Source organism: Nyctereutes procyonoides, unplaced genomic scaffold (assembly GCF_905146905.1).
Source record: "Nyctereutes procyonoides isolate TBG_1078 unplaced genomic scaffold, NYPRO_anot_genome, whole genome shotgun sequence".
NCBI classification, from domain to species: domain Eukaryota; kingdom Metazoa; phylum Chordata; class Mammalia; order Carnivora; family Canidae; genus Nyctereutes; species Nyctereutes procyonoides.
This window is the reverse complement of record NW_026575126.1, coordinates 44,579,926-44,651,809: the sequence shown is the minus strand read 5'-3', so window position 1 is coordinate 44,651,809 and position 71,884 is coordinate 44,579,926. Positions and strand designations below refer to the sequence as shown.

At 46.3% G+C, this 71,884-nt stretch overlaps 1 protein-coding gene across 2 annotated transcripts; it reads right to left on the bottom strand.

Annotated features, from left to right (window-relative positions):
- Nucleotides 1–12,770: 12,770 nt before the first annotated feature.
- On the bottom strand, nt 12,771–39,634 carry HAPSTR1 (HUWE1 associated protein modifying stress responses). 2 transcript variants are annotated; one of them, XM_055339504.1, is made up of 4 exons: nt 39,278–39,633; nt 38,520–38,600; nt 27,133–27,408; nt 12,771–15,239 (listed from the first exon to the last, which is right to left on the bottom strand). In XM_055339504.1, the coding sequence occupies exons 1-4, from the start codon at nt 39,501–39,503 to the stop codon at nt 14,995–14,997; spliced, it is 828 nt and encodes a 275-aa protein (XP_055195479.1). In that variant the 5' UTR covers nt 39,504–39,633; the 3' UTR covers nt 12,771–14,994. The 2 variants fall into 2 exon arrangements, with proteins under 2 accessions (XP_055195479.1, XP_055195480.1); XM_055339505.1 differs by lacking the exon at nt 38,520–38,600 and having other exon boundaries at nt 39,278–39,634.
- Between the last annotated feature and the right edge of the window lie 32,250 nt (nt 39,635–71,884).

The following is a 71,884-nucleotide window of genomic DNA, read 5'->3' as shown; positions in this document are numbered from 1 at the left end:
CATCCCTTGGTATTTACCAAGAGGAGCTGAATGCTTATGTCCACACAAAATTCTGCACGTGACTGTTTGCAGCAGCTTTATTCACAAACTGTGGTACAACCATGCAATGGGATGTTATTCATCACTAAGAAAGGAACTTTCAAGCCATGAAAAGACAAGGAGGAAGGTTCAATGCACATCACCAAGTGAAACAAGCCAGGCTGCAAAGGCTACATACTGTGTGTCTCCAACTACAGGACACTCTGGAAAAGGCAAAAGTTTGGAGACAGTAAAAGGATCACTGTGGTCGCCAGAGGCTGATGAATAGGTGAAGCCCGTGGAGATATTCAGGGCGGTGAAATGAGTCTGTATGATGCCATAATGACGGATACACGTCATTATACACGTGGCCAAACCCATGGAAGGTCCACCACCTAGGTGAACTCATATGCAAACTGTAAGTTTGGGTGATGATGCAGTCAGTGTAGGTTCATCGACCGTAACAAACGTCCCACTCTGATGGGGTGGATAGTGCGGGAGGCTGAGCATCAGGGGTGGGGTAGGGTGTGCGTGAGAAATCTCCGTACCTCCTCTCGATTTTGCTGTAAACCTAAAAATACTCTTTAAAAAAAAAAAAGTCTTAGGGGAGGTGTCCTTGGCTAGCTCTGTCAGAGAAGCATGTGACTCTTGATCTTGGGGTCGTGAGCTCAAGCCCTACACTGGGTGTAGAGATCACTAAAAAAGGGGGGGAAGGTAATTTTTAATTTAAAAAGAAACCTTAAAATGGTCAAGGAAGGGGCAGCCCTGGTGGCGCAACGGTTTAGCGCCACCTGAAGCCCAGGGTGTGATCCTGGAAACCCGGAATCGAGTCCCACGTCGGGCTTCCTGCATGGAGCCTGCTTCTCCCTCTGCCTGTGTCTCTGCCTCTCTCTCTCTCGCTCTCTCTGAATAAATAAATAAATCTTGAAAAAAAAATAGTGAACCTCTTAAACAATTTATCTATGTGTTTCTTTTTAAGATTTTATTTATTCATGAGAAGCAGAGACACAGGCAGAGGGAGAGGCAGGCTCCCCATGGGGAGCCCGACGTACTCGATCCCGGGATCAGGACCTGAGCCAGAGGCAGATGCGCAACCACCCAGGCGTCCCTATGTGTGTTTCAAAGGAGAAAGTCAAAGGCTCAGCACCAAGCCGCCAGCCCCAGCGCCATTTCGTTATAAAATATCACTGGTCTGGGTGGATGGCTCTTCAACTTCAGCCTGTATCAGAATCACTTGGTAGAATTCTAAACATTCAGTATCCCTGCCTCCCCCGCCCCAAGGAGGTCTGATTCAGGGGCAATGGGATGGGCCCTGGGTCTTTACTATTAGGGTCCCCACCTACCGACACTAATGCGGGTTCAAGGACCACATTTTAAGAAACATGCCCCCAAGGCTTCCTTGATCCATACAAAGATCTTGCCAGAAGGGAACTGGAGGGGGTCTTCCTCGCGGTGACGTTCTCCGAGGCTTCCAGAAAACAAGCAGCTCTCCCAGGCAGCGCGTGTGCAGTGAGAGAGGGTCTGGGCAGCTGCGCCCAGAGTCAGTGTGAGGGGCTGCAAGGGACCTGCAAGGGGCAGCTGTCCTGTGGGCCCGGGGCCTCTAGATGGCAGTGCCCAGCCAGAAACAGGGCCAGTGGAAGGCCCAGGGAGCCGGCGAGTTGGGGAAGAGGGAAGCCAGGGACACGCCTCACAGCCCTCCCCGGCTTTCGGCTGGCTCACCGACCCAGGGAGACGCTCAGATGCACGTCACCCGGCCAATGAATTACATGAATGAATGAATGGTCACTTGAGGGTTTGAAATCCTTCATAATGAAGAGTAGCTGACGTGTATTGAAAACCTGCTGCCTGGCGCCGTTCTAGTCCAATTAAGACCATGCTGTACACATTTACTGTATGAAGAGCATTCCCCCGTTTCTTGAAATACCCGTCAAAGAGCACGCTCCATATATTTATAAATAGCAGCCTGGTGAAGCCGGTATGTTTGCTCAGTTCCCAATCGTTAGGTTTATGGGGTCTTGTTAATCCAAATACTGCACTTTGTATTGTTGCTTAAGAAACGCCTTTTACAGTTGGTTTTCCTCCCTGTTGGGATTAATGCTTAGAAATGGATCTTAGAGGACAGGAGACTAGGAATGATTTTAAAGATCCTCCTATAGACGGCCAACCTCCTTTTCAGCGTGACAGCCAGGTGGCCATCAGGAGCAGCGTGTGCCAGGCCCCATCATGTCAGGCTTCCCGGGGCAAGGTAGTAGCAACTTTTCTTTTCAAAAGTGAAGTCAGAACACAGAGGCTCCTTTTCAAATCTGAATTTCACAAAGTAAGGTTGAACTTTTTTTTTTTTTAAGGTTGAACTTTTGATTCATAATATTGATTGGTCACTTGTATTTCTGCTTCTGAAAACTCCCTGTTCATGTCTTTGGGTCCATTTCTCCTTTTTGGGCATACTCCTTATTCGCGTATGTGCGTATTGCACACGTGTATGTAGGTAACCATGGAGATATACACAGAGATTAAATTTGTCATCCTTGTCACAGTTCCTTTTTCCTTTTTCAATTTTTATTTCTATCGGTGATGTTTACTTACAATCAAGCTTTTATTTTAAACTTTAAAAAAAAGATTTTGAGAAAGGGTGAGCGAGAGAGCACAAGCAAGGGGAGGGACAGAGGGCCAAGACTGCCCGCTGAGCTCGGTCTTGACCCGGAGATCACACTGAGCTCCTATCAGATGCTTAACCAAATGAGCCACGTGGGTGCCCCCCAAGCTTTTATTTTAAAAATATTGGCCATGGGGCACCTGGGTGGCTCAGTGGTTGAGCATCTGCCTCCCCCTCAGGGCGTGATCCGGGGTCCTGGGGTCGAGTCCCACATTGGGCTCTCCGCATGGAGCCTGCTTCTCCCTCTGCCTGTGTCTCTTTGCCTCTCTGTGTCTCTCATGAATGAATAAAATCTTTTAAAAATAAATCAACCAATCAATCATAGCGCATGTGGGCCACTTCTGTGGCTCAGTTGGTTAAATGTCTGCCTTGGGTTTGGGTTCTGGTCCCAGGGTCCTGGGATCCAGCCCTGCATTGGGCTCCCTGCTCAGTGGAGGGTCTGCTTCTCCCTTTCCTCCTGCCTCCCTCTTGAGACCCCCCCCCACCCCGTTCCTCCTCTCACTCAAATAAAATATTAATACATTTTTTAAAAATCACAGGACATGCTCTGGGAGCAGAAGGCAGCAAAAGCTTTCTATAAAGGACCAGACAGTCCATACCTTCAGGACTCAGCAAACCATAAGGAGCCTGTCACAAATGCCCTCATAGCACCAAAGCAGCCCTGGACAGTAATGCAAAACACACAAGTCTAAATAAAACTACAAAAACAGGCAGTGGGCTGGATTTGGCCCTCAGGCTGTAGTCTGCGGACTCCTGGGGTAGAAGGACGGCTACCAATATGAGGTTGCCTCTGCAAAAGAACCAGGATTGGGGCTTGGGAGACAGAGGCCACTAGCTCTGCTTCATGTCGAGCTCTGTGTTAACTATATGGCAAATGCCATCCTAAGGAGTTTATGACTCACTAAACTCACCTAAGCCTCCTAATAACTTGAAACAGAAACTACCATTGTCCACGTCTTATAGGTGAGGACACGGAGGCACAGACAGGTTAAGTGGGTTTGCTCAAGGTCACACAGCTCGTCCCTGGTCGAGCCGGGGTTCACATCAGGCAGGCTATGTCTGGAGACTGTGCATCAGTGTTACTTTTTTAAAGGCCTTTGGAGGTGTTCTATTTCCTTAAATAGTGTGCTTCTGATATTCTAAACCACCAATTTTAATAAAGAATTCCATTATATATATATATATATATATATATATATATATATATATATATATATATATGATTTCATTTATTTGAAAGAAAGAGAGCGAGCACAAGCAGGGAGAGTGGTAGGGAAAGAAGCAGGCTCCCCACTGAGCAAGGAGCCCCAAGCAGGGCTGGATTGCAGGACCCTGAGATCAGGACCTGAGCTGAAGGCGGATGCCCAACCAGCTGAGCAACCCAGGCGCCCCAAGAATTCCATTCTTTTGTGTTTTAAGATTTCATTTATTCATTAGAGACACAGAGAGAGAGAAAGGCAGAAACACAGGCAGAGGGAGAAGCAGGCTCCACACAGGGAGCCCAACGTGGGACTTGATCCCCGGTCTCCAGGATCACACCCTGGACTGAAGGCGGAGCTAAACCGCTGAGCCACCAGGGCTACCCCAGAATTCCTTTCTTATAATAAAGAAAAAGTATGACTGCATGGAAAAAGAAACGATTTTTCTCTCCTTATGCTGAGACCACAAAACATCATCATTTCACTGGAGTGAATAAAAAAAAGTAAAGCATGTAAAATGATGCCAACGTCACACTGCCCACTGGGTCTCCTGTTCAAAGGAAATCCGGATTGTGCCTTTTCAGGTAAGGAAAGTCACATGGGAGAAGAGAGTCCAGACTTTTTAGAAAAACAAAAGTTTGAGTTGCAGGTGGGCACTCCCCAACAAGTCCCACAACCTCTCTGAGGCACAGCTTCTCCAATGGCTAAACAGGTCCTTCCCTGCAGGACTCAGGGGTTGGTAAGCTTACGATGGGATGATGGGATTTGCACATAAAGCACCCAAAAACCGTTGAAAAATGGGGGTATGAGGGTGGCCTGGCCCCTCTCCTGTGCCCATCACATCAATTCCTGCAGGATTGGCAGGGTCCGTTCCTGTGTCTGGTCCCCAGCTGGCAGCACACAGAGAGGCCGGAGCCTGCATCGTCCGTAGCCGCGGTTTACCTTCTGCCAAAGGCTAAGGGAAGAACTGCAGCCACAGCGGGAACCTAGGCAGGCCAGGCCCAGGGCAAGGCCGGCACTCCAGGTGGCACAGCCTGGGACACAGAGGGAGGTGGAGGTGGAGGAGCAGGGTCTGAACCCTAAGGACATGTATCTGCAAGTTTCAGACCCCTGACTGCCTGGTATCCCAGACCCCAAAGCCATTTTACAGGTGGACAAGGTGAGGCCCAGGGAACCAGGCAGCAGCTTCTGAAGGAGCCTAGGAAGGCATCCACCCACACATTCTCCTGAGGCCCTGACCAAGGAAGTCCCAGGTTAGCCTCCAGCACAGGGCCTCAGAGGGACAAACACCTGAGTGTGAGTATCCTGAAGGGGACCTGCAGTCTGCAATCCACAGCTGTCTCTGGGGTGCCAGCTCCACTCACCTGTCCCCGGCAGCGTCCAGAGTGTGTGCCTCCCCCGACAAATGGGATCTGGTGGGACTGTTACCATCAGCCTGGGATATTGTTACCCAGCCTCATGGGAGAGGGAGAGGTGACGAAGGACAAGATAGGCTGCAAGCCTGGCCCTTCCCAACTGGCCCGGCCACTGGATGGGGCATCGCAGCAGGGGAGGAGGGTCCTTAGGGGCAAAGAGGAGGGCTGTGGGACCTGGCAGCAGACTTGCTGGGCTCAAATCCTAACTTCAGCAACACCCGACCCACCACCAGGGACCCACCTCCACCCCCACCCCCACCCCCGATGAGCCCTGGCCGGGGAGGACAGTCCCTTTAAGGCTCTGGTGGGCGGGCCCAGCTGTTACCATGGAGCTCGCTGAGCAGTTTCTCAGTCTTCCAAATTCCAGGCCCAAACAGGAAGTGAGTCATGGCAGGAGAATGCAGGGCTCGAGCCGCTCAAGGGCAACCAGGGGGTCCCCCTGTGGGGGTCAGGCCTTTGCAGGGTGCTTGGTTCAAAGGGAGTGGGACAAGATTTCAGCCTCTGCTTGCATCATCATGAGCTGGCGTCCAAGTGACAGGGTCTCAAACTCAACCCAAGTTCATGGGGGTTGACCAGGGTCAGGCAGGTCACACGGGCATCTCTTTGGGTCCCTGGCCAGACCCCCAACATCAGGGGCTGTGGAACACATGCCAAGAACGCGCTGAATGATGTACAGATGCTCACAGCACTGTCAGGCAGTCATCTTTGTCATCCCTACTTCACAGAAGAGTAAACTGAGGCTCGGTTAAGGGGACCTCCCCAGTCCCAGTGAATTTTTGAACCCGAGAGCGCCCTTCGAGACAGGAAGGGAGCCAAACAGATCTGGGGTAGGATCCTGGTTTGGCCATTCCTTGACCCTTTCTTGGCAGAGATGGCCTCATCCTTCCAACCACTACTACTTACTGATCGTCTATTTCCCGAACGGACGCAGGGACAAGCCAGAGCACACATGGCCTGCGGGAAAGACAGACGCTAAACAAAAGCAGTCCAGTAAATAAAATAAATAAGTAAATAAAATCTCAAGACGTAATGGGAAACAATGACCAGAGACAACAATGCACGAGTGGAAGGTCAGGGGCCTCTCCCATGAGGGGACGTGGAAATGAACTGAAAAGAGGACAGCCTTTTCAAAAAGTGGGCAGAAGGGCAGCTCGGGGGCAGATGTAAGCCAGAGAACTGCATCTGATAGAGCCCTTGAATTGAGTTTTTAAAGGACGGAGAGGCCTGTGCCGAAGGTTCCAGCGGGGTGGACACCAGGCCCTGCCGGGTCACGCCCAGGACGGGAAATCCTCACTGCTGGCACCCGCTGGGAAGGCCAGCCCGGGTGCCAGCACATGTGGCCCAAGCTCAGTCCTTCCCAGCCTCAAAGAGGGCCAGTCAGCTCCACACTGGGGGCCTGGAAACAACTGACCGCCCCCGAGGCACTCCCCACCCCCCGCTGGGCCGGAAGCCTCGCAGGATTGCAGGACGCAGGATTGCAGGATTGCAATCGTTGGGCCGGTGACCCCACTGGCCGGCTACCCATGCCTGGGACATCTGTCTGCGCTCTGGTTTCCGCCGCTGGAGGGAAGCCCACGCGTGATGTACGGAGGGAGGCAGCCCGGCTGGGGCGCTGACTTGGCAGATTTCTTTGGGCGGGTCAGGTCCCAGCAGAGGCAGCTCTGTGGGAGCCCCCCTGGTCCTGAGTTGTGGGCGGGTTGAGGTCGAGGTCAGGGCCTTGAAACACTGGGAACAGACAGTTCCTGCCCTTTGAGGTGGGTCCGTGCCGACCCCAGGGGTGTCACCTAAACTGTTCCGGGGGACACTGGCTACACCTACACTGGCCGCTGACCTCAGCGCACCCCCTCCTCCCCCAGAGCGCTCCTCTCGCTGGGGCAGCTTCCAGCCCACCACTTCGGGAGGGCAATGGACACACTGCAGAGCACCGCTCTCATGGCCACGGTGCCAGGATTAACTACTCCACCACATGCCAGGGACCCGCCCATTCCGGCATTACCTCGGTTCCTCCTCGCGACCCTCTTTACAGACAGGGAAACTGAGGCAGGGCTGCTCAAGAACTTGCCAAAATGGGGGACACCGTAAGCACCAAGCTCTTGGCCTTCCAGGCAGTGGCCACAGGCCCTGCACAGGGCAGCAGCCAGGAGTCACTGAAGCCTCAGCTCCCCATCTGGTGGATGGGGAGGAGGGTGGATGTTCTCCAAGCAACTTTGGGGGCACAGGATGCAGTCTGCACAGGCGGGTAAGGGTCCCTTCCGTGTAGTTTTTCAGGCAGATGTATATGCCAGGACACACATAACAATGTTTCATAAAGGACAGCCAGTACCTCCAGACAAGGTAGGGAGACAGGGTGTGCAGGGGTGTGGTGGGCACACCCAGCCCTGCTATCCCGACACAGGGACAGGTCCCTGAAACACGGTTCCGGGTTGAGAGGGGACAAAGGTCCAGCTCCCCGCTCAGCTGCAGCCACCCGACTCCAGGCCCAGCTGCACACACACAGGCACCCAGGAGGCTGCTCAGCAGCGGAAGCAGCTTCACCTGGGACCTTCCTGTCCCAACTCCCCCCAAGTGCACGTACTACCCATGTCGTCTTTCAAGTGTCAACAGGTAACCGGGCGGCAGGCTTTGGGAGCCATTTTTGTTTTATTCTCTTCCAGTTACCCTGTCCCCATCCCAGACCTCTGTGTTTGGGGGATGTGGGTGGTGTGCCCCAGAAATCTATTTTAAACCCCATCCAAGCTGACATATTCCCAACCAGGTGCAGGAGAGTCACCATGGGGGCACGCCTTCCGGGTCACTCCTGGTGAGCCATGGTTCACCATGCCCCAAAGCCCTGTGGGTGCAGACTTCCTCCTGCCAAGCCCCGGAAAGCACCCTGCCCCAGAGGAACACGCTGGTCATGTCCAGACTTCCTGCAAGCTCGAGGGACTGAAGGTGGATGGGCAGGCAGCCCGAGGTGAGGGCCAGAGTCCTGACAACACCAGCTGCTCTCCGCCTCGGGGATAGTAGAGTCCAGTGTCACTGGCCACCTGCCCAGTAAACACCCTGGCAAGGGCCCCAGCAACATTCCCTCCTACGTGGTCTGCAGAAAGCACCAAAGCCCTCGTGCAGTGTGGAGCTTGGGAATTGCTGGCGCCTGCATCCCACACTGAGGAGCACCTCTAGTTTGTCTTGTGTACAGCCTGGGTGGGGATAACTCTGATGTGCGGGCAGCCTGAGAACCATGCGATCTGAGAAAAGGGAGGAACGGGGGACAGTGAAGCTGCAGGCTAGAGCAGAACGCGGGGAGAGCCCTCCAACAAGGGAATTTTATGCAGGCACACAGAGGGCGGGGAGCACACTTAGCGCCTAACGGGTGCTGTGCTCACCATGTGCCAGCCGCCCCAGCTGGCATCTACCCCTGCCCCAGAGCCCTGGCAGGGACACCTCCACCTCACTGACCCTGAAGTCCAGCTCTTAACCACCACACCCTGCTTCTGGACGTACCGTGAAAGCCCAAGAGGAAAAGCAGGGCCTTTTCATGAAAACCTAGAAAATCATAAGCCACCTTTTTTCCCCTACTGTCTGGGTACCAAACTGTGTGCCAGCCAGATGCCCAGAGAGCCAGGGTTTCCAATCTGGTTGTGAAATGGATGTAGTAGGATCACAAACAGCAATCTGTCTAAGGAGATAGCAAGAAACTGTGGAGTGCAGAGACAGAGGGGAACGGCCCTCTCAGCTCCCTTAGTAATAGTGTGTACGGGTCTACATCCACAGTCGGTCTCCAAGGACTGTGGATCACCATCCTAACAGCCGACAAACACAGACATGGGCAAGAGACAAGCCTTAATGTACAGATACAGGTGGAAGCAAGCACAATTCCATGTTTGTGTTAACCTAAGCCTCCAACAGCAAACCAGAACCTCTTGGTAGTTACCAATTTTGAGATCCACCTTGACACCAACCCTGCCATTGGAGTTACAAGATTCTCTTTGGGGGAAGCCATCCATCTCTTCCCATGGCACTCAGGGACTGTTGGTAAGGTGCTCCCCTGTAACCCTCCCCCCCCAACAGGAATCTCAGCCGTGGCACCAGCACCCCTAAGGAGTATCAATGGTCTGAGATGCTCCTTCACATCTTGTCATTAGTGGCACATACCTTGGTGGATTTGGATTTATGGAGGACGCGAGCATGAGTCCACTGGCCCAAGTGCTGAAAGCAGCCCAGAGAACTGGCGGTTACCCGAGTTACCCGAGCCATCTTCCTCAGTCGACTGAGCCTCCCCACTGCCGAAGCTGGATACAACCTAAGAATCCCGGAGCTCTCGGGGGCAGGTCTGTAAGTGATCGGAGCCCTGGACATTTAAGGGGGCTCAGAGTGACACATCCAACGCTAAAACAAAGCAGGGTCACGGCCCTAACTTGTGCTGTGACAGAGGTCTTCACCAAGAGCTTTTGTGACACACAGCAAACACCCCTTCAACCCAGATTCAAAAGGCGCACACCTCCCTCATCGGAGAGTTAAAGACCAGTGACGTGAGGCCACCTGTATTTGCTGGCCCGTGGCATCTCCTTGGGTAGGCACTCTGTCTGAAAATAGGGGCACTCTCTCGTGTGGACAACTTTTGCTCTGAAAAGGAACCACTTCACACAGCACGAAAGCTTCCCCATGTGTCTAATACCTACCCCTCTGGTTTTAAACTGCACTGGAACACAGTGAAATCAGTCCATTTCCAAGATTGGAGATTCCAGGTTCATTTCCCACAGTGATTTACATCCCCAAAGTGTTATTACCCAGCACTCAGCGCTAAGTCCTAAGTAACCATCAATCAACATTGCACATTTTTAATGGCTGCACACATGAAAGACAAACATTAGGAAGGTTATTCTCCAAAACAATTCAGTTTTTACCTTTGGGGACGACAAACTAAAATGACCTTTATATTCATGTCCAAAACATTTTAATTCTCTTTACAAAAATGTATGTGAGTTTTATGTGCAAAAATGATCAACCACAACCCAGAGCGCTCAGGGGCTCCTCCGATGTGGAGGCAGATTATAGATGCAGACGGAAATGCGCCCAAGGAATATGAGTCATTGAGCTTTATACCATTCTTTTTCTTCTTGATATACACCTATCTCACAGATGACAAAACCAGCCCAGGGAGACAAACTTACCCAGGTTCTCACACCCATTAGTGGTGGAGTCAGCACTCAAATCCACAGGCTTTCGAGCAAAGATTCTTCCTTCACATAAGGGGGTAAAAAAGCAAATGAAAATGGTGAGATCATCCCCGCCTGCAAATGGTACAGATAGCCAACACTGGCTCAGATGTAGGGAGAACCATGTGGATGCTTTCATTAACCGGCATTTTACAGAAGGTCCTCTGGTAGGACCCATCTTACTTGCAGAAATTTGTCCTACAGAAACTGAAAGACACTATGAAGTTCCCTACTACACTACCACTAATTACGAGAAGCTAGGGGATCCCTGGGTGGCGCAGAGGTTTGGCGCCTGCCTTTGGCCCAGGGCGTGATCCTGGAGACCCGGGATCGATCCCACATCGGGCTCCCGGTGCATGGAGCCTGCTTCTCCCTCTGCCTATGTCTCTGCCTCTCTCTCTTTCTCTCTCTGTGACTATCATAAATAAATAAAAATTAAAAAAAAAAAGATATTTAATTACGAGAAGCTAAAGGCTCATCCATTCAAGGAGTACCACTGAGTCATAAAACCTCCTATATAGACTCTGACGCAGCGCAGATCTGTATACACTGTAAACAGGTGTGGCTGGACTTTGGTGGGGAGTTTTATAGTGTTTCTTTAGAACATTAATGCCATACAAGTGCAACAAGAGGCCCTCAGAAACTCAGAACAGCCATCAGTGAGACTCCTCAGTTTTACCAAGGACCTGGCCCGGTTCGTGTTGGGACCCTCCAAACCTGTCCTACCTGCCGTCTGCTGAACTTCACAGAGAACATGCAAGTGTGTAGCAGAAGTTAAACCCGGATCTCAGCGCATCATACCCATCAGTGCAACATGTGGAGTGACAGGACGGCAGGCCTGGGGACGTGGGCCTGCTGGTCTCTCAAAATGTCAAGACATTACACACCACAGAAACATTACAGTAAGGAGTCTGCAAGGTGGCCATGAACAGAGTGGTAACTGCTTTCAGGGAGGGGGGAGTAGGTACAATGGACATCTGACCAGCACCACCGCCTTTAACTAAATTAGACAGATGAACCTTCCGTTTCTTTTACCTTTACGATAAACAAGGGAGGGCTCCTCTGGCAGAACTTTTAGAGTCACCGCCCCTCTCCCTACCCAGAGTCTGGAATGGATCTCTGAAGACCCCCCCCAACCCTGTAACTAGACACCTAGGTAGTCACTCTCATGAAGTTGGCAGGCTCTAACAAACAATATGAAATCAAATGCAAGGAGGTAAATATACTGTCACAACACCCCTCAAAAAAATCATGCCAAAAATTCAGTGATTCATTCATAATGCTTTTCTGCCTACGCAGCCCGTGTTCCCAACTAGATCCCCAGCTCCATTTCCAAAATCATCCCTTGGCATCTTGCACCTTCACTGCACTGAGGTTGGCTCACCCTCTTTGGGCTTCGGCTGCACCCCTTGACTCTCAAAGGAAGAAGCCGCCCTGCTTTCACTGCTTGCGGGGAACCCCTATGGCCCAAAAGACATAGTCAAGTTTAATGTGTTCCAATAGCCCCTAGGGAGGGGGGAAAAATTAAGAAGGATGGTTCTTATCTAAAAGACTGCACTTGATTACATCAAAAATTCAGATGTGATGACCAAAACAAAACTGCAGACAAGCCCCATAGTTTTTCGGTTTTTTAAATGATTTATTCATTGAATGATTTAAGGTGTGTACCACTACTCCAGGTTGGGTAAATAAACCACATTGAAGAATTTGACTGTGGGTCTTTAGATTCAGCCAAATGCTTTCCATTAATTTTGCTCTATAAGGTACTAAACATTATAATTAAGTTTTTAATGCTTCAGCCATGCTCAGAACACTGCAGCAGAAGGATGAACTCAACCCACTCATGCCAAGTTAGGGTGACAGGAACAGATCTAACGAGCTGTGATGTCTAAAAAAATCTGAGAATCTAGCTTAAAAGATAAAGGGAGGTTCCATTCCCCCAAAGGAAACTGTTAAGTTTTAAAATTCAGCCTACAATATTCTCAAGAGACTGAAGGAAAAAAAAAATGTTATTAAAAAAAGGTACCACACAATATGCAATCTTCCATGATTTGTTTGCATCTAAAATGGCACAAAGGTTTCAAAAATCTAGCAGTCAGAACTAAGTATTCCTATGAGAAATCATTTCCCTTTCTACTCCTAGATCTTAGTAGGGTTATTTTGTGCTGGGGGGTGGGGGGAGGGGGGGTCATGGGAGAGAGCCAGGAGACAGAGCAGGTGGAGGAGTTATGAGGAGGTTGACAAATAGCATTTGAGGTTAAATGCAGTGGAAAAAAGTAACGAGTGCTAAAGTTTTTTAAAAGTTTAATGGAGCCAATAAGGCATATAAATCGTGTTCTGGCAGACATGAGACCTGCTTTCTCTTACCAAAGAAAATGGCACATGTTTTATCAAAATTTGACAATCAAGAGTAAAGGGTACTGAGATTAAGCGTCAGAGCACCAACTAAAACAAAAACAAAAAAAATTAAAAAATGGTTATTCAACTCAGAGGGAGGAACTAGAACCAAGGCATAGAGGAGAGGTTATACAGGTGTTCCTCAATCTCAAAATCCTTTAGGAAGAGGAGTTCTGGCCACTCGTGAGCAACGCTTCACACCACCAAACGCCAATTCCAGAATCTAAATTTACAACGACAGAAAAAACAAAGATAACTCCAAATGCATTTCGGGGCATATTCCAAAGAGAAGCTTGAAAGTATTCATAATACACAGGCTTGTCTATTTCAGGTAAAATGACAGATTGCTGTAATTCTTCCTCCTATTATATTCAAACAAAAACTGATTCACTTTCGCAAAAATTTAGAAAACACCTCACTTTCATTCCTAGTTTAAGTATGGAATTGACTTGTTTTTAACTAAGGGCTAGATCTATAACAAGCACAGAACTTCAGCTCACACATCTGTGACATTCCATTCACCTCCCACCCAAGTCAATGAATATTATGGTTAACTTAGCAACATTTCTTCACAGAAAGATTATTATTAAATGGCTGAAGGAATTGCAAACTTCAACAAAGTGCTGTAAGTTAATTACTGGAAAAAACCCTTACACTGATTTGCAATGGTCTTTTCAGGATAAAAACAGGAAGTTAACTGATACTGGACTACAAGTTTGCAAGGAAACATTTTCACTGTCCTACTTGATATATAATATAATAATATGATAGAATAAATTACAGTACCTGGCAGGCTGACATCAGTTCTTCTTCTAAAAAAGACTATCATTCAGTTCAAGATATTAAAAATGAAGAGGAAACAATCAAACATGCTCTAAAACATTGTGGCTACAAGAGGTCTTATAGGGACTCAACAGAGGATCTACTTGGAACCTTTATTTAGGTCTACCTAACATCTAGAGAGCCTCCATGCGATTCCATCTCTTCCAGAATAAGATTCCAAACTGCAATTGTTGGGGAGAGGGACTGCAGAGTGGGCTGTTGCTACCTAAGTTGTGATCACATTATTAGCAGATAAAAGACCTTTATCTCCCACCATTCCAACGGAAACTGCACAAAGTAGGGCATTCATAAAAAAATCTGGAACAGGACACAAAAGACTGGAATCCCTACCCTCCCCCACCATCCATTGCCCTCTTGCTAATACTGAACCAAAAAGGAAGCCCATCCTCAAAGGTCATGACCTCTCTACTTCAGGTCCCCCTTGAATGCAGTCTACATGTTTACATTTACCATAAGGAACAGTACCCTGCATGGGAAGTAGTACTTGCCTTAAAAACGGGAGTATTTTAAGCCTACAGGGTCAATCTGAGGACAATTTAATAATATTGCTACTTTTAGAGCGCTAACACACACAAAGTGAATCCGATAAAGTTCTGTGTATTGATTCAATATTAAGTATTAATTGCATGACCATCATAGCACCTCTTTACATCACAATCACCAGAATTAGAAACTGCTTGGAAAACTAAAAACAGGGCACAGTCCAATCGTTAGAAGTTGCACACTGTGACTACATAGAGACCAGGTGCATGGTACAGTGCTGCTGCAAAAAATGGAAGCCTGCAGATTTGACGAGGAAGCCAAATCATGGGTTTGAGATAATTTTAGGAACCTGGCAATACTGTTGAAGCAAAATACTCAACACAGCAGGAAATGGACCAAAAAAAAAAAAAAAAAAGGAAAGAAAAAAGGGGGAAAAAAAGCATTCTATAAACCAAATAAACATCTGATATTTCCTTTCCCTTTGAGAATAAATACAGTTAAGGTCACTTTTAGCCTTGGAACGGATATATGTTTGCCTATGATGATCTTGCTAATGACTACACGATATCTGATGTCCTCTGCTAGGATTATAGTTTTAAGAAAGCCATAGTTACAAGAGGCATCTACTGTAAATACCTAGAACTTCCTTTTATGGCAACCACTATAGAATTCACTTGTCTTAAACAGTGAACAAGGGAAGATGGCCTCATGTTTCCTTTGCAATAATAGTATATGTTGAGGATCAAGTGGCTTTCAAGCAGCATGGTGGGTGTGAAAATGTCTGCAGTTTAGATCATTCTGTTGCGTTTATGGGTTGGTGAGTCTGTAATGACATCGCCACACTGGGCTGAGGTACGCTTTCTAGTTCCACCATTGTCCAAGTGGAGTGCCATTTCTTCTGATATGAAAGTGTTCAAATCGACATCATGGAGTCCATTTCTCCTTCGACTAGCATTCGATCCACTGCTTACATGTGTAGGAGAGCCTGGGGTACTCGAACGCACGCTTATACTAGCCATTGCACCACTAAGACCTAGGAAGAAGAAAACAGGTTTTAGAGTTGCTCGATTCTGTAACCCTCTTGAAAGCAACCCACTTTACTCTCAATGTTTCACAGGGTCAAAGGAGGTCAGCCTGCTTTCCTAAGGGGTCACCAGGGAGCAGTTATGCTTTTTTCTGGAAAAACAGAATGCTGGGCTTTGGACATAGGGAGATATTCTCTTAGTAATACAAATAATGTTGTAGATACTGGTAAATTACCAATTGGAAGCACACTGTGTGGCAAAGCACCATGCTAGGGCATTCACATATATCACAAAACACTCCCACCTACTCTGCAGGACGTATATACATATATACTACTTGTAGTTTATGGCTGAAGATAGCAGGTGCCTGCTTTTAAACAGGACAGTTTTGCTATCTGGTTACCATCCCCAACAGGCCCCTCCAGTGTTGTGTATGCACAGACATGGGGGGGAGGGAGGCGAGCAATCATTTCCAGGTCTGGGGGGGGGGGGGGCTTGTTCCAACTACCCCTCCAAATAAGGTGACTTTTTAACTTATCATCTAAAACAGAGCACTCTTGAGCCCCTAAAAGGGGTCACTATTAAAAAGTATGCTGGGACATCAAATATAAAATCAGTCTGTCCTTGGACAAATCAAGATGATCACCAAGGTCTGGACTGTATTTGGTTGGTACTCCTTAGGACAGCCTAACTTATTATCATATATAATCCCTCAGAGAAGGAGGGAGCACAATGCTGCTTGTGCTTTCAAGGTTGAATTAAACCCAGAATAAACCCAGCACTCATTGTTGGACACTTAATCCTTAGAATAGTTACGGAGGCTAACATATGTTCCACGCTGAAACGTACAGGATAAACCTGTGAGGGGCACCAGTGAGGCCAGGAAACATTAACCATAGTGGTAAGTTTGAAAACCTCCCAACCTGGACAGTGGGTCTCGCCTTATGAACCTCCCCTTATGTTATTCTAGTCTCACAGGAAATCTTGTTATTGTTGGACTAAATGTATAGAATATGATCTAGTATAACCAATGTTCCCAAAGATCAAAACCATAATTATCTTAGATTTTAAAATAAGCTTAGAGGTTGGCTTGGTAGGGGCCCCTAATTTTATGCTCTGTAAATGTGATTTAAATTTGATCATTAACTCAAGAAGAAAGTCTCTGCTTTCTACCACATCAAAATCTCTTAATAAATTCCCTTGGACATCGTTCTTACTCTACAAATACTCCGTGAACATTCTCAGGTCCACGGCCTCCTTAGGCTGACCATGTTCTACAGCCCACACCTCTTCTGAACTGTTCTCAAGTGGCCTACCTGGCACTGATCAACCCTCTCACTGCTCTCCCAGTGGAAGATGGGTCCTCCCTCCCCACTGATGGTCAGAGGAAGGCTGATCAGGTCCCTTTTCAGCTCTAAACTGTTCCAAGGCTGGTGCCTATTTAGAATATATATACTTATGACATATATGTATACATAAATGTGTATATATATGACAAAGGCAGTCATCTTGGAACACTTCCTATGTCAGGTGCTGCTACGCTAAGTACTTTTAAAATTTCAGACTCAAAATCATCCCTCAACATTTGTATTACCAGTTTTGCAGATAAGAAACCAAGGCTGAAAAGGTTGAGCAAGTGACCCAAGGTCACACAACTCCTGAGCAACAGCTGGGACCCAAACTCAAGCACAATCTAACAGTTACTCTCCCTTCCTTGCCCTCTGCGCTCCCATCAGGTGGGCAGACATGCACTGCCAGAAGCAAAGGACCTGTGGCTCCTCCCGAGGACTGAGCCTGCACCTTCCCTTCCAACCGAATCAGCTCCTGCAGACTGAGGCCTCTAGGGCCTCAGGAGCCTCCTCCCCACTGAGGCTTCTCTCCAGGTTCTCCTACCTCTCTCAAGTCTCTTGCTGGCTCCTCTTCCCTCCTGCTTGAAACTCTCCGCTTCCTGTTCTCCAGCCTGCCCGCTCCTTCCTCAGTGGCCTCTGCGGGCTTCTCTTCTGCCCTGACAGGTTGGCATCACCCAGAGTGGTGTCCTGGACCCCTTAGCTTACCTACAAGGCCTCGTTTTCTACAAGAGCAGGCATTTCTCCTGAGCTCAAGGGCCCCAGCCGCATCTCTGACTGCTGGACATCTCCAGAGTAACATCAAAAAGTAACTGCACTTCCTCCTCAGCCCACACAGGTTTATTAAACATAAAAAGAAGGGAAAGACACGCCTCGGGCACACTGTCTATACAGTGCCATTCGATCCTGTCTCTTCCCATCACCGGGGTCGGTTCAACTCTACCTAAAGCACACGGTGCCTGGCACACCGCAATCACCGAATTCTGCTAACAGGGACGTGCTTCAAAGTCCTGCCCATTTTGAAATCCACCGAAACCCAAAGCTCCTGATGTTCATCTCTCCAACGCTAGGAAACAAACCCAGGTGGCTCTCCTCTTAAATCTCTACCATCAAGTTTTTTAAAAAAATCTCAATTCTTCCCAAATTGCTAGCATTTTTTTTTTCCAGCTCTCCACCACAGTTTGAGGGAGAGCTGTGCTTTTTTCTAACCTAGCAGCCTGCAACAAACTACTAAGAAGTGTCCATGAACTTAAAACAACCTTTTCATAGTGGTTTCAGAATGCAGGATGTCCTAACATACATAATTACACTGCAAAGTTTGGGCCCTCGGCACAAAATCAGGCTATTTACTTCAGTAATTAAACTGAAGATCCCCTTTACCATTTGAAACCATCAAGAGAATTCAACAACCTCCCCCACCCCAGAACCCCTCTTGTGAACATAGCATCATGTTTAGCACCTAAGGACAAATACCCAAGGCCGACACAATACTCCACCAGAAGTGAACAGGAACATCAAGCAAGTATTTCTATTGTTTCCACTGCTATTCTCCATGAAAAAGAAGAGATATTAAATTATCAATTTGGTCAATTTGAAAATTCCCCAGTAACTGCTAGAAAATCAATCTTTTTCTGTTGGGTGTAGGACTAGGGGCTTGGTTTGACAGCTGAAGTCAAGTCATAATGTGCAACATTACCTGCTTTCTATCTACTCTCAGCAGTGAAAATTCTTTTCAAAGTTTATCTAAAATCTTCCCCTAAAAGACTTTCCGTGTCAAAAAAAAAAAAAAATTAAGATTAACAACCAAAAAATATGTATTTTAAACAGCCCAAATTTTATTTTATAAACCAATGACAGCTACTGGAAGATGCTTCAGGAAACCTTAGCTAAGCCACATGAACAATCAGGCCTATACAAATACAGAGAGTCTGAACATGCTTCAGAGCTAAAAACTAAGTTGTACGGCCCAAGGGCATACAACTTAATTTCTACCAAAACACACTTTTTCAAAAGGACTATGGGAATATCAATTGACAAAAGCAGCAGAACAAGTAGTATGATTAGACAGAAAAGTCTCAATTGCTTAACACAAGATAAACTCAGTTTTAAAGTTTCCGCATCCATTTTAAATGTTAGTCCAGGAATAGGAAAAAAAAAAAAAAAGGATTAGGATGATTTCATCATACTTTGAATAGAATGCTCCCACTGGAGCTAAAACAAAGTCACAGTCCAGGTTATATAGGAATCTAGGTTACATGGTCAATTGTTAAAAGTAGCACATAACTATTATTTTCATATCAAGTTCATGCTTGAGATAGTAAGAAAATCCTGTTTTCAGAATTAATTACATGTCATTCCAGTTTGCCAGCACGGAGTCAGGTCACACACAGGCATAGAAAGAGCAAGTGCAGAATGGTCCACCTCCCTTCCTCCGTCCACCAGCAGCCCGTGGCCTGGGTGCTTCATCTACACTGTCTAATCCCCCAATGCCCTTCAGCCTAGGAGGGCAGAAGGCCAGCCCGGGAGGAGAAAACGCAAACTTGTCATTACTGTCGATCCACGATCCATCCACTCAGCACAGGCTCAGGACCCAGGGCCAGATCTGCTCCACCAGTTTTCTCATCTCCAGTTTTGAAAAGAGGGGATATGAAATCCCCACAATTTGAACGAAGTGGTAACTTCCTGACTGGAACCCCAGGAAACTGGCATTTTTGCATTTCAAATGAATTGGGCTATTCAAGTGGGGGACGCTCCCTTTGCACAAAGTGGTGTTCTGAGGTTTTAAGCAAGCAAGCACTTGTGTGTAAATGTTGTGTTTCAAATGAACCAGGGAAGGAGTTCAAATCCTTGAAAAAGGAATTCTACTAAGATTTTAATAATTTGAAGTAGATACCACTCCCCACCCCAATATGCAAATTGTAATACTGAATTTTTATTGAAGTAAAGCACACTAAATCAAACCAGTTACAAAGATACATGTGTCATACCAAGAAAACATTTTCAGTTATGCTGACAGCCCAATGCTTTCAAATTTTTCAAAGACAGTTTTAATGCCAAGGGAAAAAATGCTCACGACGTTAAAATGAAAAAAGCAAGATACAGTACCATATATGCAATATGATCTCAACTATGAAATAGTTTTAATATTTATACATTGAAAAAAAGACTGAAAGAAAATGCACCAAACATTTAACTGTAGTTATCTCTATATAGTGGGATAACAAGATACTGAATTTTTTACTTTTCGGAAATTTTCAAACTTTCCAAGAAACTGGTATTTATAAAATCAGAAAACTAGTGGAAAAATTAAACTCAAACGTTAAAATGCTTCATAACTACCAGTACTAGGTGAGTAAAATGATGAGGCATGGCTACATGGACTCCTTTTCACATCAATGAAAAAACGTCCGACAAAATTTTACCGCAAGTTCAAAAACAATTTCCTATGGTAGCTTTATTAAGTCCTACCCCCAGAAACTTTCGCAGCTAATATCTAATCTTAATACACAGAAAATGCCAACTTTTCATCAAAAATTTTAATGCTGTGTTAATTCCCTTCATTTTTCTTGTTCTCAAAAGCTGGCTTGAACAAAGGGCATAATTTAGAAATTCCAGCCTTCAGAGGAATTTTAATTAAAGATTCTTTGAAATAATCAATTTTAAGCAATTAAGTGATGAGACTGCTTTGGTGCATTAATCTCTTAACATCTTAATTTCCAAGCATGTTTTTAAAAATATATTAGTGTTAAGTAAACTATGGATAGTTCTGTTATTTCAGGAAGATGCAGACTGCAACATTCAACACGCTTTTTATTAAGTCTCTACTATGGTGTTCACACTCTGCACTAGGAGTATGGACAGACAAGAGGAGAATTCGGAAGGACTTTTGACAGATGGATGGATCAAAATCCCCCAAAGGTCAGTTCCGGTTAGTCCTCTGTCAACAGAAAGTTACAAGGAGTTTCCTGTATACTATACCATCAGTTTAAAAATACTTAACCTAAACATCTGTGTTAGCTATCAAAATCTGTTTCTAAATATTTAGCTCTATATATGGAAGGGGAAAAGAGTGGTAAGGAGAGGGGAACAAACAGAACCAAGCAAATACTTAACTTCTTAAATGTACTGGACCTCAGGTATCTGGCAAATTCTATCAGAAACCTTGTTCTCACCGAAATTTCTTCTCTTTTCTATTGCTCTGGTGCCCACAGGCTCAAGAATGTTTTCTGACAAATTAACAAAAGCTCCAAAAACCTGTGCTAAGAAAACGAACACCCTATGGATTCAGACTTCCTGGAATCTACACGTTTTCATGAACACTACTAGAAGAAGGTGCCAGTGTTGTACAGTGAATGACAACTTAGGAATTTGCCTTACACATTTTTCCTAGGTAAAAATTCCTATCTGATATTTTACATTATTCTGAAAAAGCCCTATATTCAGTTCCTTCAGATTCAAGAATCTATCAAGCAATTTAATGATTCAAGAGAATAAGGGTCACCATGTATGTAGCCCAGAAAAGACTTTGTTAGGCAAAAAAGAGGAGCCAGAAACGGAGTCTATTAAATTCCTAGGGCAATGGTACTGTCTGTGTCTCCAACTGACTATGTGTATTTATATACTTCAAATACTCTAAGAGAATTCTATCAGGCTAGAAGCTCCTCAAAAATATTATGGAACTCATCTTTGTACCACAGGCCCTATCACTAGCCTCTAATAGTGCTTAGTATTCAGTGTTCAGCAAATGCTGGGCAATAGAAAAGGCTACAGAATGAAAAGGATCTGAACTGCAGAAATCAGTACTCAATAACACCACATCCACCAAAAGGGAGGGTTTTTAACTAAAAATGGTTCATATATCAAAATTCAAATCAAAGGAGCTGATGTCTTAACTAAGTGCTTTCTTTAAAACAACAAACTGTCCTGTTTCTCTCCTGTGTCTGAAATTTCCCGTTAGAGCTGGCCTGGCCTCTTTCAGGACTTATAACAGTGAGTGATGGGTACAGCCCACTGCCTTTTTAAAACTTGCTAATTTAAACATGAAAGGAACTTCAAACTGGGCAAGGTGAGATCCTAAAGCAAATGCCAATGACAGCAGTTCCCAAGAGGCCTACAGGCCTTGCAGGTTAGCCCACCACCCCTCACTCCCACCCCCACCCCAGAGTGTGAATGGATAGAATTTACAGAATGGACAAACCTAGGCTCAGGGAGGTTAGTTCCTAATACCTCAGTGAAGAATGTCATCAAAATGACTTTTGGAACTAAAATCAGATGTTTCTGATCTGCACAGAGCAGTCTGTATCAGGGCCAGGAACCTACAAAGATCACCTATGGGATGATAGGAGTGAAGTCTGCCTTGCCCAGCCTGGTCTCTCTTCCTGTCCATGAATACATGTCCCATTCCTACTCTGGGCCCCTTTTCACCCAACCCCACCCCCAGAACAAAATACAAAATGAGACCAGACTTCAATCTAAGGCTTTCTAGACACAACACTAGCTTGGGCAAGTCAACTGGGAATCTCTGTCCATCCAGCAGAAAGAGTAGCACCAACTTCACTGGTTTATATCAACAAGAAAAATGAAAGAAAAATGAAAAAAGCTTCCGATTCCAGCAAGTAATGTTAAGTAACAGTAAGTTTTACACATTATACTTCCCCTCTAGAGTGATACACAATTTAAAAGACCATCCTTACTGAAAAGGGAGGGGGAAAGTATCCTCAGAGGCTACCTGAGCTCCAGGTCTACTCTGCAGTAAAATACCACCCAGAGGCAAGGAGGGCACTCACAGGATTTAGAACTAAACAGAAGTCCCACTTCTCTCTCAAAGTAAAAAACACAGTGCTGTGAAAGGGTAGGTAAGGTACTTTGCTTAGTTTCTCATTTAATCTAACACCTTACACAGTATATGGCCTTCCACAAGGGAGCAGATGGCCTTGGAAAAGTCAACCGTCTTGCCCAAGGGGATACTGGGAATGGAGCCTACCTACAAAAAGTCTTAACTACTCTTCTATAAAGTAAACCAGAAACATAGCAGGTCACGAACTATTCATCATCAAGCCTACTCAATGAGATTCACTTACAACAAAAAAAACCCGAGACAAAATTTATTTTCTGATGTCTTTATAGAGAAGAAAAATAAGCCTAGAGACCTTTCCCACCCCACCCTCAGACCCATAGGGGAGGGACCACAAATGTACAAATGTGGAGGCACAGTGGCTAAGAGCATGCACTCTAGAGACAGGCAGGTGCACAGTATCTTTTCTACCACTTACTAATCTATTCCATCAAAGCCAAGTAAGCCCCTTTCCCTTTCTTCATCAACGAAATAGCAGTAACTCAAGACAAGCACTGGATTAAATGAGAACCTCCTCAGTAGAGTGCTGGCACAAAGCAAACACTAACATAGCTGTAACGGTACACACCTCAAGCCCCCCCCGTTCAGTCTCAGTTTTTCTTTTGCAGCTCTCCTAAGGTACACACCATTCGCTCTACCCTCACTGCAATCATCCCAGATCTGTGATCCTCCAACTCTTCCATCCTAAATATTCTCTGCCCCCACTGTGTCGTATCCACTCACGTAACAGACCTCAGAACGCTGTTCAACTCAGGACATACCCACATCAGGTTCTCTCTGCCAGGTTCTGTGAAAGCCAGGAGCTTTAAGACAAGGCCCTGCCCTCAGGGAGCCCCAATCCATTTGTGGGGAGAGCCACAGAAACAAAGCCTAAGGGGAGAGAGACCATCAAGCCAGGCTTCAGAAGGGAGAACTGGAAGAAAGTTTTGTTTTGGAAGAGGCGCTTGATGAGTCTTTAGGTATGAGAAGGTAGGGGGATTGAACTGGGAAAGAGTATGGAGATATTCCTTAGAGCACAGTATGGTTAAGGTACCTGGGCCAAGGTCAAGACCCAGTCAGAAGGGCCTCGCAATGCCATGCTAAGTTCTGACTTCAACAAACTATTAGCTGTAAACGAAAGTTATTTTTCATTGAAGTGACAAGATCGAAAAAGACTACTACTCCAGTGGCCCCAGGAAACAAGGCCTGAAGACTGGTTCACCTCAGGGCCAGGAAGCATGAGCAGAAAGGAGATTATTCCAAGAGCACAGGGCTCACCTCTCCCAAAGAGCCTTCTTTCTCTCAGCACACAGCCAGGCTGCACAGTAAAATGTCCCTTTCTGCCCCTAGATTGTTTTACACATACCACATTCATGATATTAAAATAAATCATCAAAGTATGTGTTGGCCTCAACAGAAATGGAAGCACTAGCTCTTCATTGATACATTCCCAGAGACAGCACAGAATCTGCCATGTATGCTTTTGAATGGCTCAGTGAGGAAAAGACAGGCACCTGCAGTGGGTCCCGAAGGGAGAGAAGGGGGAGTCCCGTGTGAAACCCTGTGTGAGACGGACGCCTGCAGGGATGCTGGAGAGTGGAAGTCCGCCAGAGGACACTGGAGGACAGCACCCGCAGTCAGAGACAGGGATTAAACTCCAAGTATGGGGTCCTGCAGGAGGAGGCTAGGGCTCAAGACCTGGGGAGTGTAACCTAAGTCAGTGAAAGAGCCTGAGGAAAGATCAGAGGCTGAAAGAGCATACAAAGGAAAGCAAGGCCCCAAATGAGAAAGGATGCCTAAAAAGGCATCATCAGAAAGGGAGACGGAGAACCACAAAACGGTCCAGAAGATTTTAGGTCCATCTAAAATCTGCTACATTAAAAACAAGGTGGCAGGTACAAATTCAGCACTTGGTAACTGCTTGGTGTTCTCATTTTAAGACAAGAATTAATGAGGCAAGGATAAAAAAAATCAGCTTAGTACATGCTTATGTCTTTTTCTCTGACTTCTTGGGGAGTTTAATATCCAGATAACTAGATTCCATGGTACACAGGGGAAAAAAGCAACCTATATTGCAGACCAGTGCCAAAATAAAGCAACAGATTATATTTTATAAGCCTCAGTAACCAACAGATTTGACTGAAATTGTTTGACAACTATTAATGTACATATGACTGAAATTGTGTTGAGTCCGAGGCTGAGGAGGATCTCAGATGATCTTACTCATTATCACACCTTCTGTGTCTATGGGAAATAAACACTCTACGAGTATCTTACATGTTTGCCACTTTTCTTCAAATAAAATGCCTATTTTAGGTGTATATAGATGTGTGTGGTATAGGTTGAATATTTAGGAGCTGATGAAGAAAAACTATGCAGAACACTGTCCTCTCATAAAAAGGGATAGGATGATGTGACCTCCTACATTCATGTTTGCTGATTATAAACTAAGAAGTTTGCCTCAAAGTTCTTCATGCAACTCTCTTCCTATCCCCCCCCAACACTTGGTAGTCCAAAACTTCATGGATTTAGACTCTCTTCCAATGTAGATCCACCTAAGAACTTCAATTGGACTTCAGTAACATTTCACAGATCCAGCTAAGCAATTATATGCAAAACTAAATTCTGACAAGAATGTACCCTACTCAAGATGTCATCATATACATTTTTAGAAGATTATCTGCACAGTTTTCACTTCAATTTACAGACTATCCAATTAACTCAGATTATGAGGACACCGTTACAAAGTTGGTCATTAATCTGCCTTACAATTTAGTGAGCAATGCTCTATCACTAGAAATCATTCAAATAACTCAAACCAGACTAGCATTTTCCTCAATACACTGACATTCTCTAAAACGACGACAGCACAAAACTCAGTGTAATTTATGTTCTATATACTCTTTCAAGGGGCCATATTACTTGACCACAACAGTGTTTTAACTAAAAATCTCAGTGTAGGAACCTTAGGAGTACACAGAATCTCCAGTATATCCTGGACTGGCACTACTTGGTAAGTCTATTGAAGAGAAAGATTACTTTTTCTACATAGCTTTATAATTAAACTTTCTCAAACTTCACAATTTAAATGTAAATCAAGATTATAAATAATCTATTCTTAAAACTATATTACTAAAACTCCAAAAATTCAGGATAATAACAAATCACAAGCTTATCAGTCAAAAAGGGGGGGGGGGGAGTTGGTGGAGATAAGACCTGGCCCTTTTTACAACATATATAACTACACTAAGATTTTATAACAGGAGGGGCATTTCTAAGACTTAAAACTATCTTCTAAAGTATAGTATAAAATAGAAAAAAGAAACTTTAATGAGAGAGGTATGGAATGAATCTTAAATGCACTTGACGATAAGGAAAATCAGAATGCTTAGAGACAACCACATCCCAACCCAACCGTGCTTGGACAGGCCAGTTACCTGACACTACACACGCTTCCAGTTATTTGTTCCAAACTTAATGGTAAAAGATGTGAACTCTATAACTGAGTAAGAACACATCAACCTCATTTTTGCCTGAGTTTAACAAGTTCTAATGGCATTGACTATTCCCTGCATTAGAAACAGCCAGCAGTCCTAAGTACACATAGGAGGGACTTCTTGCAATAAACGCTAGCATTTTTAACTTACAAACTGTCGGGAGGAAAAAAACACTTCTTCCAACCCCATGTTCTGATTAGGGTTTTAGGTAAAGAATCAAGGTCTGCCAAAGAGAACAAGAATCTGTACAAGCATTAAAGCTCAAAGATATAGAAGCTCTGTGCATATATATCCCATCTTTTTAATACCAAGTTACTTAGTGTTTAGATGACCCTATACTATGGCCCAGGAATATTCCGTCAAGGCCTCCTAACCCAACTAATTACTTCTCTCCTCTTAGTCACCTGCACCATCCATGTTTTCTGTTCAGTTCCAACTAAGTCTCATTACTTTGTTATTTTTACAGCAGTATTAAATGTCATGTAAGTACCTCTCCCACCTCTACTTGTAAATCTGTATTAGAGAGGGACGAACAACAACAGACTTGTTGACTACACACGCCCAAGGCTTCTCCAATAATACATAAAGCCCTTAACCAAGAAGGCCTTCTTAAGGCAGATCTGGCCTGGGGAGATGGTGATGGACTGTCCTGACAGTCCTATCAAAACAAGGACCTAAGGGACAACAGACGTAAAGAAAAGTCGCTTATTCTTACATCTATCCATTCCCTCTTGGGTCATCAACTCTCATCCTTTACAGGCACACTCAATAACTGAGTGTCAATGGGAGTTCCCACAAGAACCGCTTGCTCAACAACTATGTGCCTCACTTGCCTGCCGCTGACGAGGCTATCTGGGCAGTCAGAAACTAACAGAATTCTTAAGACATAAGAACTTCCTCTTTGACTCAAAATATCAAGAAAACATGTACAATAGTAAGAATAAAGCAGTAAAGTCTAATCAGTGTTGCAAAAGATTCTGTTATTGTGATACCGATAAGCTCAAACTAGCCTTCTAAAAACATTTTTTAGGATGGGCTAGCTAACATTCAAAAATCGCCCACATAAATTCTTAGCTTACATTCTACTTAAACATTTCTAGAGCACGTAGTTACTATATTAGACAAAACACAGACAATATATCTGGACCTAAATCTAAATGTGAAAATGGGTCCACAGGCACACTCTTAACCATTTTTCCAAAGAAATATGTTTAAACGGCTTTACCATGCAGAGCTATGGCTTCCCGGAAGGGTTGCAAATCAGTCTCTACAGATGAGCTAGTTTCCGTTGAAGTAGCTCGGTTAGGGGACACTACAGTCAGTCTTGGGGGAGCTCTAGAGTTTCGTGGTGGAGGAACTTTTCCACACAGGAAGCTGATCAAATCTTCTCTACGAATAGTTCTTCTGCGCTTTTTAACCCAAGCCAACACATCCTTATTGCGTCGCTGATAGCCAATCTGAATTCCAATATCAAAACTTCGCTGATGAGTATCCACGCTTTCTGTTAGAAAAAGAGAAGAAAAAAGATACATGATGATCAGCAGAGCCACCCTGCATTCTCTACTAAAAGAAAATCATTTTACAAGTTAACCAAAAAGTATGGGGTTCTGTATCTCATCCGTATTTGAAATGTTATACATGGCATTTAGTCTTAATGGCCTAAATTCAGAGTTAACACATCACATAGTCTTAAAGCATCCGCCTCATTCTTAAATTATTAAAAACTATTTTTTTAGATTTAAATAATCTCTACACCCAATGTGGGGCTTGAACTCACGATCCCAAGAGCAAGAGCCACATGCTCTTCTGAATGAACCAGCTGAATGCCCTACAAAAACAGTAATTTTTAATAGAAAGCAGGACTACTTTGTTAGCCAAGTTACCATTTTTAAAATGCTAATTATCCCTTAAAAATCTTGCTAAACAAAAAAAATAAAACAAAAATCTTGCTAAACATAATCTAAGCCAGCCTGTTTAATAATACTAATGATGGGTAAATTATTAAATGTGTATTAGTACTACACTCCACAAACAGTAGTTAGGAACACTTTGAGGAGCACCTGGCTGGCTCAGTGGCAGAAATCCATCTCTTGATTTTGGGGTCATGAGTTAGAGCCCCACAATGGGCATAGAGATTGCTTATGTAAATAAAAAGAAGACCTTGAAAATGGTACTGGGGTCCCCCACTGCAATGAGGAAATAGGAACTAAGCACTGAGCAACTCAAGCAAGGTCACAGAATACATACAAGAGCTGGTATTTTGCTCCAGAGTCAGTATTTCTTAACCACTAAGCTCTATCACCCTCACAAAAGATAATTCTTACAATTAATTCTAAGTAGGAGCATATTTCAACAGATGACTAAACATTACAGATTGATCACTCAGGCCACGTGCATTTGCCACGTGCATTTTCGGGATGCGCTCCTCCCAAAAGGTTCAGCACCAAGATGTGGGAACACAATGAAGGCAGAAGCAAACATTTTAGAAATCAGGAGGAAAAATTAATTGACTACTTCAACACCAAACCAAAGAGCACAGTACAAATAGAAAAGGCTTCATTCATCACTTCCTTAGGTATACTCTTTCTGCTTCTAGTTCCCAACAGTTTCCCATAATTCAATTCCCAAAAAGACCTTGCCTCAAAAATCTCAGACTGGCCTCCCAGTCTCCCTGTAAAAAAATACTACCTGTGTATACTGAACCCAAGTTTTCAATAAATGACCCGACCTACTGGGAAATTCAAGTCCACTGCCATCTACTTTTAGTTAAATTGCCAGGCTTGCAGAAACTCACAAGTATACCTTTAATGACATTAAAGAAGACAGTTCCTTTATCTCTGGGCCTTTTATAAGAACAAGAATTCTTTGGTAGTGCAAAGAATCATTCTATTTCTTTTCTTGGCCATGATTTCTTAATTCCTTGTCTAAAACATCTAAATCAGGGATGCCTGGGTGGCTAGGGCGTGATCCCGGGGTCTCTGGATCCAGAGGAGTCCTGTTATCAGGCTCTCCAAGGGGAGCCTGCTTCTCCCTCTGCCTACGTCTCTGCCTCTGTCTCTCATGAATACAATAAATAAAATTTTTTAAAAATCTGGGCAGCCCCGGTGGCTCAGCGGTTTAGCGCTGCCTTCAGGCCAGGGCATGATCCTGGAGACCCGGGATGGAGTTCCACATCAGGCTGCCTGCATGGAGCCTGCTTCTCCCTCCGTCTGTGTCTCTGCCTCTCTCTCTCTCTCTCTGATGAATAAAATCTTTAAAAAAAAAAAAAAAAAAAAAAAGTAAAAAAATCTCCATCAAGAAACTCTGAAGGGACAGCAATAACCAATAAAGAACTGTGTTCCAGAAAGAAAACAATCCAATAGAGACCCCTGAGCTGCATGAAGGTGCTATTCAATAAGACTGCAAGAGGACAGAGTAAAACTTTATCACAAAGCTTATTCCTTAGATGATCAGTCCTTACTGCTAAAAAATGTTCCAAACCAAAAAAATGGAAGTTGTCCAGAGGAGCACTCTTAAAAATAGTCCACTCCATCACAACTTTGAGAAGTAGATTATTCTTTTTTGAAAGATATAAAAAGCAGCTTGGGAATGAAGTAATTTCTCTAGTGTCTTATTACTAGAATAATAGCCACGTTACAATGTGAACCAAAGGCTTCTGATTTCACATTTCACCATAAACAAAGCAAGTGTGAACTCCATTTTTTTTTCTTTGTGAATTCCATTTTAAATGTAAGTAACACTGGGGCACCCTAGGTGGCTCAACTGGTGAAGTCCACTGCTGCCTTAGCTCAGGTCATGAATCTCAGAGTCTGTACTCAGTGGGGAGTCAGCTTCCTCCTCTCCCTCTCCCCACCCCCCATTTGTGCTCCTCTTCTCACTTTCTCAAATATTTTTTTAAAAAGGTAGATAACATGTATGAATATAAATCTTTCCAGTCTCTTAAAGACTTAGAGAACGGCAACCTGAGAAGTAGATAAACTTTTAATATGACCTTGGTAAAAGCTGTATCTAGAAGAGGGATTCTGAAAGAGCTAGAAGCATTTTAAGAGAAACCAAAACTGAGCAAAACCTAAGCCTATCCCACAGAAAGAAATGTGAAGTGTGAACCTCGAAGCAACCAGGTTTCTACAAACCTGCTCTACCTAAAAGAACTGTTCCATTCAAACTCGCATAAGTGGAGACATGGGTTTCAAACAGAATGACCATGGTAACTATTTTTCAAGAACCAAATGGAAGTAAGGCCCAGAACTGGAAGTACAGAAGGGAAATGCTGGAAGCATAAAAGGAACAAGAAACAAGTCTGACGCTGGCTAGCACAGTGCAAAGCAGGATGAAGCAAACATGTAAATGCACACCTGGGAAACCTGACAGCAAAATCTTCTCCCTCAACCAGATACAAAACTTAAGAGCCAGTGGCAACTCGGTGGCTCAGTCAGTTAAGTGTCTGCCTTCAGCTCAGTTCATGATCCCGGGACCTGCCACTTCACCATTTGTGCCCCCTCTCTGTCAAATAATTAGAATCTTTAAAAATACAAAAATCTCCAGAGCCAAAGAGAGGAGACCACCTGAGGTGATTATTAAAAAACTGACAACCCAGGGAAGAAAGTTGGTTACATTTTGGTTTGTTTTGACTGGAGGACACAGTCCCAAAAATCAGATGTGCAAGGGCCTGAGGCTTTTTTTTTTTTTAAGATTTTATTTATTCATTCCTGAGAGACAGAGAAAGACAGGCAGAGGGAGGAGCAGGCTCCATGCAGGATCCCTCCCAGGACTCCAGGATCATGCCCTGGGCCAAAGGTAGGCAGACAACCAATTGCAGAGCCACCCAGGCGCGTCCCTGAGGCTTTCTTTTTAAAGCAGGCTCCCCGCCCCAAGGTGGGGCTTGACCTCATGACCTTGAAATCAAGAGTCACACGCTCTAATTACTGAAGCCAGCCAAGTGCCCCAAGGGAGGGCGATGCTTCAATCACAGATTTGAACAAAGTTGGAAAATGCAATATTCACTGGCTTAGATGAAAGACTTACCTAAGTAAATTGTGACCTGAAGCAACTAAAAAAAAAAAAAAAAAAAAACTTTCTTTCACATAATCGACCAACATTTCACCTCAGAAATTCTGAGCAAGTCTCAACATCAGAATCAACCAAGAACAAACTAAATATCAGGCATTCCACAAACACCGACTTTTACAGATTAGAAGGTACAGGAAGAGAAAAGCAGATACAACATTTAACGTATTAATGTAATTAATACGTACCTGCTATTGCACTGCCTGAGCATAATTTGGTTTTATACCATTAACAGAATATCCTGAAAGCCAAATCCAATTACCTTACCACCCAGATTAGGGAAATAACTGAGATTGGATTAAACAGAAAATCTTATGTTGACACTAAAGGATTTCAAATAAAGTCCTTATATGTTTAGGACTTTAAACAGTTACTTGGGGGACGCCTGGGTGGCTCAGTGGTAGAGCATCTGCCTTTGGCTCAGGGCGTGATCCTGGGGTCCCGGGAGGGATCCACATCGGGCTCCTTGCTGGGAGCCTGCTTCTCCCTGCGTCTCTGCTTCTGTCTCTATCCATATCTATCATAAATGAATAAATAAAATCTTTTTAAGAAAGTAAGTTACGGGATCCCTGGGTGGCGCAGCAGTTTGGCGCCTGCCTTTGGCCCAGGGCGCGATCCTGGAGACCCGGGATCGAATCCCACGTTGGGCTCCCGGTGCATGGAGCCTGCTTCTCCCTCTGCCTGTGTCTCTCCCTCTCTCTCTGTGACTATCATAAATAAATAAAAATCAAAAAAAAAAAAAAAAGAAAGTAAGTTACTTGGTTGAAAATAAAATCCTCCTATCATACTCTGAACTAAACAGGAGAGATGTGAATACTTATTGGAGAATCTCAGGCATGATGAGGCTAAATTTTAGTGTAATCACAGGCTGATTTAGTGAGCAGCAGCATAATAAACATGCACAATGATGGCTTTCTGAAGGCTCTCAGCCAAAGACTGCTGTGAAAACAATCTGAACCTTGACAAAGAGACATCCAAATTCTAGAAAAGCAGAGCACAGAAACTGTGGGGACAGTCTTAACGTCCAAAACTATTTTACTGAAGCCAAAGCCACTATTTTATACTGAAGCCAAAGCCACTGGGCCATAAGCTCGAAGGTTAGGCAAACCTCAAGGGCATCAAAATGTCAATCTAACCTTTAAATACAACACATTCATTTCCTTATTCAAGAAACAAACTGATGCAGACAAGTTAGAGTAGATATCCCACGTTTCCTATGTTTTTAAAAAACTGTTTTTATATAAGCAGCTGGAATGGAATTCCAGATTTTTAGAAGTCTAATCCTCTCACCACTGACAAGGGACAACAGACAGGCACAGAATCCCCTGATTTCTGAGATGAAGACCAAATACAGAGCTTTCTTACATGATACACAAGACGAGATTAATCCAATTTCGCTGTTTACAGCTTTTTGATACTCACAGACCTTATGTGAGTCCAGAGCAGACATCCCAACTTCTTAAACAAGGAACTAGAACTGAGGCTCAAAGGGCCTTGCCCAAAGTTAGGTTAAGTGACAGTTCCTTCTACAACACAGTTCTTCCCAAACAAATGAGAAATCATCTCCCATCCTCCTTACAGGGCCTATAAATTGTAAGAGCACATTGCTAGATCAAAGCAGCATCTCCAAAGAATACCAACAACTACAAAATACTTGAACTTAGAAATTCAATCTGCACTAACTAGTCATCCAGTCTATGGGGAGAAGTATTAACAATGTTCCATTAAAAACAAAGATCTGGGGATCCCTGGGTGGCGCAGCGGTTTAGCGCCTGCCCTTGGCCCAGGGCGCGATCCTGGAGACCCGGAATCGAATCCCACGTCGGGCTCCCGGTGCATGGAGCCTGCTTCTCCCTCTGCCTGTGTCTCTGCCTCTCTCTGTGTGTGACTATCATAAATAAATAAAAATGAAAAATATATATATATATTAAAAAACAAAGATCTGAATGTAGGCAAAATAAAACCACTTTCCAACTATTTGCAGAAAACGATTCAAGTACTCTCAAGTACTCCCCGACAAAGTACCCGAAAATGGGCACCAATTTCTAGCTCCTTAGGTAATTACTTTATTTTCACTAGCACACACAACAAAGGACAAGAGAGAGCCAGGGAAGAACTGTAGCAACCCAATATGCTTGGCATCCAATCCTCACCCTCCCTCTCCTAAACGTACACCAAGTTTCTGTTTGGATAGCTCTGGGGTGAGCTTCCTCCACATTCACTCAAAAGGGTGGAACGTGTGGTTTAGTTAATCTTATCTGCATAGCCCCAAACAATGGCTATGATACCGGTTCTGAGTAGGCATGTGACCCAATTCTGGCCAAGAGACTATGGAAGTCATTTGCTGGTAGTTCCTAGAAGAGCAGCAACCAGGCTCTTCGAAGTGTCAGCAAGTGACCCTAAGACGCAAGTTGCCAATGTACTGAAACAAATCCCAAAGCAAAGCTCATACATGCACATGCATGTGTGCGCACACAGCACGGAGAGCTATAGAGGAGGACAGTTTGAACCACTGAATTCAGTCAATCCTATCCTCGACCTTTAAGTTAGACAGGAACCAGTCCATGTTCAAACCACTGAGGCCTGTCTGACTTACCTGCCATCAAAACATCCTTTACAGAAAAGTTATACAGAAGAAAACGATTGTCTTCCATAAGAATTCACAATCTATAAACGATGCTGCGAATGACAGAGGCCACTGCTCCTTATGGTAAAAATTAAAGAATACAACTTAAGACCCAGGGTTTCTAATTGTAATCCATACTAAGGTGTTTAGAACAAAGTCTCAAAGCTCAGTAATGTTTTTTTTTACAGGAGTCACAAACCCACTGCAGAAAATCAGATTTTAAGGCGATGAAATTCCACTATTTGTCTCAAGTGGAACACACCTTTTCTGAACATTCATTTCTGTGTCTCTCACTCCCCATAGGGCCCACGAATTTTCAGTATATCCTGCTCAGTTTCACTTTACATACAGGTCTGAGATGGCCACAATGAAGTGAGACAGCAGGTCATAAAGGGAACTGGCATCAAGAGATCCCAGAAATAAGGACTGAAAGGGCATCATACCATCTTTCTCACCTGTCAACTCTATTTAAAGTTAGCCCTCTTAGGGAAACATGAAGGAGGAAAGCACCACACCACAAAGCCTGTTTCAACATAAGAAACAATGCGAAGACAAAACATAATCTAGAATTGCTTCCCTTTATCTTAGGGACTGCCCATGGCCAGAAACACCTGGAAAACAACTTCAACCACAGCAAGGTAAGCCCTTGGACTATTCACCAGACCCAGCACTCAACTCAGAACTTGCTCTCTAAGGTGGGGTAACTTCTCCCCAGTCCTGTCAGAGAGAATGAAGGAGCACCGTGGTGCGGTATCATGCTCCATCATAGGCCTCCACAACCACACACAGCTCAGTCACGACAGACCAAAACCAGAGAACTCATACAACCTAGGAGGAGATGCCATTCTAACAATGCTGGCCTTCTTCAAGCACTGCCAGAGTACAGATGATCCCTGGGCACGTAATGCTCGCAAAGAGACCTGTAAACATTCTTCACACAAATCTCAAGAGAAAGCCCTCAATATACATGGTAGTACTCAGCCTGAAACGGAGGTTTCAAATGCAGATTTTAACAGTAGACACAGGGGAGTCTGGCTGGTTCAATTGGCAAAGCATGTGATTCTTGATCTCAGGGTCAGGAGTTCAAATCCCACAGTTCAAATCCCACATTGAATGTAGAGCTACTCAAAAAAATTAAATAAAAACAAAGACATGTTCACAAATATTAGTAATTTAAAGTGGAGGCAAAGATGGGGACAGCTGGGTGGCTCAGTGGTTGGGCGTCTGCCTTTGGCTCAGGGCGTGATCCTGAGAGTCCCGGGAAGAGTCCCGGGATCCAGTCCCACATCAGGCTCCCTGCAGGGAGCCTGCTTCTCCCCCTGCCTGTGTCTCTGCCTCGCTCTGGGTCTCTCTCATGAATAAATAAAATTAAATAAATAACAAAGAGGAGGCAAAGAAATGGAACTTAGCATAAAACAAAAGTCAAACCAGAAAAAAACATAAAACAAAAGTCAAACCTGAAAGAACCATCAGGGAAGTGCTGAGAAGTGACCCGCGGGGTCCGCTCAAGTGCTAGCTCAAGGACACTGCTAAAGAGCTAAGGCGGCACCACCACCCAGCTCAGGCTGACCACCGGGCTTCCTAGGATAACCTTATGCCAGAAGACAACCACCAGTCCAACCTCTGTTCTGAGCAAGGAATCCCAAGAAGAAAAAAGTTAGCATTAAGTAAGGAGAATAATTTCCTAAGGAGTCAGGAGACAGCAATTACAACTGGCACCCAGGAAAATGCAAGGAGGGGGCTTTAAGAAGCAAACACTATGTGTGACCAAGTATTTCCCAGGTAAGCATGAATCCAGGGCTAGTAACTTCTTACCCTCCTCTCTTCAACTGCACGTATCAAAAAATATACCAGGCCAGGAATAGAACATAAACTGAAAACTAAACACACACACACACCACCCAATCAAGGGAGAAACAAGAACCAGCAACCAAGACTTTTTCCTCCCCTTTCCAAAAGAGCATACCAAAGTCTGGCCCTACAACAGGGAGTAGAAGGAACCACACACACTCCATTTTGCTGAATTCTGTCCACACTGAGGGACAACTCACTCTCCTCTGAATCCTTCCAGCCAAACCATGTATTTGATTTCTCAAAAGCCCATGAGCAATCAAAAGGGGCCATCAGCCAGGCTTTTTTTTTTTTTTACCTCCATTCTGAACTTCCCATGTGTGCCTATTAAGAGTCATCGAGAACCTGATAAAAGTGCCAACCTCTTCCCAGCCTGCAAAATAAGCCATTTTTAGCTTACCAGGTTAGTGTTTAATCAGACAAGATATAGAAGCACTGCCCACCTCAAGAGATCTCTCCAAATCTCCCCCCTTATAAATTACATCTAAATATTTAATCGGAGCTATGAAAAATCGTTTAGATTTACCGCTACTTAATGCTACACACACTAGAGACAGTAGCATTCTAACTAATTGTACTGGTTCTATTTAAGGTATCTAATTATTCCCACAGCTATAGTTCTGTTCTCCAAAGGCTTCACCCCAAAAAAGAGTAATGTGAGGATCTGCAGAGCATTATCTCCTCTCCTTCAATCAGGTAAGAGTATGTTGCTACACTACCAAATTCCACAAACCACAATTTACCTTTCCTGCCAGGTATAAAAAAAGGATGCTATTTACTTTTACAAAAACAGGGTATAAAATAAAGCCAGTTCTGACACTCTAGCACACCTGCAGTAACAAGAACAGCATGTGATTTTTCATTTTTTAAAAAAATGAAATGTTCCCTCTCATTAAATTTTCTGAGCAAAGAAAGTGAATTATAAAAAGCAATTTCAAATCAAGCAATCCAATTTGGTATTATTTGCGAGTTCAGTTTCTGAACCCATCTTCTTTTTTTTTTTTTTTAATTTTTATTTATTTATGATAGTCACAGAGAGAGAGAGAGAGAGGCAGAGACACAGGCAGAGGGAGAAGCAGGCTCCATGCACCGGGAACCCGATGTGGGATTCGATCCTGGGTCTCCAGGATCGTGCCCTGGGCCAAAGGCAGGCGCCAAACCACTGCGCCACCCAGGGATCCCTGAACCCATCTTCTTATACACAGCGCTACACAAAACTGTCTGCTTTAGTCAAGAAACATTATAACACTACATAGCAGCACCAAAAACCAACAGAAAATCTGAAGCACGTTCATATTTCTGTACAGCCTTCACGAAAGAGAGGCATACAGAAGACACCAAAAATGGTGCCATCCCCATCCCCTTCAAGCAAAAAGCAACTGCAACAAACAAACTTAGCACCCCCCCACACAAAACAGAATGCTACTCAGATGAGGGAAAAAAAAAAAAAAAAAAAAGACTGGGGTGGGGGAGAGGGCCAGAATAGAATGGACACTGAACTGCTCATCAACACGGGCAGCATGAACTCCAGGAATCAATCTCAGAAACATGGGAAGCGGATGAAGCCAGGGACAAAAGGTTGTGCTGTAAGGCTCTGTTCATGACCTTATGGAAACGGGAAAACATACATATGGCAACCAGACCAGTGGTGCCAGGGGCTTGGGTTGAGCTGGAGGTAGATGCTCTGCCTTTACAGTACACATTTGTCAAATTCAAGTTATGATTGTTACAAGGGTGATTACACAGTATCCAAATTATACTCCAAAAAATCATCTTTAAAACATGTTTTAAGTACTATTTCAAAATTCTATGGATAAAACCAAGAGCCATTCCAAATAATGCTGAAGACCCTCAGACAGTGACAGATGTTAAAATTTGCTTGAGTCAAAATTTGAGGAACTCGGCTACATAAAATCAGAGTTGACCACTGGGGCACCATCTGTGTTTCCCTTTTCTCGCAGGCCTAGACTGAGTTCCTCCTCTAAAATCAACATTCTATTCACTGGCTTCAGCGAACGTTTTCAAATTACTGTCTCAAAAAACTGCAAATTCTACCCAGGATATCTCACGATAAGGGGTACTTTCCCTATAAAATGCTGCCATCATTTGCACGTTCTTATGCAAAAGAAAGAATCTGAGAACCAAGTTGCTTCCCCAGCCTGTGTTTCAACCCGTTTTGATTAATTCCGAAACGCACAAAGTCCATTACTGCTATGCGCAGCTTTCTCCACCTCTAAAAGTGTTTAATTACATTTTTACTAAGATTAAGAGTCAAATTAAAATCCTTTCTCCATAGAAACCTTGCCCCAAAGAACATCAAATCCAAATCCTGAAAAATCTTCAAAATCACAGAGACCCCAAATCTAAAGCCGTGGATTCTGACAGAGCACGCAGTCAACAGGAACGTTTACTTACAGATCTTCAGGTCATGGGGAAGGGAGGGGATCCAGAAAAACACTACCACAGAACACAAATCTACCAACGCAAACTCTGATCATACGTTTCCTGCCAACGATACGCGGTCAGATATGCGGTAGTTCTGAAAGCAAATATTCGAAGTTGCTGGGGAAGAGCAGTATGTCAACGTGCGCACGGATTCTTCCCAGCAGCGAAGTTTCCGACACCCTTAGGCGCTACGCAAGCGCCTGGGTCTGAGCTGCCTGGCTCGCGCCTCTCCTCCGGAGGCTGGAGGGTGGCACGTCAAGTCCTCTGCCCCCTGGGGGCCCCCACTCTCCGCTCTCCTCCCCTCAGCTCCGGGCTTCCCAACCTCCGCACTGCCGACACTGGGGCGGAGCGCCCGGTCCCACGCAGGGCAGCACCTTCAGGAGCCCCCCCCGCCCGCCGTGCCGAATGTGCCCGCGGGAGGCGGGGACCCGGTCCAACGCCCCCCCCCCCCCCCCCCCCCGCCCGAGCAGCAGGCACCTGGCGGCCCAGCGGCACCGTCCTGCGGGCACCGCGCACCGCCAGGGCTCCGCAGGCCCGCGCGGGGGGACAACCACCCTGAGCACGCGGGGCCCAGGCCCTGGCGCGGCCGCCCTTCCCCGCCGCCGCCGCAAGGTGATCTTTACCTTTGTAGAGGTTGGTGACGGCGGTGGCCGCGTTTTGGAAGGGGACCCAGAGAGAAAGTCCTGGCTGCTGACACACTCGGTCTGAAAGAGCGGGGGGAGGCCAGACACACACACACACACACACACACACACAAGACACACAGAGAGACAGAGAGACGGAGAGGTTACTCGCGTCAGGGACTCCGGAACGGCCATATTAGCTTTCGCCATTTTGTCCCCGGGCTTCGGGATCCCTCAGTCTGTGGGGGGAAGGGACGGCGGGAAGGGGGTCGCTCCCGGAGGGGCAGCCCCGGGCCCGCCCGCCGCCGCCGCCGCGGCCGCCGCCGAGGGAGGCGCCCCCTGTCAGTCCCCGCCCCGAGGCCGGCTCCGGGCACAATGGGCAGGCCCCGCCGCCTCCCTTCGCCATTTTGTGAGGGGAGGCCCCTCCCCTGCCCTCCCGGCCCGGGGGCGCCGGCTGCCGCGCCGCAGCCGCGGGCGCACCCCGAGAGCAGCCCCACCGAGGGGGACGCCCCCCGCCGCCGCGCCGCCCGGCCAGCGCCGCCGCCCCGCCCCCCGGCCGCCATCTTGTGGGGAGGGGGCGCCGGGGCGGCGGCGGCGGCGGCAGCGGCGGCGGCGGCGCGGGCGGCGCGGCGGCGGCCCGGCGGCAGGGGCGGCCGCGCTCAGGGTCCCCGCCGGCCGGCTGGCTGGCCCGGGGCGGCGGCGGCGGCGCGGCGGCGGCGGCGGCGGGGCGGCGGCAAGATGGCGGCGGCGGGCCTCACCTTTGTAGAGCTGGGCCACGGCGGTGGCCGAGTTCTGGAAGAGGTGCCACAGCTTCTGCTGCTTGTGCTCGGGCTGCGCGGCGGCCGCCGCCTCCTCCTGCAGCTCAGGGGGCAGCTGCTCGTCCTGCTCGGCCTCGGCCAGGCACTGCCGCTCCCACTTGGAGAACCAGTGCTCCGGCCCGTGCTCCTGGATCTCGGCCTCGCCCTCCTCCTTCCGCTCCTCCATCCTCCGCGGCCTCCCGCGGCCTCGCCGCCGCCGCCGCCGCGTCCTCCTCAGGCGGGGCGCCCGCGGGAGCGTCGTCGTCGAGCGGCCCGGCGGCGGGGCCCAGCGGCGGCTCCTCGCGGCGGCCCGGGCCTCCTGCACCCCGACGGCCTGCGAGCCCCGCCCCGCGGCCCCGCGCTGTCCGGGACGGCCCCCGCCCCGGGCCTCCCCTCCCCCGGGACCCGCCGAAGGTCGCCGCCGCCCCGAGCCCGTCTACCGCCCGCCCATGGCGCCGCGGCCCCCGCTCGGGCCGCCGCCGCTGCCCGCCGACCCGCCGCGCAGCCCGGCCTGCGCCGCCGAGCCCACCCCGGAGACTGAGGAGCGTCGTCGTCGCCGCCGCCGTCGACGCCTCTGCGGCTGCCGGTCCCCGCCCTCCCCCGCCCACATGCTGACTGGGGAAGCACCGCCCACCGGCCTCGGCTCCCCCGCCCGATTGGGGCGCGCCCGCTCCGAGGGCCCTCATTGGTCCGATGACACCGGTTCCGCGTGCCGGTCTCGCGACGCCGCGCCGCGATTGGCCCGCCGGCCTGTCTGCCTGACGTAACCAATGGGCGGGGGGACGGAGCGTGTGTCAGGAAGGATGGAAGAGGAGGCGGGGCTGACGGTGGTTGCGTCCGAGCCGACGGGGGCAGGGGGGAGGGTCGGGGGACGAGCGGTACGCATGCGCACTCGCATGCCGCCCCCACCGCGGGGCCCCGAGTCGGGGGCCACGTGACCTGGCCCGGGACCGGGGACCGGGGACCGCGCCCCGCGGGGGCTTCTCGGGCGCTTCCCGGGCCCGGGGGCCGCGACCCGGCGTCGGGGGCGCCAGTCCGCCTGCCGCGGCCCCTCGGGGCGCCGAGGCAGGAGGCAGTGCCCGCTCTCCCGGATGGGCGTCCCGGGAGCGCTCCCCGGGGCCACGTGCTGCCGCCGGCCTCCCGCTAGCCAGCCCGCGGCGGCTCGGGGCCCCGGGGAGGCGGCCACGCCCGCGGGCGGTGACCCAGCACAGCCGGCCCCGATGCAGGACGAGGCGCTGCCCCCCGCGGGGCGGGGCGGGGCGGGGCGGGGCCGCCTCCTTCCCCGCGCCGACACCAACCCCTTCTCGGCCTCAGGGCCTTTGCACTCACGGCTGTCGCTCTCTCTCCCCGGAATCTTCCTCCCCTTCCGTTCTCCGGCTCTGCTCAGGTGTCCGGCAAGCGCACAGCCGTCGTCACGCCGGCTTTGTTAAAGCAGAGCCCTCCGCACTCCTGTTGCCTGCTTGTATCTCTTCGCAACCCCGTGTCACCACCTGAAATGACTCCCTGTCGGCACGTTTCCTTACGGGTCCTTTATCACCGAAAAGAAACTTCTCCGAGGGCAGGATCTTGGCAGTCTTCTTCAAAAGATGCACACGTAGGGTTTAGGAAGACAGGCGGTTGGTTGGAGGCCACCGCCGAAAGGACATGCCAGGCGAAAGGAGGGGGGATGGGGGAACCCCAAGTTCTTCGGGCAACCAGAGGGGAGCAGCAGACAGTGCACTTTGTCCATCCGGTATCAGGCACACAGCCTGGGAGTTTGCAGTTTTGTACGAGCACTGCAAAAGCATCACCTGCTGATTCTATTTATGAAAAGAATTTTTTTTCCAATAATGGTTGCAATAGAAAAACATCTGAGGGATCCCTGGGTGGCGCAGCGGTTTGGCGCCTGCCTTTGGCCCAGGGCGCGATCCTGGAGACCCGGGATTGAATCCCACATCAGGCTGCCGGGGCATGTGTCTCCCTCTGCCTGTGTCTCTGTCTCTCTCTCTCTCTCTCTCTGTGTGACTATCATAAGTAAATAAAAATTTTTAAAAAAAAGGAAAAAAAAGAAAAACATCTGAAAATCTGTTACTTTTATGGCAAAAAAGGGGGGGGAGGCACCCGGGTGCCTTAGCTGGTTAAGCATGATGCGGGAGTCCAGGGATCCAGCCCTGGGTCTGGGTCCCTGATCCGCGGGGAACCTGCTTCTCCTTCTCCCTCTGCAGCTCTCTCTCTCGTTCTTTCTCTCTCAAATAGGTAAATAAAAAAAAAAAATTTTTAAGGAGGTTTAATCTGAATGTATATCCATAGAGATTTTTCTGAGACCTGCCAAGGTCTGAAATGAGTCTCTCTCCTCCCTCCCTCGCTCTCCCCATCTCTCCCCCACCATAAGAAACACACACACACAGAAATGACCGGACACCAGGCTACTGGTCACTTTCATTCTAAACTGCCCTTTATAGAACCTAAGACACGTTATTACGCATCAATACCTGGTGGGTGCTCAACCTGCAGGAGCTGTGGAATGAGGCTTATCAGGCGCCACTGTGAAAAGCAGCATGTACCTAAATGCCATGAGGGCAGAAAGTAAGAATCATAAGGAGTATGAAAGGGTACTTCCCAGTGGAAGGAATCATGGAGGGCTTCCTGAGGTAGGAAGCATTTTTGCTAGGCCATGGTGCACAGACAAGACTCCTGAAAGAGAGAGGCCCCTCCAAGCAGAAGGACATGTGGATTCAGAGCTAAGAGGTGGAAAAAGGCTTAAAGAACCAGGAATAATCCAGCTTGACTTTTTTTTTTTAATTTCTGGTGTTTATTTTTAAGGATTTTATTTATTTATTCATGAGACACAGAGAGAGAGAGAGAGAGGCAGAGACACAGGCAGAGGGAGAAGCAGGCTCCCTGCAGGGAGCATGATGCGGGGACTCGATCTCAGGACCCCGGGATCACACCCTGAGCCAAAGGCAGACACTCAACCACTGAGCCACCCAGGCACCCCTAATCTGGCTTGACGTGAACCACGTTTTCTTTCTTACTGTTGGTGAGATAGTACCACCTAGCTTGGCTTTGTAAATTTTATAAGCGCTTCCTATCTGAGTGATCTTGGGCAAATTTACAGAGACTCTGAGCATCATAAATGAAGTTGGTAATAGAAAGTCCTCGGGTTTGCTTTCAGGATTAAATGAGACTAAATGAGAAAAAGGCTGAGTGCCATATCAGTCCACAAAATTATTCAATAAAGACTAGCACCCTAGGGGCCTGAGAAAGCGCTCCTAGGTTAGCCTCCAACCTTGGAATGGGAGGTCTGGACAAACCACAGGGCATATGACGTCTCTCAGCAAAGCTCTGGAAACTTCACTTCAATCCATTTAAAGTAATAGCGTTTGAAGACTCAAGAAAATGTGGGTTAATGTATACTTTCTTCTTCCCTTTTTTTTTTTTATTTTTTTTTTATTTTAAGGAGGCTCCATACCCAATGTAGGTCTGGAACTCATGACCTTGAGATCAGGAGTCGTGAGCTCCACCAACCTGAGCCAGCCAGGGGCCTCTGTACTTTCATTTTTAACATCCTTCCAGATTTTTAGTATGTGTATGTAAATATGTTTATTTCTTTTGTTGTTGTTGTTAAAAATTTATTTATTTGAGAGAAAGAGCTAACACCTGTAGGGGGGAAAACAGAGAGGGAGAGAGAGAATCCTCAAGCACACTCCCCACTGAGCATGGAGCCCAACACAGGTGGATCCCAGGACCCCGAGATCGTGACCCCAGCCAAAATCAAGAGTTGGACACCCAACCGACTGAGCCACCCAGGTGCCCCATCTAAACACTTTTAAACATTAAAAGATATGTTACCCAGCTCGTTATGAAACTGAGCTTTTATTTTCCATTTTATGATTTATCTCAGACATCTTTTCTATTTCAACAATACACAGGTGACCCTTGAACGATGCAGAAGTTAAGGGTATGACCCCGGGCACGGTCAAAAATCCGTGTGTGACTTTTGACAACCCCCAAACTTAACCACTAATAGTCTCCTGTTGACTAGAAGCCTTACCCATAAGTACACCGGTGATTAACACAGATTGTGTACATTCTATGTACTGTATGCTGTACTCTTACAATAAAGTAAACCAGAGGGGGAAAAATGTGATTAAGAAAATCACAGGGAAGAGCAAATACTTTTACAGTACTGCATTTATTGAAAAAAAATCTGCATTTAAGTGAACCCACAAAGTTCAAACCTGTTTCACAAAGGTCAGTGAAAACCACTTCTTTTCTCCTTATTTTTTTTAAGATTTTTTTTTAAGATTACTTATTTATTTATTCATGACAGACAGAGAGAGAGAGAGAGGCAGTGACACAGGCAAAGAGAGAAGCAGGCTCCATGCAGGGAGCCTGATGTGGGACTCGATTCCAGGCCTCAGGGACCACTCCCTGGACTGAAGGCGGCGTTAAACCGTTGAGCCACCCGGGCTGCCCTTTTTCTTTTAAGATTTTTATTTATTTATTCATGAGAGACACAGAGAGAGAGAGAGAGAGAGAGAGAGAGAGGAGAGAGACATAGGCAGAGGGAGAAGCAGGCTCCATGCAGGGAGCCATGTGGGGCTCGATCCTGGGTCTCCAGGATCTCCAGGATCAGGCCCTGGGCTGAAGGCAGAGGCTCAACCACTGAGCCACCCAGGTGCCCCATTCTTTTCTTCTTATTAGCAGTCACATAACACCCCATGGGGTAGGTTCGTCATAATGTATTTATCTGTTCACCACGAAAGAGCATTTGACTGCAGCGTTCTAGAACTACAACATGTAGTACACGTACTCAGCATCTTTGTATATTTGTCTTTGCCCATCTTCAATTATTTCTTTCATATACATCCCATGATGAAGGATCACCTGGTAAAAACACTGTATTCTGTATTCACTGGTCCTGTTATTATTAGTACTATGAAACGACTCCATGTTTCAACTGAAAAAGTCCAATTGCACAGTAAAGAGTGAAAGTCATGTCACCTACTTCATCCCAGATCCTCCTCAATTCTATACTCAAGAAATAACTTGGGGACACCCGGGTGGCTCAGAGGTTGAGTGCCTGCCTTCGGCCCAGGGTGTGATACACGAGTCTCAGGATCAAGTCCCATATCGGGTCCCCGCAAGGAGCCTGCTTCTCCCTCTGCCTGTGTCTCTGTCTCTCTCTCTGTGTGTCTCTCATGAATAAATAAATAAAATCTTAAAAAAAAAGAAAGAAAGAAAGAACTTGCAGCCTTTGGAAATGTTGTCTACATGTTTGTGAGTATGTTTCACTACATACATGTATGTCTACCTTTAAGGGACAAAAAGGTGATCATCTAAGAGTACTATCACAAACTTTTTCCCTTAACATAATTTGAACATTGTTCCATGTCAGTACATAAATTCTTTTAAAATACTGTGAAATAGGGACCCCTGGGTGGCTCAGCGGTGTAGCCCCTGCCTTCAGCCCAGGGCTTAGTCCTGGAGTCCCGGGATCGAATCCCAAGTCAGGCTCCCTACATGGAGCCTGCTTCTCTCTCTGCCTGTGTCTCTGCCTCTCTCTTTCTGTGTGTGTGTCTCTCATGAATAAATAAATAAATCTTTTATTTTTTTTTCTTTTAAAGATTTTATTTATTTATTCATGAGAGAGAGAGAAGCAGGCTCCATGCAGGGAGCCCGATGTGGGACTCGATCTCGGGACTCCAGGATCATGCCCTGGGTCAAAGGCAGGCACTAAACCGCTGAGCCACCCAGGGATCCCTAAATAAAATCTTTAAAAAAAATACTGTAAAATATTTCATTGCACTGATTAAGTATTTAACAGATGCCCTGTTGATAGAAATTTAGGGTGTAACCCGTCCTTGGTGATTATAAATAATGCTGTAATGAACCTCCTCATATAAATGTGCTGCACTGAACAACCTTGCATGTATGTACATGTGTGCATATGCAAATCTGTACCCTTAGAAATAGTATTTTTCAAAGGTATTAAGAATTAAAAATCTTATATAAGACTTAGAAAATGCCCTTCTGACAAGAAGTACATGAGGGTGCTCTTTTTCCATAGTTTTGTTAATAGTATTAAAAAAAAAAAAAAACAAAACCCTTTGCACTTTGCTGATCAAATGAGAAAAAAAAAAAAAGGTATCTCCTTAGGGTTATACTTTGATCAGTCCAGTTTCCCAGGTTGTCATTGGTTGTTTTTTTGTTTTAAGGTTTTATTTATTTATTCATGAGAGACACAGAGAGAGGGGCAGAGACACAGGCAGAAGGAGAGGCAGGCTCCATGCAGGGAGCCCGATGCGGGTCTCGATCCCAGGACTCCGGGATCAGGCCCTGGGCTGAAGGCAGACACTCAACTACTGAGCCACCCAGGTGCCTCTGTCATCGTTTTTTTATTTTGTCTATCCTTTTCCCATTTCCTTGCCTTGGAAATTTTTTAAATGATTAAATCTTTGACTTTATAGCTTCTGAGTTTTGCATCAGGCCTAGGAAGGCTTTCCACACTCCCAAGACTATTTGTTAACAATAAATGAATTAAAACTGAAATGGCAGCCCATTTTTTCCCTCCCCTACTGGACTACCGCACAGAAATGTTGAGAGAGTGCATGATACCAACAGCTTCTCATGATATAGAATGCAGGCATTCATCACAGTAGGCAGTACAAATGAGCCCCATAGATTAATTGTTGCCAGGAAAGGTCAAAGTTAAACTCAGTGGTATGAGTCAAAAGCCATGAGAAAAGACAACACTGTGAGCACAAAAGGCCAATAAAAAATAACAAGATAAAATCAAACATCTTTTATTTGACACTTAACAACATATACATTTATACAAGAGCAATCTTTAAAAAAAGAAAAAAGGAATTAACATTTGACCCCTGGGTGGCTCAGTGGTTGAGCATCTGCCTTCAGCTCAGGGCCCGATCCTGGGGTCCTGGGATGAGTCCGGCATCAGACTCCCTGCATGGAACCTGCTTCTCCCTCTGCTTATATCTCTGCCTCTGTCTGTGTGTCTCTCATGAATAAATACACAAAATTAAAAAAAAAAGGAATTATTCAAGAGTGATGTTTTTGTGTGTTTTAATATATGATACCTGTTCAAGTTTGAGACCAATGTTGACATAAGTTCGCCCCCAATGCTGCGTTCAGCTCCCCGCTGAGGATGAGATGCTTTCTTTGACTGTCCCTTTCTCCCTCCGAAGACTCCGAAGGCGGCGTGGCTTTCTGGAGATGAGGGTGGACCCACTCCATTCCCATCTCATAATCCGCGTGCATAGAAAACAACCATCTGCTGTTCTGGGAGGTGGAGAACTGAGAGTGGAAGAGATGTGCTCTGATCCCCATTCCTACCTTTCCTGGGGCAGTATGGACAAGCTCATGATCAAATCTGGTCGCAACTCACCTCCCTCAGTGAAAAGAAGGGACATGGTTCTCCCAAAACTCTTATTTTCAACAGAAACACAGAAAACAAAGTTACATTTTGAAGAAGGAGATTTTTCACAAAAATTGGAAGACTTTTACATTCTCCCTGCCTTGCTATAAAAATGCAGTTTACATGGGCAGCCCGGTTGGCTCAGCGGTTTAGCGCTGCCTTTGGCCCAGGGCGTGATCCTGGAGACGCAGGATCGAGTCCCATGTCAGGATCCCGCATGGAGCCTGCTTCTCCCTCTGCCTTTGTCTCTGCCTCTGTCTCTCTCTCTCTGTGTGTGTCTTTCATGAATAAATGAATAAAATCTTAAAAAAATGCCACTTACCTTGGGCAAGGCAAATTCCCCTTGTCTTAAAAAGCAGTAGAAAATACTGCTACTGTGTTGTCCATGACACAGAAAAAGTGCCAGAGAATCACAGGCCTCGTGGGGGAAATGGTGGATTCTCCAAAGGGTCTCTCAAAATTGAGCACAGAATTGGAGAATATAAACAGAGCTGGCTAGCGCCCTTCCCAATATGCATTCCACAGTTGATTTTTGCTAACAGAGCCTAAATTGTATTCCAGTGGGCAGTGTGCCCAGCTCGAGGACTACATTTCCCAGCCCTCTTTGCAACGAAGGGAGGATGATGAAATAATAAGAGGAAGTCATTGGGTGGGGCTTCCAGGAAAGCTATTTAGAAGGAAGTGACTTAGCTCGGTCTCTTGCTCTTGCTACTTCCTCCTTCCTGGGCCCTGGAACTTGGACAAGATGGCCAGGGCTGCAGCAGCCATCTATGGCCATGAGGTAACCTTAAGGAAGGAAGCCACATGCGGTGAATGGTGGAACAAAAAGGAGGAAGTCTGATGCATTTGTGGATGTCCTCAGACTACCTCTAAATTTTTTTTTTTTTTTTTTTGGTAAGTGGAGGAAAAACCTTCTAGTTTACATAAGCTGCTGTAGCTAAGTCTCCACACCAACAGCGAAACACAATTCATTACTCGTTACAGCAGGTAAAACTCATGGTAATCTGCCCCGTGCTGCATAAAGGCAGCATTCTGTAGTTAGGGGCAATCTGAGGTTGCTGTTTGGGCTTTCTCTTTGCTCTTCCCCACTTTTTATGAAACATTTCCCCATAACAACAGCATATTCCATGCAAGGCCGATCCTCAGCCTAAAACTGTAGCTGCAAATTGCTGCCAATTATAACATAGTAAGTCAGGTTAAGAATAATCTGTCCTTCTGACTTCTATCTGAAGAGTGAATCATAGGCAATTAAATGCATTTTCAGAAACACTGCCCATGGCCTGCCCGACTTGCCGCAGCTTGGCAGGTGGTGCCCGGGGCTTGGGCTGGAGGCATGCTTTGGCTCGGTGACGATGTCACCACGAAAGGAGCCTTGTGATGGACTGTTTCTCAGGCCTCCAGCTTCTGTGTGCTAGGTGATTCCTTGGTTTTCCCAAAAATGTGTTTGTTTGTTTTTTTTAAGATTTTATTTATTCATTCATGACAGACACAGAGAGGCAGGCTCCCCGCAGGGACCCTGGGATCACACCCTGAGCCCAAGGCAGATGCTCAACCTCTGAGCCACCCAGGCGCCCCTCCTAAAATCTGTTTCAAAACAGCACAGCTGGGATCCCTGGGTGGCGCAGCGGTTTGGTGCCTGCCTTTGGCCCAGGGCGCGATCCTGGAGACCCGGGATCGAATCCCATATCGGGCTCCCGCTGCATGGAGCCTGCTTCTCCATCTGCCTATGTCTCTGCCTCTCTCTCTTTCTCTCTCTGTGACTATCATAAATAAATAAATAAATAATAAATAAATAATAAATAAATAAATAAAACAAAACAGCACAGCTCTGAAGACAGAAACAAAGGTTCAGGTTGGCCACAGGGGTGTCAGGAGAGAACCAGCTTCTCTCTGGGGCCAGATGTCTACGCAGTCCAGCCACAGCCAGCATCCTGAAACAGGAAGTCAGCCTCTCAAATTCAATCCGCAGCTCCCAGATTCTCACGCAGCTCCCTGGGCGATCTCATCCCAGTGCAGAGTCTGGTTGTGTGCAGCTGGCGTGGGCCTTGAGTGGGTGAGTTTCTAACAAGCTCCCAGCGGTGCCGGGGCTCCGGAGGCACTTGCCGCATGATAAGTGGGAAGGTCCTCACTGGCTGTTCTCATGACACAGTCCCAGTCTCTATCCAGTAACTTGTCACCTCCTCTGAGCAGCCCTCCCTGACCAGCCAGTTCATAGCAGAGTCTCCCCGACCCCATGATTTTCTACTACACCCAAATTTCACCTGTACCCATGTGGGGCCCCTCCAATGCCCCAATTTTTTTTTTAAATATGATAGTCACACACACAGAGAGAGAGAGGCAGAGACACAGGCAGAGGGAGAAGCAGGCCCCATACACCGGGAGCCCTATGCGGGACTCGATCCCAGGTCTCCAGGATTGCGCCCTGGCCAAAGGCAGGCGCCAAACCATTGCGCCACCCAGGGATCCCGCCCTGAATATTTATATGCATCCTCCCTCCACCCCCACCTCCGGTCAAAATTGACAGAAGATTATGTCAACTGATTCTCTCAATCACAAATTTAGAATTTGGGTGGAGACCAGAAACTGGGAGCTGAGTCATATTAATGGCTGGGTTATTCTATTTATTCCTCCTCAAAGGACATAACCCCAGCCCAGGAGCCATCCCCTCAAATTCAAGCTGGAGCTTCTTGGTTTTTAATATATGCATGATCACAGGGCACTACCATTAGCCCTTTGGCATTTTTCCTTCCAGTCTTTTATATTCATATAATTATTTCCAGTGTTTTGCTAGAGCTGGCTCCTCAGGGTTTAGCAATCCAGTTGTATTCATCTATCCAGCTCGTCCCCCGGTAACATCATGAGGTAGCCACAGTGGGCATGTTTACACCCTGAAAATCAGCAAATGCGACAAATGGGAGATTTTCTTTTCAGGGAGTCAGTTATTATCAGCCTACCAGCACATCGCTGATTTTACTTACATGACACAGGGTTTCCCCAGTCATGTATCCCAACTAGTTAACCCTCTGCTAAAGTACACCAGGAGCTTCTGTTCTAGTAAATGGACACAGATGATATATAACTAAACATATAAATGAGAAAATTCTAGGAAGCAATATGGTATGAAGAAAATGAACAAAACCACTGATACGTTGAGTTGTACTCCTTTTATCTCCCCCCACATATCATAATCAGTTGCCCAAATTTTATTTTATTGTTTTAAGATTTTATTTATTCATTCATGAGAGAAACACAAGAGAGAGAGAGGCAGAGACATAGGCAGAGGGAGAAGCAGGCTCCCCATGGGGAACCCAATGTGGGACTCGATCCTGCAACTCCAGGATCATGCCCTGAGCCAAAGGCAGACACTCAACCGCTGAGCAACCCAGGCGCCCCAGGTGCCCAAATTTTAAAAAGGTCTAAGGAGCATTCTCCCTAACGGCTGCATAATATTTAATCCTTATAATAATAATCTTCTAATTTCTTTATGCATTCCTCGACAGTTCAGAGCTTCTCAGCCTGGGCACTGTTGATATTCTGGGTCAAATAATTCTTGTGTCTCATGCACTGATGTTGACCAGCATTCCTGGCTTTCACCCACCAGATGCCAGTAGCACAGCCCTACTATGCCAGTTAGGGCAATCACAAATATCTCCAGATTTTTGTCCACCTGTGTGGCAAAATCACCTCAGTTGAAGATCACTGCCTTAGCTGGACTTTCCATTGACAAATAAAAGCTTCCAACAAGGAAGCAGGTCTCAGAGAGTGGCTCTGGTAGCAGCTGTGCCAACTGGGAACTTGTTAGAAATGTAGATTCTCAGGCATCTCTCCAGGCTGCTGAAATCAGAATCTCTCGGGTGGGGCCAGGCAGTCTGTGCTTTAACGAGCCCTCCGGGGGATTCTGATACACAATCCAGTTTGATAGGGGGCCTGGGATGAAGGGTTTTCTTAGAAATCACAATAGAATTTGATGGCTTTGTACTGCAATGTGTGGTTGTGGTTGCATCATAATGATGTTGCATCATAATGATGTACCCCATCTTTGGCTGGTATAGGTGATTAGAGCAAATTAGCTGAGTTCAGGTGTACTTTTGACTTAAGTACCACCTTTCAGCTCAGGATTACCGAACAACACTTATTTTTACCCCAGGGAGGCTCTGGAAGGCTCCAGGGCCAGAGAGAAAGTTAAGAATAGAAAGCAAATGGGTCCTGACTCTTAAGTTCCAACCGCCACGTGGTGTTTCTCCACTACACATAAACCCTGGTTCTCTAAATAAAGACCAGTTGGTGGGGCACCTGGGTGGCTAAGCGGTTGAGCATCTGCCTTTGGCTCAGGTCATGATCCCAGGGTCCTGGGATCGAGTCCCGCATCGGGCTCCCTGCATGGAGCCTGCTTCTCCCTCTGCCTGTGTCTCTGCCTCTCTCTCTGTGGGTCTCTCATGGATAAATAAATAAAATCTTAAAAAAAAAAAAAAAAGAGCAGCTGGGTCTTTTCAGAACCCAAAGGACCACAAAATGCAAAGTCAAGCCAAGATGTACCCCCTAGAGGATATCTCCTGCTCTTGCCACCATCTTGTGTTTCAGGCTTTGAGGTATAAACTTTCAGAAATAGGGGTTCACAAGCTTTCTTTCATTGTTCACAAATGGGGGACTGGAACTAAATGCCTCTGGTCTAGCAGTTCTCAAATGTGGCGGTATGGCCTCATTCCAAGGAGCATCTGGAAAGAGGGTTGGTGGGAGTCAGGTGTCACAGTGACTGGGACCTCTGGTATTTACTGGGTTGCTGCCAGGGTCGTTAAACATCCTATAGAGTGCTCGTGGGACTGAAAAATGGTACAGTCACTTTGAAAAATAAGCCAAGAGTTTCTTTTAAAATTCAACGTATGAGGGCACTGCCTGGCTGGCTCTGTTGGTAGAGCATCCGACTCTTGATCTCGGGGTCATGAATTTGAGATTTAAGTCCTCTCTACTCGTATAGAGGTTACTTTTAAAATAAATAAATAAATAGGGGCTGCCTGGGTGGCTCAGCAGTTGAGCGCCTGCCTTTGACCTAGGGCATGATTCCAGAGTTCTGGGATCGAGTCCCGCATCAGGCTCCATGCAGGGAGCCTGCCTATGTCTCTAACTTCTGTGTCTCTCATGAATAAATAAAATATTTTTTAAAATAAATAAATAAGTAAACTTCAAAAAATAGAATAAAATTCAACATATGCTTATGATAAGACCTCCACCATCCCACTCCTAGGTATTTACCAAAGTAAAAAGAAAGCCTGGGGTGTCTGGGTGGCTCAGTCAGTTAAGCATCCGCCTTAGGTTCAGGTCCTGATTGGGGGGGGGGTCCTGGGATGGAGCCCAGCATCATCAGGGCTTCCTGCTCAGTGGGAAGCCTGCTTCTCTCTCTCCCTCCGCTGCTCCCTCACTTGTGCTCTCTCACTCTGTCAAATAAATAAATCAATAAATCTTAAAAAAAAACCTATGTCCACGCTATACATACAAGTTCATATCCCCCCCTGTTTGCAACAGGCAAAAACTAGGAGCAACCCAAGTGTCCCTCAACAGGTGGAAGGATAAACAGACCATAAAAAGTCCAGCCATAGAGCGGACTGCTGTGTAGCAATGAGAAGGGATGAGCCCTCGGTACTCGGCACAACATGGATGAGTCTCAAAATAATTATGCTGAGTGGAAGAAGCCAGATAAAAAAAGAGTCCGTGCTTTATGATTCATGCCCTTTACAGAAAACGCAAACTTATCTATAGTCACAGAAAACAGACCAAAGGTTGCTCGGGGGGTGAGGGGAAAGCCAGAGAAGGACCAGAAGGAGGGATTACAAGGGGATTCTATTGTAATCCCCTTTGGGAAAGGAAACAGTTTGGGTGATAGTCATGTTAATTAAGTCTCCACGGAGCGGCTCTGGACCTGGCAGCTGGTTTCTTTCAGCAGAGGGAGAGAGAGAGAGAAAGACGGTGCCCAAGACAGAAGTGACAGTTTTTCATAACCTACTCTTGGAGGTGACATCCATCACTTCTGCTGTACTCTATTCATTGGAGGCAAGTCAGTGGATCCAACCCACACCATAGGATAGCGATTACACAAGGGCATGGATCTTTGGGGGACCCCCTCAGAGGCTGCCCACCACAAGGAACAGGTGCAAATGTGCAAATTCTCTGGTTCCACCCAAATAAGGGAACGTTAACCATGGCCAAGTCAGAATCCTTTTTTCTTTCTTTTTTTTTTTTTTAGAATCCTTTCTTTCTTTCTTTCTTTCTTTCTTCTTTCTTTCTTCTTTCTTTTTCTTTCTTTCTCTCTTTCTTTCTTTTTGTTTTAAAAAGATTTTATTTATTTATTTGAAAGAGTGCACAAGCGAGGACGGGATGGGGTGTAGGGAGAGGGAGAAGCAGGGTCCCCCCTGAGCAGAGAGCCCTATGTGGGGCTCAATTCTAGGACCCTGAGATCATGACCCAAGCCGAAGGCAGACACTTAATCTACTGAGCCACCCAGGAGCCCCTCACAGGACATTTTCCTTCCTTCTTTAAAAAACAGCACTTGGGAGGCCTGGCCGGCTCAGTCAGTAAAGCTTGCCACTCTTGATCTCAGAGTCGTGCAATTGGAGCCCCACTTTGGGTGCAGAAATTACTTAAAAATAATATCTTAAAAAAAAACAACAACTCCCCTTGTATAGCATGGGGAGTATAGTTAATAATACTGTATTGTACGTTTGACAGTTGCTGAAAGAGTAAATCTTAAAAGTTCTATTCACGAGGGAAAAACATGTGGTGATGGATGTTAACTAAATTTACTGTGGTGATTGTTTAACAACACATACAAATATTCAATTATCATGTCATGCACCTGAATCTAATACACTGTTATATGTCAAACGCCAGTTATATTTCATTTAAAAAAATTAGGGGTGCCTGGGTGGCTCAGTCGGTTAAGTGCCTGCCTTTGGCTCAGGTCATGATCCTAGGGTCCTGGAATCGAGCCCCACTTTGGGCTTCTTGTTCAGCAAAGAGCCTGCTTCTCCCTCTCCCTCTGCTACTCCCCTTGCTTGTGCTCTCTCTGTCTCTCTCTGTCTCTCTGTCTCTCTCCCTCTCTGTCAAATAAATAAAAAGTCTTAAAAAAAATCCTCCAGCATGAGTGGTGGGACAAAGGATATGAGCGGCAGTGCCCTGTATTGTCCAAATACACAGTCTGGGTTATCGTCTGGAAGCACTCAGTTATGTTATAATGGGATAAGTTATGCTGTTGTCGATGACCAAACAACAATAAAAACATCTAATGAGCTAACCCCACAAAAGTTTGTCTCTGGCCCAGGCACAGCCTACTCTGGGTCCGAGCAACAATCCACAGCTGCTCCCCACCACGGGTTGATGCTCTGTGACTCAGGGATGTAGGTGGCTTCTGTCTTGTGACCCCGCCCTCCACAAAGGGGAAGATGAAGCCTGGAGACTCTTGCAGAGGCTTTTTGCTGCCTCAGATAGGAAGTGACACATCACTTCTGATTATAATCTGTTGGCCAGAGCTGGTCATATGACCCCTCTCACACAAGAGGACCGGGAGGGTATCTCCTTGTGGCCAAGAACAAGTTAATGTCAATAATAACCTTTCTCATAAGGGTCCCCCTGCCATACATATGATTCCACATGTTTTATTTTTTTTTTAATTTTATTTATTTATTTATGACAGACACAGAGAGAGAGGGGCAGAGACACAGGCAGAGGGAGAAGCAGGCTCCATGCAAGGAGCCCAACATGGGACTCGATCCCGGGTCTCCAGGATCACACCCCAGGCCAAAGGCGGCTCTAAACTGCTGGGCCACTGGGGCTGCCCGATTCCACGTGTTTTAATATTTATGGCAAGGCCTTGGTATTCACTTATTTGATCCCAATAACTCCCTAATGAGGTTTGTATTTTTTTAAAGATTTATTATTTATTTGAGAGAGAGAGAGTGCCCAGGGAGAGGAGTAAAGAGGGAGGAAGAGAGACTCTCAAGCAGACTCGGGGCTCCATCCTAAGACCCGGAGATTATGACCTGAGCTGAAACCCTGAGCTGGCCGCTTAACTGACTGAGCCATGCAGGTGCCCGTGTCATCAATTTTAAAGCTAATTTAGAAAGAAAGGAAGAAAGAAAGAAAGAAAGAAAGAAAGAAAGAAAGAAAGAAAGAAAGAAAGCAAGCAAGCTAATTTCTTATTTGGGGCACAGAGCTTATTTCCAGTTTTTGGTTACTACAAATAATATTGCAATGAGCTAGGTTGGGTTTTCTGTTGACCAAAGCTTTGCATACACATTTATTTTCTTCATATAAATTTCTAAACATAGAATCAAAGGGTTAGAGTGGCATATTTCAAGCCTTTGCAGGTGAATTGCTGAATGCCCTCTCCATCTCCACTCTCACCCTGGACAGCGAGTGAAATGCCTGTTTCTCTATATACTCACCAACAGTGGATATTAAATATTTGTTTAAAAATCTGTGTAAAATCTCCCACAGGAAGCCTGCTTCTCCCTCTGCCTGTGTGTCTACCTCTCTCTGTGTGTCTCATGAATAAATAAAATCTTTAAAATAATAATAAATAAAAATCTGTGCAAATTGCTTCAGTGTGATACTTTTAACGCAACTCAATGTCTTCTATCTGAAAAAAATAAAAGGTCTTTATTTAAAGTGTGAACCCAGGGATGCCTGACTGTCTTAGTCTGTGGAACGTGTGACTCTCAGCGTTATGAGTTCAAGCCCCATGTTGGGTTTAAAGGTTACTAAAAATAAATAAGTAAATAAAACTTAAAAAAACAAATCAATAAAAAAAATTTAGGCGTATTTACTTATTTTTAAGTAATCTACAACGTGGGGCTCGAACTCATGACCCTGGGATTAAGAGTGGCATGCTCCTCCAAACCAGCCAGGTGCCCTGTCCCCCACATTTTTAAAGTGTGAATCTAAATCAAGTGTGTTAAAACTAGCCTTCCTTTGAATAGATCTATGTCACAAAAACTAGCATTAGATTTATAACCACGTGGCCAAAGGGAAGAGGCAAATGATGCAACTGTCTATTCAAATCAGACACTTTAGAGTGGAGAAACCTGACAGACACTGCATCTACCAGAGGACTGAAGCTCACAGAAACAGTGAGAAATCATAATAATAGGGGCGCCCGGGTGGCTCAGTCAGTTAAACGTCTGCCTTCAGCTCAAGTCATGATCCTGGGGTCCCAGATTGAGCCTCACGGCATGGAGTCTGCTTCTTCCTCTGTCCCTGCCTCCTGCTCATGCTCTGTCACTCTTAAATAAATAAATAAATAAATAAATAAATAAATAAATAAATAAATAAATAAAATCTTTTTTTAAGAAAACTATTCTGGGGCGCCTGGGTGGCTCAGTGGTTGAGCGTCTGCCTTTGGCTCAGGTCCTGATTCCAGGGTCCTGGGATTGAGTCCCACATCGGGCTCCCCGCAGGGAGCCTGCTTCTCCCTCTGCCTGTGTCTCTGCCTCTCTCTCTGTGTCTCTCATGAGTAAATAAAAAATGAAGTCTTGGGATCCCTGGGTGGCGCAGCGGTTTAGCGCCTGCCTTTGGCCCAGGGCGCGATCCTGGAGACCCGGGATCGAATCCCACGTCGGGCTCCCGGTGTACGGAGCCTGCTTCTCCCTCTGCCTGTGTCTCTGCTTCTCTCTCTCTCACTGTGTGCCTATCATAAATAAATAAAACAAACAAAAATTAAAAAAAAATGAAGTCTTAAAAAAAAACCAAAATAATAAACTCTTCTAAAAGTTTGTTAAAAAAAAAAAAACACCCAATCATAATAATTTGGGCCACCTAAAAAAAAAATTCAAGGATTTTTGCCTCTAGCTATAAGGACATCAGGCTATTCCAATTTTGTCATCAGGAAAACTGCCCGTTTGGAAAGAGAGCCCCACTGTGGCATGTGGGGTCACCAGGGAAGCTGTTGGCTGAGCTGAGGATAAACACCAGGGATTCTATTCTCAGTAAGTGGCTTTCACCACTAACCATCCTTCCTTCCCTGACACTGTGTATCGTGTCGGAGCCTGAATTATCCTGTTTAAGTCCTGATTCTGGGAGACTTTTGGTGTTGGAAAACATTGGGGAATTTCAGTGGATTTGCCTGGAAAGAAAAATCTTACTTTTCTTTTTTTTTTTTAAACAGATGATAAACTTCAACATTAATGCCAGCTCTTATGACAGGAGGTCAGATGATGCGAGGCAAAGCAGGAGCATCAGACTTTTCTTTTCTTTTCTTTCCTTTTTTAAGATCTTATTTACTTACTAGAGAGAGGCACAGAGAGAGGCAGAGATACAGAGGGAAATGCAGGCTCCCTGTGGGGAGCCCAATGCAGGACTGTATCCTGGGATCCTGGGATCATGACCTGAGCCAAAGGTAGATGCTCAACCACGGAGCCACCCAGGCGCCCCAAGCATCAGGCTTTCAAATGACACGGGGCTTTAGGTGATAGCCAGGCCGCTGGTTTGCAAGTGCGTCCTGGTACAGCCCTGGGAAGCCACTCTCCAGAAATACCTAGGATGGTGCCTTAACTCAACAGAAGGTAACTGCTCCAGAGTTGAGAGTTTCGTTTTTCATGAAAGTTTAAATGAGGAGAAATTGTAGTTGAAGAGCTTAAAATCATAAGGGAAAATGAGGGAATGGACATCACATCTGTGAGCATTCTGAGAAATCATTTAAATTCACTAAAATTACTCTAACAACAACAAAAATAGCAACGAGGAGCATTTTTCTGCACATGCAGCAATGCTATGTTTGTTCTCTTTTTAAAAGAAATCCTGTGACACCTCTCTCCACAAAACCCAGCATTGAGGTTGAGGCCTGGATCATTCTGGATACACACCCCTTGGAGAGGCTTGACCCAAACCAATTCAAAAAAAGAAAGCGCCAAGGAGCCAAATTCTTGGCTTTCACCAGTTCCTAAACAGGCTTTTGAAATTCATGGCAGAGATAATAATCTTGAAAGCCAAGGCTTTTGATTTGCAAGATTCGCAAAAAGAGGCTGTTTTTTTTTCCCCCAATGGCTCTGAACTGGTTTTGAGTAGCAAGACTTTGGATTCAAAAGCAAATCCCCGAAGGAATCTTGGAATAAAGTTTCTGCCACGATAAACAATACATGGGGTGGGGGGGGGGCGCTGATGAAAAGTCAGATTATCCTGAGCGTGAAAATGTCCAAAATAAAAGAAAAAATCCAGGGAGGAGGAATTACAAACTCCAGGGGGCTAAGGAGAGGGTAAAACAAGGTTTGGCCACGAGCTGATACGCGAATCATTGTTGAAATTGGCTTCATTATTCTATTTTTTCTATTTCTGGTTTTCTTTCTTTTTTTTTTTTTTAATAAGTAAGTGCTACACCCAACGTGACGCTCGAACTCATGACCCTGAGATCAAGAGTTGCATGCTTCATCAAGCCAGCCAGGCGCCGTGATTCTCTCTACTCTTGAAATTTTTTATATTAAAAACTCTGCTATAGTTAGTTTTAATGGTGAAGCTGAGAGTCCAGCAAGGACGTTATCAGGATTGTGCAGGCAGGAGGTGGTGGTTGTGTGGGGCCAGGGTAGCTGAGAGGCGGAGGGTGCAGGAGGCTGGAGAGAACTGGATTAAATCCCCAGGCATTTTCCCTCCTCCTTCACCTCCGGAGTTTAGGATACCAGACACGCGGCACTGGAGGGGAGAGTCAGAGAGGGAAGGTTGAGAGGAGAACGATCCTAGGTCAGCCCAGCTGCCACCTACAGCCTGGGGATGTTGGTTGCACCCAGATGACTTTGGGTTTCAGCCTAGGAGCCTAGGTACCTCGAGGCAGTGGCCTGAACTGGTTTTCAAAATCCCCTAGGGACACCTGGGTGGCTCAGTGGTTGAGCATCTGCCTTGGGCTCAGGTCATCATCCCAGGGTCTTAAGGCCGAGTTCCACATCGGGCTCCCTGCAGGGAGCCTACTTCTCCCTCTGCCTGTGTCTCTGACTCTCTCTGTGTCTCTCATGAATAAATAAATAAAATCTTAAAAAAGAAAAGAAAAGAAAAGTCCCCTCTATTGCAGCTATTGCACGGAGCAGTTGGGAATGGGCTGCCTGCGGAAACAGTCCAGTTAGGAGGCCCGCAGCCTTCAGAGTGCTAACATAAACACCCTTTCTTACTTCTCAAGGCTAGCCCTATCTCTCATGAATAAATAATAAAATAAAGTAAAATAAAGTAAAATAAAATAATAAAATAAAATAAAAAGCAGCCCTGTACAATGGGGATCGGTAACCTCCTTGGGAACACAGGGAATCTGAGATCAGAGAGATGGAGTGAAGCACCCAAGGCCACACAGCAATTAATTACCTGTAAGGTCGCCAGACAAAACGCAACAAAACACGGCACACAACATAATTATACTGAGAAATTATTCAGTTTGTCTGAAATTCAAATGTAACCGTGTGACCTGTACTTTTATTTGCTAAACCTGGCAACCTTAATTACTAACCAAGCCAGGATTTGAGATCAGGGTCTGCCTCCAAAGTCACGGTCCTCCCTCCACAACCGCCCCAACTCTGGGGCAAGGATTTGCTCTGGTTCATCTCCGTATCCCTGCTCTTTGCCTCCCCGGGGCCCCGCGGAAAACCAGAGAGCCCCCTAGAGAATCTTTGTTGTGTGAATATAGAAGTGGGGAGGTGCAATGAATGTCTGAGAATTCGGGGACCTTTCTGGACAGTCCAGAATGTTCGGACAGTGAGTCCAGCAAAGTGGGGTAAGAGCGGTGATTCTGGTAGCTGGGTTCACAACCTGCCACTGTCACTCACCTTCCAGCTGTGTGAATTTGGGCAAATGGCTTAAGCCCCCATGCCTCAGTTTCTCCATCTGTAAAATGTAGGGGTTAATAGGAGCACTCATGATAGTACATTCCCCATAGGTCGGCTTTGAGTAATAAACTCATGCAATGCAGTGCTTTATATAGAGAAAGATCATGGGAAATCTGGCTATGATGAGTGGGCAAGAGTAAGATAAAGAAACAATGAAAATGCTGCAAACTCTCCTGGTGCTGCCAGAAATGCCCAGAGAATTTTTTTTTGCCCCCGGGGTGGGAGTTTTCTTACCCGTTGGCTCTAGCCTGGTGCATAGAGCTCTGCTCCCCGTAGGGGGCGCGGTAAATATTGACTCCACAAGCCAACGAGCCAGGACAGGAGTTTTTCATCGGCCAGAAACCATCCCTTACAATAACCCAAACCTCAAGATCCCACAAAAGCAAAAACTGTATCAGAGGGAAGTTATTTGAGGTACAACTCCCGAATGTGATGAGTGGGTGAGGAAAAGCTTCTCTTATTGAAAAGATTGTGTGTTTTGATTTTTTTTAAAAGATTTTATTTATTTATTCATGAGAGATACAGAGAGAGGCAGAGACAGAAGCAGCCTCCCTGCGGGGAGCCCGATGTGGGACTCGATCCCAGGACCCCAGGATCCTGTCCTGAACCAAAGGCAGATGCTCAACCACTGAGTCACCCAGGTGTCCCTCTTTTGAATTTTTTTTGACATCATCTCTACACCCAACTTGGGGCTGGAACTCACAACCCCGAGATCAAGAGTCACATGCTCCACCGACGAAGCCAGCCAGGTGCTCCAAAAAGATTGTGTTTTGAGACACATGTTTGCTCACTCAGAAAAAGAAGAAAAGGTTTGGGGGTGGCAAGCCACAACAAATACTGTCATTAAAACAAAATTAGTACAGGTCTTAAATTCCGGAGGTTACAAAACAGCCTGGCCGAGGTCATTTGTGCCTAATTATTGTGCCTAATAATTACCTTGACTAATTAGAGCAAAGGTTTTGGAGTATGTGTCTATTCCCAGACACTGAGTCATCAGTGACCCAGAATAAATCATTTCACTCTATTTGTGTCTTGGATCTTCCACATGGAAGCACCCGTGGCCAACTCCTCAGGGAGATTCCAAAGGCTTCATTAATTAATATTTGGAAAACAATGTAATTTGTGTATGTCGGGCCTTTGGAAACATGACATCAGTATGTTTTGTATGTTGGGTTCATTTATTTAATTATTCAACTACTCTCCAGGTGCGCTTAATATTTGTTAAGCACCTACCCTGAGCCAGGTGCTGAGATAAGAAGTGGGAGCACCAAGCAAACAAGACAGATGGGCCCCTGTCTTCATGCAGCTTACAGTCTAGGGGTGGAGGCAGATGGTAAGTATGTACAGCAACAGAGGAAATAATTGCAAACTGTTAAGTGCTATGAGGAAAACTAACAGAACTGCCATCAGTACGAGCAGGAGGGGGGATCATGGAAGGCTTCTTAGAAGAGGTGGTCCTCAAGCTGAGACCTGAAGGCAACAGCCAGGAGAGTGGGCGCTCTGTATATATGGAAGGCAAGACAGGAAGCAAAACATGACAGGCGGGCAGGTGTGGTAGGTGGTCAGGACAAGCACAGACTTTCTGGGTTTGAGCCCTGCTCTGCCACTGCCACTAGCAGACTAGTGGTTGCAGGGGACAGAAGAACCGGGAACAGGCAGTGACTGCTTGGCCGGCACGGGGTTTCCTTTTGGGGTGATGAAAATATCTTGGAAGCAGATGGAGATGATGTTTGCACAACAGCGTTGCACGTACTAAACATCACCAAATTGTTCAAGTTAAAATGATTAATGTGTTGGGGCGCCCAGGTGGCTCAGTGAGTTAGGTGTCTGCCTTTGGCTCAGGCCATGATCCCAGGGGCCTGGGATGGAGCCCAGCATCGGGCTCTCTGCTCAGCGGGGTGTCTGCTGCTCCCTTTTCCTCTGTCCTTCCCCTCCCCCTGCTCGTGCTCCCTCTCTAGTTCTCTCTCTCAGAGAAATAAATAAAACCTTTAAAAATAAAATGATTAAGGTGAATTTTATGCTATGTGAATTTCATCTCAATAAAAAATATATTTTTAAAAAATATTTTATTAATTTATTCATGAGAGACACAAAGAGAGGGGCAGAGACACAGGCAGAGGGAGAAGCAGGCTCCATACAGGCAGCCTGATGGGGGACTCAATCCCAGGATTCTGGGATCACGTCCTGAGCCAAAGGCAGATGCTCAACTGCTGAGCCCCCCGGCATCCCTCAATAAAAAAATATCTTAAACACACAGATACACACACACACACACACACACACATACTGAGCAAGCAGCTGGGAATCCCCAGCCCAGCCCTGGCACCCTGTGGGAATGACTTCCCATCCCCTGCAAGGAATGGAGGCTGTTCAGTCCTGCAAACCACGCAGTGCTTACTCCCTAAACTACAAGGAGGGGGGAATTCAGATCTCTTTGTGGAGGCCCTACTATGTGCTGACATTATAATGCAGACATATGATCTGATCATTTTGTTTTTTTTTCTCCCCGGAATGTAAGCTTCACCAGGGCAGGAGTTTTGTCTGTTTTGTTTACTACCATATTCCTCGTACCGGCACAGAGTAGATACTCAAAACATTACTGATTAAGTGGAGCAACCTGGCAAGATAGGGGTTGGCCTCTGCAGCTTACAGGTGGGGAAACGCAGGCTCAGTGTTTTGCTAAAGTCCCATGATGGCTGAGGAGCTGAGACAGAATTTGAACTCAGGCCATCTGGGGCCGAGCCGATGCTGCAGGGAGCTTTCCTTCATCGGCTTCCTATTCCCTGCTGGGATGAGTTAGAAGTCTGAAAATTAAAGGTATATAGGCCATGACTCATCTCTTAGGCAAAGAAGAGGGAAATCATGACCTGGAGCTGAGTCATCGTTTCTGCTTCTCTGCGTGCTGACTTGTTCATACTCCACTTGTTGGCCTTCCTGAGTTCTTTCATGGGATGAGGCCAGGGGCTCAACATAATCCAAGGCTCCTTTCTCATCTTGACTCTGCCCTCTTGGCTGGGACATTCTGACCCAGACAAAACCACTGACGTTGGGCCAGGCCAGCAATGCCCAGAGGGCCATGCAGATCCAGAGGCAAGCATCTGAGGCCACTGCCAGGTCTGAATGCTGGCACTGTGAGACCTCAGAAAGCACTCCTGCTTTTTGGTTTTCTTGGACGGATGACGCCAGGAGTGACTTATTTAAAACACTAATGAAATCTAACTTTTTAAAAAACATTTATTTATTTATTCATGAGAGACACAGAGAGAGAAGAGGCAGAGACACAGGCAGAGGGAGAAGCAGGCTCCTCGCAGGGATCCCAATGTGGGACTCGATCCCGGGATTCCAGGATCATGCCCCGAGCCAAAGGCAGACACTCAACCACTAAGCCACCCAGGTGTCCCGAAATCTAACTTTTAAAAAAAGACACAAGCCTTAACATTAGAAAGAGGTGGGATTGAAACCCAGCTCTGCTGCTTATTAGCTGTGTGCCCTTGGGCATGCTACTTGACCATTCTGTTCTTCAGTTTCCTCATCCGGGAAACAAGGAAATATTATCTGCTTCTGAGAGTTGGCAAGAGGACAGAACAGGGCCGTTTGCACAGCCTAAAGGAGGAAAACATGTCCTGAGGGCATAAAGACCATGGAATGCTGAGGACTGAACTCTGTGGCACAGATGCTGATGGAGTGAGGTTAGAGGTAACAAGATTCTGGGTGTGGGCCCCAGGCTGGCCAGTGAATCAAAGCTTGAGGCTGGACACGTAGCTTAACCTCTGGCCGCTTCCCTTTCTCCAACTGCACGAGAGTGGGGGCTGGACCATGCTAGACCCTGCCTGTCCCTCACAGAAAGAATATTCCACAAAAGGAAGCATGTTCATTGACATCATGGTGAGGGATTGGGGGGTGGGGGCTGTAAAACTATTACCCTGGGACACCTGAGTGGCTCAGTGGGTTGAGCATCTGCCTTCGGCTCAGGTCATGATCCCAGGGTCCTGGGATCGAGTCCCACGTCAGGTTCCCTGCTCAGCGGGGACTCTGCTTCTCCCTCTTCGTCTGCCTGCCGCACTGCCTACTTGCTCTCTCTCTCTCTGTGTGTCAAATAAAAAATAAAATCTTAAAAAAATAAAATTTTTACCCTAGTGATACACAAATATATTTTTGTGAAAGATTCTAATAATTCAGATCTATGTAGAGCAAAATATGATGTTCCTCTTCATCAGCTTCTACTACCAACAGTTTGGAGCACATCCTACAGCCCCCTTGCTTTGCATTTATGTGACTATGTGCACAGGGCTACTAGCTAACACGAATTAAGCACTTAGTACCTGTCAAGCACTGTTCCAAAGAATTTATATGTTAATTTATTTAATTTTCATACCAACCACAGGAGGCAAATTCTATTATCTCTTTTACAGAGGAGGAAAGACAGGCCCAGAGAGGTGAAGTAACCTCCCCAAAGCCACACAGCTTCAGAGAGGAGGAGCTGGGATTCAAACCCAGATGGCCTGGCCCCAGATTCTATATACATAACCATTGCATTCTACTATCTCTTAAATATCTTCTCTTGGGCAGCCCGGGTGGCTCAGCGGATTAGTGCTGCCTTCAGCCCAGGGCCTGATCCTGGAGACCAGGGATCAAGTCCCACATCAGGATCCTTGCATGGAGCCTGCTTCTCCCTCTGCCTGTGTCTCTGCCTCTCTCTCTCTCTCTCTCTCTCTCTCTCTCTCTCTCTCTCTCTCTGTGTGTGTGTGTCTCTTGTGAATAAATAAATAAAATCTTTAAAAATAATAAAAAATAAAAAAATAAAGATGGGTAAATTAAAAAGAATATATATGGGGGAAGTGATGCTGGGTAACTTGCAATACAAGGTCATGAACGGTGATACAACTTCCAGCTGCCTCTCTCTCTCTCTCAGGATGTTCAACCCTGGAATCCAGCCGCCACACTGTGTGAAGGCCCAAACCAACCATGCAGAGAGACCCATGTGGAGAGAAACTGAGGCCCAGGCTACAGGCGGCCTCAACTGCCACAAACGGGAGTGAGGGAGCCTTCAGATGTCTCCCAGCTGCAGCCCTGCAGATAAGGAAGAGCAGAGACAGGCCCCACCAGGGCTGGGGCACTCGGTCTGCATTCCCGACCCACGGCATCTGTAGGGCATAATACATGGTCGCTCTGTGGCACTGAGCCTGGGGGTATGTTGTGTTGTAGTTATAACAACTGGAGCAGCAAGTGGTGGAGTCAGGGTGTGAAAATGGGAGTCCTCAGATCTGTCCACTCACCTTGCACCCTTTCCCTGCTCTTGCTACCTGGCAAACTGGCAGTGTTGTGGGTTTCATTGTTTAACGTTCTATTTGTTTATTTGGTGGAGAGAAAGAGAGATAAGCAGGGGGAGCAGCAGAGGCAGAGGGAGAAGCAGATTTCCCGCTGAGCAGGGAGCAGGGAGCTCGATCCTAGAACCCTGGGATCACGAGCTGAGCCGAAGGCAGGTGCTCAACTGACTGAGCCCCCCTGGCTCTCCAAATCAGCAGGCAGTAGTGTTATCAGCTGTCGGCAGCATCCTCTCTCCCAACCCCAGGGACCACAGACTAATCATTTGTATTGGGAAAAGAAAAACCAGAATTCAAAGCCAGTTGTTCACAGAATGTGGAAGGGGCTCCCCTGGCGAGAGCTGTGGTTCTTTCTGCAAAGGAGAGCCTCCGGCCCATGGACCACCCACCCCCGTGCCAGAAAACCCGAGTCAAAAAAAAGTGATGAGAATGTCTGTTCATTCCTGCCGCCCCTGCTGTTTGCTCAGATCACAAAGGCTCCTCTTTTATTTTGTTTTTGTTTTTGTTTTTGTGTTTGTGTTTTTTACATGAAATCTTCAAGCATCTGCCAAGGCAGGCATTCTCTTTTCTTTGCCCACCTTACTCCCCGCCAAAACAGTGGGGCTCATTTCTTCCATTTGGTTTAGCATTTTAAAAAAAATTGCACTTAACTTTTCCTGGGCAGGCCTAGAAGCACACCTGCACACCTTCAGGCTAGACAGAGGAGCTTGGCTGAACGTAAATCTGTTTTCTTCCTTCTGGCATGAAAATGGATTAGGATGCATTGCAAGGTGGGAAACAGAAAAAAAAAAAGCCCCAATCCCCAAAACCCAACCATCTCCACTTAAGCTCTTTAAAAATAAGGATAATTAAAACAAAGACATGTATTCATTTATCCACCACCAGGAAGTTCAAACATAGTTTGGCTTTGGATGAGGGAGGATCCAGCAGCTCAGATAATACCATCCAGCCTCAGAATCTCTGCATTCCTCTGGCCCCCTCTTTGCCTTCCCTGTGCAGTCTTCATTTCCTGGGGTTCCATAGCCTCTTCAGGTGTTCCATCTCCCTGAACCAAATGCAGAGGAAGACAGAGTTTCTCTGCCCAACAGCTTAAAAAGACTTCAAGGAATGGAGACTTATTTTCTCTGGCTGCCCCTTCTTTGCGTCATGAGCGCTGCCTTAACCCCACCAGCATGGCCCAGAGAACAGAGTGCACCTGTTGGCTCCCTTTGGGTCAAAGGCTGTGAATTTGAGCTCATGGGAGACTGGTGAAGAGGCTTGGGGCCAGACAGCCTGTTATCTCCAGAAAGGGTAGAGGCTTTGGACAGCAGAACATAAGTGGCCATGAATGGATGGAACTGGGTATACTGAGAAAGAAACATTAAATATCCATGGCCTCTTGGGCAGCCCTGGTGGCTCAGCGGTTTAGCGCCACCTTCGGCCCAGGGTGTGATCCTGGAGACCTGGGATCGAGTCCCACGTTGGGATCCCTGCAGGGAGCCTGTGCCTGTGTCTCTGCCTCTCTCTCTGTGTGTGTCTCTCATGAATAAATAAATAAAATCTTAAAAAAAAAATCCATGGCCTCCAATGAAACATATCCACTCACAGAAGACAATCCAGAAATGGTCCTTAAACAGACTTGAAAAGATGCCTGAGCTCACTGGTAACCCAGGAAATGCAGAGAGAGGCAGGCTCCATGCAGGGAGCCTGATGTGGGACTCGATCCGGGTCTCCAGGATCACGCCCTGGGCCAAAGGCAGGCGCTAAGCCGCTGAGCCACTCAGGGATTCCCCACCCCCATATATTTTTTAAAAGATTTATTTATTTATTTTAGAGAGAGACAGCACAAGTGGAAGAAGGAGAGGAAGAGAGAGTCTTAAGCAGACTCTACACTGAGCATGGAGTCTGACTCAGGGCTCGATCCGCCCCTTTCCCCTACTCATCCGTGCATTCTCTCAAATTAGTGAATAAAATCTTTTTATTTTATTTTATTATTTATTTGACAGAGAGCAAGCAAGCACAAGCAGGGGGAGCAGGGGAAGGAGAAGCAGGCTCCCCGCTGAGCAGGGAGCCCGATGCAGGGCTCAGTCCCAGGACCCTGAGATCATGACCTGAGCTGAAGGCAGATGCTTAACTGACTGAGCCACCCCCTGAATAAAATCTTTTTAAAAAGTCGGATGCCCAACTGACTGTGCCACCCAGGCAGTACCCTTGCCTCGCCCCATATTCTATGAATTAAAGCAGTTACAAGGTCAGACAGAGAGGAAACATTCTGCTTCTTGACGGGGAATCATAAGGTTCTGGAAAGGCACGTGGGGCTGGAAACATTGCTGTGGCCATTTTTGGAAATTATAAGCTGCCACACTGACTGTACGAGATACCAGGCAATTTGCTTCACCTCTCTGGTCTCAGTTTTCTCATCAGTAAGATGGGGGCCATAATAGTGTCTACTGTGTCAGGAAAGACTCACATAAGATTATGTATAAAGAGTACTTAGTGCTGTATTTATGTGTACCAAGTGGTCAGTGGCTGAATTTATCATTAATAATAGTTATTATTGAGCAATGAGGCATCTTGGTACGGCTGAAACAGGGTGTTGTGAGTTGAATTGTGTCTTCTAAAAAGATATGTTTGGGATGGCTGGGTGGCTCAGTTGGTTAAGTGTCTGCCTTCAGCTCAGGTCATGATCCTGGGGTCCTGGGATCAAGCCCCATGTCAGGTTCCCTGCTCAGCAGGGAGCCTGCTTCTCCCTCTGTCTATCTCTCTCAAATTAATAATCTTATAAAAAAATAAAAAAATAAAAAGATATGTTCTAGTGTTGCACCCCGGCACCTGTGACTGTGACCTTGTTTGAAAATTGGGTCTGTGGGCGCCTCAGTGGTTCAGTCGGTGAAGCATCTGCCTTCGACTCAGGTCATGATCCTCGGGTCCTGGGATTGAGTCCCACATCGGGCTCCCTGCTTGGCGGGGAGCCAGCTCCTCTCTCTGCCTCTGCAGCTCCTCTTGCTTGCATTCTCTTGCTCACTCTCTCTCATATAAATAAATAAAATCTTCCCCCCCAAAAAAAAGAAATGAAAATCGGATCTTTTGCAGATGTAAGTTGAGGTGAGATCAAATTGAATTAAGACAAGCTCCAAATCCAATCCTTGGGAACCTCGCACAGAGACAGACACACACAGGAATAATGTCACCTGACAATGGAGGCAGAAACCAGTGTGATGCATCTGCCAGCTGAAGAGCTAACTGCAAGGATCGCTGTTGGCCCCCAGAAGCCAGGAGGAGCCAAGGAAGGATCCTTCAGAGACAGCGTGGCCCTGTGGACACCTTGACTTCAGGCTTTGATTCTCCAGAACCGTGAAAGAATACATTTCTGTTGTTTTAAGCCACTCAGTTTGTGGTACTTTGTTACAGCAGCCCCAGGAAAAGGATGCACAGGGTTTGGCTGGCAGCCAGGAGGGCACGAGTTCTAATCCCAGGGCTGCCTCTGATTAGCCAAGTGTTGCTGGCTTCTTCCCTTCCATTCTCTGAGTCTGTTTCCTCAGTTGTAAAAGGAGGGGCCTGGGTTTGCTGGCTTTTAAAGTCCCTAGCCCCCCAAAAAATAAAAAATAAAAAATAAAATAAAGTCCCTAGCCCCTCAGGCTCTGATACACACGCAACAAAACTTCCAAATCCATTGTCCCCAGGGCCCCTGGCTGGCTCAGTTGGTAGAGCATGAGTTCAAGCCTCACGTTGGTCATAAAGCTTACTTTAAAAAAAGCAAAACAAACAAAACGCATTGTCCTCTGAATATTCTGGAACTGTGATGCTGATACAAGCATGTGACAATTACAAAGATGATCCTTCTGCTTTTGGACTCTGAAGGGGTTCCCAAGCCCTCTTTTTCTGTTTTTTTCTTAACTAACTTTGTTTTCTGGTTAAAAGCATTATTTTCAAATTAGTTTGACAAAAATAATGGGGGGGTTATGGTTAAAATAATCAGAAAACAATACCAAAGAGAGTAAGATAAAAAGAACAAAGCTGGAAACCTGGGAGGCTCAGCACTTGAGCATCTGACCTCAGCTCAGGGAGTGATCCCAGGGTCCTGGGATCGAGTCCCACATCGGGCTCCCCCCAGGGAGCCTGCTTCTCCCCCTGCTTATGTCTCTGCCTCTCTTTGTGTCTCTCATAAATAAATAAATAAAAATCTTTATAAAAGAATAAAAATAAAAAGAGCAAAGCTCCTGTGATCACCATTTCCACCTTATTTTTATTTTTATTTTTTAAAGATTTTATTTATTTTGGGATGCCTGGGTGGCTCAGCGGTTGAGTGTCTGACTTTGGCTTAAGGCGTGATCCCGGTCCAGGGATGGAGTCCCACATCAAGCTCCCTGCAGGGAGTCTGCTTCTCCCTCTGCCTACATCTCTGCCTTTCTTTTTGTATCTCTCATGAATAAATAAATAAATAAAATCTAAAAAAAATAAAGATTTTATTTTGACAGATAGAGTGAGAGAGAGCACAAGCAGGGTAGCAGTAGAGGGAGGGGGAGAGGCAAGGCTCCCCGATGAGCAGGGAGCTGGATGCAGAACTCAGTTCCAGGACCCCAGGATCATGACCTGAGCCAAAGGCAGACGCTTAACCAACTGAGCCGCCCAGGCATCCCACCGACCCCCACTTTAATGTGACAAACACTATTAACATTTTGGTATATATCCTATATTTCTGTTTTCGTTTTTTAAGATTATCTTTATAAGTAAACTACACCCAACACATGGCTCGAAATCATGACCCTGAGATTAAGAGTCACATGGTCTTCCAACTGAGCCAGCCAGACGCCCCTCCTTCTACAAATTTCTGTAAACATATTCAATAATTTGTGCCCAATGTGTATTCTATGAAAACCCGAATGTGCATTCCGTGTGTGTTTTTTCAACAGTGAAATCATGCCATATGTGTTATTTTACTACACGTCAACATATCTGGGAGGCCAGGCCCGGGGCCACCGTGTTGCCCTGCGCCAGAGGGCATCTTGGCAAAGAACACGACGTGAATGTGTCGGGGAGGAAGCATCACGGGAACCACCCATACCATGAAGGTTCAGCACTGTGGACAGGGCCGGGCTCGCTCCTCCACTCCTCAGCGGTAGGTGTGTCATGGCCAACGCAGACGGCCTACACGTGCCATGGCTCTCGGGGAGCTCGCAGACCTGTGGGAGAAACACCAATGTGGTTGAACAATGACTTGATAATGATGTATATGGATTATATTCTTTTTTTTTTAAGATTTTATTTATTTATTCATGAGGAACACAGAGACAGAGGCAGAGACATAGGCAAAGGGAGAAGCAGGCTCCATGCAGGGAGCCCGATGCGGGACTTGATCCCTGGACTCTGAGATCACACCCTGAGCCTGAGGTAGACGCTCAACCTGTGAGCCACCCAGGTGTCCCGTGGATTACATTCTTATCCAAGAAAAAAAAATAATACCAATAATGATAATTATTATCATCTCTTGAGTGCATGCACTGGGCTAATCCTCAGCTAATCCTCATGACCTGGCTATGGTGGGGTGACCATAAAATCGTGACCTTATTTTGCAGGTAAAGAAACTAAAGCTCTGAAAGGTGAATTAACAAGAGTGAATGGTCACGACCTTACATGTACACGTCATACTGCCTTCTGGGAAAAGCTCTAGACATGGTATTTGGGAGGCAAGTGCCTGTGGCCGGGTATGACATTCGGCCAACTGGCCTTGAGGGGGTTAAGCACATTCCCATAATAGATTTGCCTGTTGTCTGGCTACTTATGTATTCATGCTGCAGTAAGAACTGCTGAAACCCGCTCATCTTTTACTTATTTCTGCAGAGGGACAACGGACACGAGTCTCCTAAGACATCCTCAAGGGCCATGGCCACGTCTTGTGCTGGCTTTTGTCTGTGGAGGCATCCAGAGCAGGACACCCCTATTCTGGGCGTCCCCAGGCTTGCAGGTGGATGTCCCAGGATGACCTCTGCTGGCCTCCTCACGCCGCCTGCTGTCTGCTTTCCATACTGCAGCCAACGTCATTTTTCTACCAAATGCTTATCTGATCCTCTTGAGGCCACCCACCCCACTCGGGGTGCAGTCAGAGCTCCCCATCCCAGCCCCCAACCTGGCCCTCAGGCCCCCGTTGTGCACTCTGACCCTGCCTCCCACTCCAGTTCTGCTCCCACAACATGAATTGGAGAGTGTGGTGATGCCAAGCCATCCAGGGCACCCCCTCCCCCTGCCCCCACCACCGGTCAGCCTCTTCCAGCTAGCCTGTCTCCTGATGGGGAGGCCTTCTCCACAGGAAAGAGTCTGCTCTCTGTGGCTCCTGGCAGGCCTCCTGGCTAATTTCACCAAGCAAGCACCTATTATCTTTTAAGATTTTATTTATTTATTTTTTTAATTTTTTATTTATTTAGGAGAGAGAGAGAGAGAGAGGCAGAGACACAGGCAGAGGGAGAAGCAGGCTCCCTGCAGGAGGCCAGATGCAGGACTCGATCCCGGGACTCCAGAAGCACGCCCTGAGCCGAATGCAGACGCTCAACTGCTGAGCCACCCAGGCATCCCAAACCTGCACTTTTAATGTATATTCGCAAAATACCTTTTGTAAAAAAATAAAAAATAAAAATACCTTTTGTACTGTTTTGTTATACGTGGAATATTCCAGGAAGTTTACTAAGAAATCCTAGAAAGATCATGCTTTGTTGTTATTGTCATTGTTGTTGCTTTAAGATTTTCTTTATTTAAAAAAAAAAGACTTTATTTATTTATTTGGCAGAGAGAGAGCGTACAAGCAGGGGGAGCTGCAGAGGGAGAGGGAGAAGCAGACTCCCCGCTGATCAGGGAGCCCGATGCAGGACTTGATCCCAGGACCCCGGGGTCACGTCCTGAGCTGAGGCAGATGCTCAACCATGAGTCACCCAGGTGTCTGACTTTCTTTTATTTTTTTATTTTTTTTAATGGCTTTCTTTTAATGTTTCCTTTTTAGAATACAGTT

Coding starts and splice junctions, on each gene's coding strand:
- HAPSTR1 (XM_055339504.1), bottom strand. CDS start 39,503: ATGGAGGAGCGGAAGGAGGAGGGCGAGGCCGAGATCCAGGAGCACGGG. Junction 38,601..39,277: donor CGTGGCCCAGCTCTACAAAG/GTGAGGCCCGCC, acceptor CCGCTCTTTCAG/ACCGAGTGTGTCAGCAGCCA. Junction 15,240..27,132: donor GGAAGCCATAGCTCTGCATG/GTAAAGCCGTTT, acceptor TCTTCTTCCTAG/GTCTTAGTGGTGCAATGGCT.